Below are 69,784 nucleotides of genomic sequence, written 5' to 3'. Positions count from 1 at the left end.
TTATCATGTTCGGATTACAGTATATGTCATTCTCATGTTGGCAATAGTAGACACACAACGAAATCGTGTGGGGATTAACCTATCAAAATGATAAGTATTTAAATTGAAAGTACCAATACCTTGTTTTTTTATCACAAGAAATTTTTTTTTTAATGCATTTTGTTCAAAATTCTCTTACAGCATGTCAGAGAATACAGAGAAAATGCATCGACCCCCATCACCATTTTTTTTTCATTGTTTTAAATTTTTAAGAAAAAAAGAGAACTGCAACTCGAATTGACTCATTTGCATGTTGACAGTAGGTCGTAATTCTAAAACAATTAGATAATAAAGCGCACAACACCTGATTTCTAAGCGGCTGACAGCAACAAGCCATCGCGCGTATCGCCTCTTTAAAATCACTGTAAAAATGCAGAAATAGTAAATTAATAAAAAATAACTTCTCAATCCATCTTATAAGCCTTCATGACAGCGCCACGCACGCTACGGTAATACCTCAACATGCCAGCGTCGTTGAAGTGGAAACCGTCAGAAGAGAAAAGCCTCGTGTGATTGAGCGCAAAAGAGCGGTGGCGCCAAAAATGCACGTTCGGCAAACCTTCAAGAAATTTGGCGATCAGACGGCTAGTGTCTTGTACATTCGCGTTGAAGTTCGGCTTCCAATTCGGTACAAACAAACGCGGGATTATACTACACACGAGAACATGACGCACGCCGGGTATGCGCGCAATACGTAGCGCAAGATCGACAATAGAAAGCATGGTGGATTCGGTAGTCGCGCGTCCGTCGCACAGGTCGTTGGACCCGAGATCGAGCACTACGGCGTCTGGGGAGAGATTCCAGACGAGATCGAGCTGCGATGACGCGGAGAAGACACTGCCCGGCTGATCATGGCCGACATCGTGCATGAAAGAGAGAACGGAAGATTTCTCGAGACTGAGGTTATCCCGCTTGGGATCGCGCGCGATGTATTGATTGAGACGGCTGATGTAACTGTGGCCGAGTACAAGAACAACTGGAGGTTCGCGATCGGAATCGGAAGAGCTGCACGACATACTATCAGTAGACATTTTAGAATACTTTAATACTTGGATAAAATGCGAAGTAATAACGTTCGGCAAACAGGCTTAGGTGTATATAGTGCGGGAATGAGAGATTTCAAGAGCAAGCTAGATGCAGCGTGAAAACACGTTTGAGAAGTCACAGAGTAGACTGAAGATTTACAAGAAAAGTGTAGTAATTTATAGAAAATCTCGCCATTGAATTAGCGACAAACTACAAAGTCAATGCGATTAGTTTAGACTTTGCACCAATGAGGTAGCTCCGTCCCGATTACAATAGAATACACTCAATTAAGTTTCTAAAGCTCGCCCGGAATGCCGGGGGCGTGAATGAGAAGGTTACGTAACAACCTGCTTGGTTCAGACTTCGCACCAATGAGAGAGCTCCGCCCGAATACAATAGAAGACAGCCAATTAACTTGCTAAAGCTCGCCGGAATGCCGGGGGCGTGAATGAGAAGGTTACGTGATTGGTTCGGACTTTGCACCAATGAGAAAGCTCCGTCACCAATACAATAGAATATAACCAATTTACATTCGATAGCTCGCCCGGAATCCCGGCGGCGTAGGTGTGACAGTTACGTAATGACCATCTTACTATGCAAATGCCAAAATTGAAAGTGATGCTTTTGTTTAAAACATGACTTGATAAACGTATTACATAGTAGTTGAGGCATGTTCAAGAGTAAAATCATTACTTAGTTTACGATGCCCATGTTAATGAATAATGCATTTCGTTGTAAAGTCATGTAGGCCTTGGCCCTACTTGTAATATTCTCTCGTAACTTTAATAAACCCTTGTTCAAATACTAGAATCACAGTCTCTAAAAGAGGATCGAGCATCACAATAAACTGTTCATATCAAATAGGTCTCATTTACCATGGCACTAATAAGTTATTTGATTTGATTTATTTATCCCCATATCAGATCAGTGTCTCGTGATACTTTTTGATTCTATGATTAACACCAACGAATGTAATAATTAGTATCGGAGACAAAATAAATATAGAAAGAAGAAAAATAAACTTAACGTGAAAAGAGATCAATAACTGCATGATCTAAATGTATATGAATTTTATCACTGGTTCTTATAAACATTTAAATTTACAAACTCTTATATACCTTCAACCATAATTTCTTCGTTAATCTTTTCTTTTATTTTTCTATTCCTTCTTCTTTTATTTGATTTTTTTATTTTATCATATCAATTTTGCTAGTGAATGTCTGTTATATTTCATAATTGTCTATTTGACATTGTACTATTTGAATGTATTTTATATATTGCATTTTTATTTGTAAATTCAAGATGTGTCAGCTTTTAGCTGTTACTTTGAATTTTTATCAATAAATCTTGTCAAACCCATAATTCGATTCAATTTCATAGTTTCATTGATTACATGAACTATACATAGCACTGACTTCATTTTGAAGTAACAGTGTGTGTCAGAAATAATAAAAAAAAGAAACCATGCCAATCGTAAACAGGTAAAAAAAAAATTGTTTTATGAAATAGAACAGTTGACTAACATATTCAAATTGTATGCATACCTTTAATATAAAGGTTGTTTCTGACAACCATCGAACTTGTTAGACGCTTGAAAAAAGCAACAAGTAAAGTATGCACACTGGAGTATTGTATTGTAGTTCATTTATTAATAGAAGGTTAATTGAATACCTCGTCGAAAGGTCCCCAGGAAAGAAACTCTAATTATCTTAGTAAACCGGTCTACCGAAATGATATCATGGAAAGTATTATGTTGATACGATGTTTAGCAAGTAAATGTGTTTTGTCTTTTAAATGTAGTAAATACATATGGGTTAAGTAGTATGATATAAACATCATGAGGTAAGACCTGAAGTTGGGTCTACACTAATAATGAATATGAAATTAGAAATATGTGCCTTTAAACAGGCAACCTACACTTTTGAAAAGTACGAGGGCTCACCAGACAACTCTTTATCGGATCTCCGTCTATCCGCCATTTTCAATCTAAAATGTATTCGGCTATAATACTGTTATTCCTTATTTTGCCTATTCAAATTATTTGATTGATCTTGGAATACGATGTTTACAATGGTGTGTATGCAGTGTTTTTTTTTCAATATGAAATATAATGTATGATTGATGCTATGTAATCCTAATTCGTGCTATAATAATGAAATTCTTTATTTAGTTAGAGAGATTTCAAGAGCAAGATCCAGCGTAAAAACACGTTCAAAAAAGGTCAACGAGTAGACTGAAGGTTTAGAAGAAAAGTGTAGTCTTAGAAGAAAAGTGTAGTCTTAGAAGAAAATTGTAGTCTTCTATAGAAAACCTCCCAATTGGATTAGCAACGAAGTCCAAAGTCGATGTGATTGGGTCATACTTGAACCAATGTGAGAGCGCGATCCCAGACACAATAGTTTGCCCGGGATGCTTGGGGCGAGGGTGTGAAGATTACGTAACAATGTGATTGGTTCATACTTTGCACCAATGAGAGAGCTCGATCTCAGACACAATAGTTCGCGTGGGATGCCGGGGGTGTGAGTGTGAAGATTACGTAACAACGTGAGTGCTTCATACTTTGCACCAATGAGAGAGCGCGATCCAAGACACAATAGTTTGCCCGGGATGCTGGGGGCGATGGTGTGAAGATTACGTAACAATGTGATTGGTTCATACTTGCACCAATGAGAGAGCTCGATCTCAGACACAGTAGTTCGGCCGGAACGCCGGGGGCGTGAAGATTACGTAACAACGTGATTGCTTCATACTTTGCACCAATGAGAGAGCTCGATCTCAGACACAGTAGTTCGGCCGGAACGCCGGGGGCGTGAAGATTACGTAACAACGTGATTGCTTCATACTTTGCACCAATGAGAGAGCGCGATCCAAGACACAATAGTTCGCGTGGGATGCCGGGGGTGTGAGTGTGAAGATTACGTAACAACGTGATTGCTTCATACTTTGCACTAATGAGAGAGCTCGATCTCAGGCACAATAGTTCGCCCGGCATGCCTGGGGCGAGAGTGCATGTGAAGATTACGTAACAACGTGATTGGTTCATACTTTGCACCAATGAGAGAGCGCGATCTCAGACACAATAGTTCGCCCGGGATGGTGGGGGCGTGGGTGTGAAGATTACGTAACAACGTGATTGGTTCATACTTTGCACCAATGAGAGAGCGCGATCTCAGACACAATAGTTCGCCCGGGATAGCGGGGGCGTGGGTGTGAAGATTACGTAACAATGTGATTGGTTCATACTTTGCACCAATGAGAGAGCTCGATCTCAGACACAGTAGTTCGGCCGGAACGCCGGGGGCGCGAAGATTACGTAACAACGTGATTGCTTCATACTTTGCACCAATGAGAGAGCTCGATCTCAGACACAGTAGTTCGGCCGGAACGCCGGGGGCGTGAAGATTACGTAACAACGTGATTGCTTCATACTTTGTACCAATGAGAGAGCGCGATCCAAGACACAATAGTTCGCGTGGGATGCCGGGGGTGTGGGTGTGAAGATTACGTAACAACGTGATTGCTTCATACTTTGCACTAATGAGAGAGCGCGATCCAAGACACAATAGTTCGCGTGGGATGCCGGGGGCGAGAGTGCAAGTGAAGATTACGTAACAACGTGATTGGTTGAAACTTTGCACCAATGAGAGAGCTCGATCTCAGACATAATAGTTCGCCCGGGATGGTGGGGGCGTGGGTGTGAAGATTACGTAACAACGTGATTGGTTCATACTTTGCACCAATAAGAGAGCGCGATCCCAGACACAATAGTTCGCCCGGGATGGCGGGGGCGTGGGTGTGAAGATTACGTAACAACGTGATTGGTTCATACTTTGCACCAATTAGAGAGCGCGATCCCAGACACAATAGTTCGCCCGGGATGGCGGGGGCGTGGGTGTGAAGATTACGTAACAACAACGTAACAACGTGATTGGTTCATACTTTGCACCAATGAGAGAGCTCGATCTTAGACACAGTAGTTCGGCCGGAACGCCGGGGGCGTGAAGATTACGTAACAACGTGATTGCTTCATACTTTAGATTGCCTTAATCACTTGGCCTGTTACGGTTCTAGAACATCTCAGGGTTCGCGCCATCACACGATTTGGAAGCAATGAAGAAAAGAAAAATAGAAATAATCCACGTTTAACAGTACGGACCGCCACAGAGGGAAAATATAGTTGATGACTTTAATCGACTGAGTTGATGATGACTCGAAAACAGCTCGTGGTGACGTAAAGTGAGTTATGATTACCTCTGAATGAATTTAAAATTTTCACGAAATGAACGTTACTGCATGTCACGAAATGGAAAGATAACGTCAGCAAATAGGTCTAAACCGTTGATTGCGCCTTTGGCGTTCTATAGAATCGTGGACCCCCCCCCCCCCCCCCCCCCCAAAAAAAAAGCCGATGTTGACATAATATGAATGGTGTGAAACTTTTGTTGCTGGAAGGTCACCAATCCTTTGTGCGTGAACATGGAAGAAAAAACACCGAAACAAAAACGAGCAACAACATACACGCACGCATATGCACACACAAAACAAACACTGATAATTAGTGAGCAATCATATTTCTTAATACTGGCATTTCAGTCCAAAAAAAAAAAAAAAATACTTGACATTTTTCCTCTCTAGTTGACTCATTCATACGAACAAGTTCAAGTTAGTTCAAGTTTTATTTCCACATCTGATTTAAAAAAAACACAACTACAATTTATATGCATATATTAACTTACGTTAAAATGAAACATCTTCAATTTAAATCATAATGTGGTGGGGAAAAAACAAAGGCCAATGGCCTATCAAAGTTATTCCCAGAGATAATAAAGTTTACATACAAATTTTCTTACATGTACTAAAAACGAGATACAAACGAGATAAAAACAAAACAAAACAAGGGAGTATCAATCTTTGTTTTTGTTGTGTTTTTGTTTGTTAGTAGAATCACTTTTTAGAATGACCACAGGTACAGTACGTTTTCATTAAAGTTCTTGGTACGTTTCACATAAAAAAAAGAAAATGATCTGATTTTAACGACTATATGCTTGCATACTAAATGTACAATCAACAAGTGTATCTTTGGGTGGGGGGGGGGGGGGGAGGGCTGCATCCGAAGGAGCACAAGACGAAAGTATAAGGGTGCAAAAGGGAGAAAGATAAATGAAATAAAACGAAGAAAATTTATGATTCTTGAGGATTTTTGTTATTGGTCTACAATACACAGGATAAAATGTATTATAAATATTTCATTACAGTTTTGTTTGTTTGTTGTAATCTATTTTTTTGGGGGGGGATGATATAAGAAAGTTTGAGAAAAAAAAAACAATTTGTTTCCCCGCCTAAATTATTTGTAAAAACTTAATACATGGCATGTATCATATTAATCTAACAAGCAGCGTGGAAAAACGCGGGATTGAGTCTTATCACCGTATGGAACCAATACAATAACCACGCCCTCCATCCACGTTGAATGCTGGGGAAAACCAAAAACGCGACAATAGACATCTGGACGGGAACCCTTTGTTGCTTGAAGGCCATCAATACAATCCTTTGTGGGTGAAAACATCGGAAGAAAAAAACAAAGCAAATAAAAATATTAAAAAAGAACAAAAAGAAAGAAAGAGCAAACATCATGTGTATTTCATTGTCCGCGCTCACAAAACTGAGGACACATATTTTTTCTCCGCATTTCAATCAAAGGTTTTGCTCGACATTTTTCTCTCACGTACGCGTTGACTCACTCAGACGAACGCTAGGGAGCATTAATCTTGGAATTCGCCTTGTTTAATTTGTTTTCTAAGTAGAATCTGCACAGCACTTTATATATGAAAGATGGATTGCAACCAGAACGACCACAGGTACAGTACATTTTAAGACAAAAGTATTTGATTTTAATAATTGTATGCCTACTTCATAAATGTACAATCAAAGGCGTGTTTTCGGGGGGGGGTGGTCCCCGGGTTACACACGAAGGGGCGTAAGACACAAAGGGGGCAGGGTGAAAAAGGGAGAAAAAGATATGAAATAAAAGGAAGACCATTACCTTTCCTATTGCACTTTTGTATATAAGAATCGTGTATTTCATCTTTTGCACAAGCTGCGCCTTGAGCATTTGACTGTCTAGTGGATTTGGCGCCCTGTAAATCTTATGTATTATTATAATTATTATGATCCTTGAGGATTTTTCCGAAATGTTTTTTTTCAGGGTTTAATATGCGAAAATTTGCCACATTATAGGATATAGTTTCTAATTAGCCAAGGGTTCAATAATTGAACAAGACACGCTTCTCTTTGTTTTGCTCTCTATTTTAAGTTGTATAAGTGTCATTATTAGTCTTTCTTCGATTTAGCGCTCCGCAAAACAGGCCTGATTATAAAATGGCATTTGGGGTTGAACATTTGTACTCTCCTTTTTCAGAATACCGGAGAGCGATGACTGGTAGTTGATGGATACTTCAGACAGGAATAACACGAAGTGACATCTTTTTTGGTGAACAATTTCCTCCGCTATATTGAGAAACTCGTTAAAGAACAAGCTCAAGGAGATAGTGAAGATCAATTTACAGAAAAGCGTGACCAGGCCCAATTTGAAGAAGCATCTATCTAATGACGTTCACTGAAAAAAAAATTCATTCGTTGTTTACGGATAATCATTTCAACTGGAAAGCAGGTAATCAAAAAAATGTCTGACCGACCGTTTAACCAACACTGTTTTTTGGCGCAGGTGGAATAACGCTCGAGTTTTTATTTTCGAAGGTCGCCTAAAATATGACTGTGTCTACAGTTTACACCTTGCCTAAGCTGCCCATTGTCAGTTCGTCCATCGGTCATTACTGATAACATAAAGTGATTACTGTATAAATTTTATGACTTAATTTTGGAAAAATCCTAATTACGAACGCGTTACCTGTATATGAGAAATAGTTTTGTCTCGTATCATTTATTTGTCTTTGACATACCGTTAGTGGGACGACGCTTTAATCCAAAATGGATAAGTGTTTCGTTTCGTTTGAAATTTGCACTGTGATCTTTATTCTCTTCTCACTTACACTCACCAAGGGTGCCAGTTTAAACGTGTGGGCTCTTGAAGGGGATGAGATAGCACTTGATTTTAGTTACCTTTGTGACAGCGAAAGGGTCACTTTACAATATGGAACCAGAGTTCCATTTTACGATTCAGCTAAACCAGAGTCATCGTCATTGGCCGAGAATCAAGAAATTATGTTTGAATATGACTTTCAGCATAACTACTGTTCTCTCCAACTTAAAATCAACCCTGTCTTAAGATCTGATAAAGGCAATTATGTTTTGATTGCACATGGTGGTAATGACAATTACCTATATGAAAGTGTTAATTTTAGAGTTGATTACCCACCTGGTAAGGCGTCTTGCGGGTGGGGAGAGGAGGATGTAGCTGATGACAGGCGCTCATTAGAATGCACAGCCCCGTCAGGTAGTTTGCATGGGGAAATTATTTGCTATCAGAATGGAATGAGGATGAATCCAGTGGGTGAACCTAGGGATAGAGACGGTATTCTAGAGCAGACCATGTGGGTGAGGTATTCTCAGAATGTATTTTGTTGCAGTGCTATGCTAGGACATTCAGTTGATAGATGCAAATGCAAGGACTACACATGGGGTCCCCATGGCAACCTCAAAGAGCCCTGCCCTGTTGCCATGGTTACAACCCACCAAGAAGCTTCAACATCTTCCCAAAGTCCAACTTCTATTCCGACCAAAGAAGTAGCACAAAAGGTAAAGAAGAATGACAGGCCAAATGTTGCATTACACGTGAGTTATTCGTGTATCATTGGAATCTCAGGAATAATAATTATCGGTCTCTGTATAGCTCTCACAATGCGTAATCGTAAGGCTAACCAAGTCAAGAAAACTGCGAAAACGACAAACACTCAACCAGATCTTGAAGATATAGAGTATATGCCGGTGGCGACAGATGAACATTAAATTTGGCAAAGCTCTCAAAAACCAAATCTTCAAATCAAATCAAATCTTCATGATAAACGTTTTTCTTATAAAACTTTCATTTTCCTACAAGTCTAGGCACATCCTAAATGCTTTTAAACATAGTTTAATGTCGTTTCACTAAAAGGCTAACCAAACGAATGCATGAAGATTATAACCAAACTTGGGATATCATTTGGTATGTATCGAGTAAGGACATTCATTTAAACTGCACAGAATTTTTTCTTCAACTTATTAATCCCAATTATGTATGTAATGCTTGACTTTTATGATTATTATGAAATTCCTATTCGCTTGTTTGGGTGTTTTTCTCTTAATATATATATTTTTTAATAATTTGGATACTTCTGGACCCATCGGAAGCCCAGTCGTGTCATGCCTGGTACGGCTGAAAAGCGCAATCCAGAAGTTTCTTTTGTGTTTTCTTTATATTTGTATTGTAGATCCTTTTTTTTTTAATGGAAGGGAAAATACTACTGTTTCTACAAAATTATACTTATATTGTAGATCTTTTTTTAAAGTTTGGAAATATGGGGGAAAATACCTTTGGGTATTAAATAATTGTGCGATTTCTGTACTTCTTTTTTTTCCCAGATTTTAGAAAAAATTGTATATATTGGTTTTAAAAGGTTTTTCATGAAGCGAATAGACGTTCAACTGGAGTAGCCTTAATTAGTTTGCATATTTATATCATTAATGCATTAAATGAATACAAAACTTCATACAGTCGGAATCTTTTAAGACTTGAGTGAAGTCTTTGATTCTATTGATTATTTTATTTTATTGCAAGAATTACAATTTTACAGTATAAGATCGCTTCCTCTACTCTGGTTTCCCAATGACTAACGAAATAGTGTGTAAAATATGTTCAATAATAAAGCTTTAACTGATCCCCTTAAAGTTTTATGTGGTGTTCCCCAGGGTCTATTTTGGGATTACTATTGTTTTTTTTATTTCTATTGACGACCTACCTAAATGTTCTGATCAATTGAAATTCATACTTTTCTTGCTGATGATACCTTAGACAATAACATTGACTCTACATATAAATAATGTTTTGAATTGTGAATCAGAAAAAGTATCACATTGGTTGAAATGTAATATGTTATTACTAAATATTTAATAAATCAAATTTATATAGCTTTATATAAATAATTCTTTCAAACAATATTTTGATCTCGTTGATTGACTTGCATATTAACATCTATAATGAAATTATTAAGCCTGTAACTCACACAAAGTTTTTAGGAGTCTAAAACTAAATGTTTTCTTGGAATAATCATATTTTAGAAAGTAAAATATCTATTAATGTCGGTATCAGCAAACTTAGCCCTTTTTGCCCAAACGGATTATTTTAACTTGTCATAATCTCTCATTTTACCATATTTCTGTTATTGTAATACAGTATGGGAAAACACGTACCAATCTAAGCTACAAAAATAACTTATCCTACAAAAAAAGAGTTGGAATATGTTATTTCTCTAGCCGATTAGCGCACAGGATAGAATTGTTTGTTCAGCTTAATATACTCAATTTATATCGATTAAATTCATATTATAGTACTATAATAATGTTTAAACATAGGCCTAAGCAAAATTTACTACGGGATTCTATTGCAGCAATGCTTACATTTAACTCATCACTTATGGGCTGTTATGAGAAAATTATGTATTGTTCTCATTTCGACATCATGCTCCAGGTGTCTGGAATAATATCGATCCTACTGAAATACAATCAATCAATTCGTTTAACACATTTAAAAGAAAATTGAATCAGGTTTATATTCATACATAAATATTTACTGCATTATGTATCCTGTGTAGGGTTTGTGTAGGTATATTCTATTTTTGTGATGTCATGAAATTTATCAAAAAGGTTTCATTTTACACCAATTCTTATTGTGAATGATAAATTATGTCAAACATGAATACACTTCATTTGTGCTTTGTTTGGTTGGTCATCTTGACACACCCCACTTGGTATTTATTGGCATCATAATTCACATTACACTGTATTTTAAATTTGTACTGTGTTATACTGTACATTTATAACACTTAACACTTACATACATTTTCATCTATTTATATATTTACCTATGTATTTTTTAAGTGTTTTGCTGAAATCGCATTAATGTGTGGTCATTACACGATTATCTGAAAAAGAAGCTGTTAAAGTATTGTAGAATATTATGTTTTTTTTTTATATGTACGAGCAAAATATAAACAAACTAACGGAATCGAGTTAAGAGCACGTTCAGTGAAAAGCGGAGGTAACATTTAACACTTCAGTAGCTTTTTACACATCTATACACTGGTTGCTCGTTTGTCACATGTGCAATTTTGCACAAAACAAAAGCATTGCCTTTTGTAACGTAACGGCCTTGCACAATTATCCTTTCCCGGTTTTGACAAGCTCCATGGAAACCATTTTAACATCAGATTAATCTTTTACTGGAAGCTCTTTAATCTTGACGCCTTTGTTATATCTATCCCATGATAAATATAATGTGACGCAGGGAGATGATTTGTGTGGCATATAAAGTGTTATTTTTAAACCATTGATAAACTACCCATTGTTAGTAGTATATCAATGTTTGTACATTTGTGTATTTATACATATTTATACAAGTACATAAGATCAGAAACAAATCTGTTTTGCATCTTGGACCTACATTTCGTTTAGTCAGCTTTTAACGTCTTTCTCAATGTTTACTTTCAAAATATAATTTATTTGTGAGTTTTGAACGCGTATTAGTTTTAGCGTATGTTTTCTTTGACTCGGTTAATGAAATGCTTCCAAATGTCCAAAAAGAGTTTCATGCTAGACATGCTTGCATAGAACCGAAAATATGTGAGCGATTTTTCGGAACCGAAATATTGATTCCCAACACATGCAGTGCGGCAATAAAAGTAACCTTCAAATGTGACGTATCTTTGTGTCTGTTCTAGATATATGTCGAAAGACTGAGATGGAGAAAGAGAAAGACAGAGAAGAGAAAGGGACGGGAGAGACATAAAGAGTCAGCGAGAGAGAGAGAGAGAGAGAGAGAGAGAGAGAAGGAGATAGAGAGAGGGGAGAAAGGTAGATAGTGAGAGGTATTGTGTGGGTGTGTGTGTGTGTGTGGAAAGGGAGAGAGAGACAGAAAAGAGAAAGAAGACAGAGAGTCGTAGAGAGTCAGCGAGAGAGAGGGGGAGGGGAGAAAGGGAGAGAGAGAGAGGTAGTGTGTGTGTTTGTGCGTGTGTGTGTGGGAGATGGAATGGGAGAGAAAGAGAGAGAAAAAAAAAGAAAGTAGACAGTGAGACAGAGAGTCAGCGAGAGAGAGAAAGAGGGGGAAGGGACAGAGAGAAAGAGAGAGAGAACGAGGGGAAGGGAAAAGAAAGACAGACAGAGGTAGTATGTATGTGTGTGCGTGTGTGTGGGGTGAGAGAGATGGGGAGGCAGAGATTCAATGATTTAATAAATTACCCTTTTCGAGTGCCCTACGTTGACGTCTGACAATTCCCCGTTTAACACAATCATGTACCCTTATTACCACTTTAATAAGTGCCCCCTTTCTCCATAACATGCGCCCCTAATTTGGCGGCTTATAGCCCCTTTTTATTTTTCATTCCCCCCTAAGGTCGCTAGCTACGCTATAGTTGAAATAATACAAGACCTTACAAGTTAAGATTAAACTCACCAGGATTTTTTATTTTCATCCTATTTGTAAGATTATTAATTTTTATGTCCTTACTCTAATCTCTATTTTTCCTTGCTATAAGACACGCTTATGTTTTACATTTTAAAGCAAGTTCCTTCCAAATCACTCTTCTTGCATTCGAGTTGTACTTTTTTTTTTTTTTTTTTTTTTTTTTTTGTAAAATGAATTTATTGATAAATATATGCATTTGAACAAAACAAACAATCATACACAATCAATTGAAATAACATCGTATCATCTTAGCATAGTTCAAATAAAACATGTTTCGTTTTCTTGAATAACAGTGTTTTCAAAAATGCATATCTTTTTTGTTTTACAGTTCCTTTCGATCTTTAATCGATTGTGGATTAGTCTTTTGAAAATACAAAGAATAGAGACTTCATGAAACATGAGTTTGCGATTTTCTGCTTGCATAAATGTTAAATAAACTGCGTATTTTGCATATATGATAAGAAAATTTAAACTTTTAAATATTTTGTTTTTCAATTTATAACCTTCAATTAAAACGAACTTGTCAAAAGAAAAATTTACATTGTAAAGTTTTCGAATTATGTCTCCAAATTTTAACCAAATTACGTCGGCCTTATGCCAAAAGGGCCTTAACTGCTTTTGGCCATTCCGAGATAATCGCGTTTAAAGGTTTTGGCCTCTCTAATAATCAAAAGTTTGTGGTCGTTTTTTTGCTTTTGAAGCCAATTTCGATAAATGTGTTAAGTTATTAAGTTTTACATGAAATGTGTTAAATTTGTTATAAAATATTCAGAATTATACATGCTATGTGCAAAAAACATGTTAGGGCCTTTTTGGCATAAGGCTTGAATGTAGCGTATGTTAGCGTATGTTATGCCAGAAGGGCCGTAACCTACTCGGCATTATGCCAAAAGGGGCGTAACCTACGCGGCGTTATGCCAAAAGTTCCTTAACCTGCCGTTATCGTACGCGTAACTATGCGCGTAACTATGCGCGCGTACGCGCGCATAGTTAGCGCCCTTTTGGCATAAGGAAATTTTCTTGTTTCGCAACACCTTTGGTTTGCCAGAAAGGCCCTCCTAACGCAAATGGATCATCCGTGTAGGTTAAGGCCCTTTTGGCGTAAGGAAAAAGATGAGATACGCGTTAAGGCCCTTTTGAAATTCATAATTATCTTCATAAATAAATCGAATTTCAACAAGTGAAGCACATCATTTTAAAGAGAATGATGAAATCTACAAGGTGATATTAATAACTCAATAACCCCCAAAATCGGGTTAAGGCCCTTTTGGCATAAGGCCGACGTTGTGTGCTTGCACTTTACAAATAGATGGAGATTGTCGTGTAACTGATCATCATATAAACATAAGGGATTGTTACACAATTTCCATTTAAATAAATTATACCTATTTGGTAATAAGTTGTGTAATAACTTAAAATTGAATTCTGATATTTTGTTTTCTTTCATAGCTTGTAAATTAAACGACCATATGACTTTCCAGTCGATTTGCTCTGCACTATTTAACATTTCTTCCCATTTCTCTTCTATTGGAGGTCTAACAATTGAATGAATAGACAACGTAGAGTAAAAAAACTTCGACTTTCGTTTAGTGTTAACATTCATTAAAACATTTTTCATGACACCTTCATTTTCTTCTCGTGTCGCATCATATACATGTACCTGTTTTAACATATTCTGTTTCCAAACTTTGGGAATTGCATTTACTATTCTAACCATTCTCATTCTCATACAGACAATCATAACCCACGATACTAGTTTTTTTTTTTAAATCAGATATCGGGTAAAATTACATCCTCAACAACCTCAATGTCAGTAACTCATTCATTAAAACATTAACAAAAAAACATTATAAACTATATAGGATTGTTATTTAAAGCTGTCTATTGTATGAAGTAGATGAAATAATTTTCAAAATTCTTTTGACTGACAAATTTCATATGTGCCAGTAACACGATCGCAACTCAAGGGGTATTTCAATACTTCAATACTCAGGTATACTTGCCTTAGATTGATTTCTGAAAAAAAGTTGTGGCGATAGTATTAAAGGTAAAGACCAGTATTGGAAACGCCCCAACTTCAAAAAAAAAAGAAATGGAAGCTCTTATTACCAATCATGTGAAAGAATATGTTCTTAATAATACATGATAATAACAAATTTGCCGGGAAACCCCCTACTAATTGATATATTTGGTAAATTAGTTTATTTATTGGTGTGTGAGAGATAAAAACGCACGTGTCACGCACGTGTGCGTGGTCCCATATACATCTTTCTGTGTACAGTGCTTGTAACTTAATGAAGACTGGGCCAAATTTCTTATCATTTTGATGATTCCAGAACCTTGCAGTACATCTATGCTAGATGATCAACCTTTTCTGATCGATTTCACAACGTTTCTTTCACAATGCAAACGCATGACCATAACTGGTCTTTATCTTTAAGCAAAAGAAGAGGCAAATTTGAGCAAGTTTTGAATACTTTCAAATTTTACAATACCAATACTTTGTTTTCCCCTTTTTTCTTATGTTGAAGAAAAAATGCTATTCGAATTGACCCATTGATTACCGCTGAACAATGACCAAATATCTCTTGCAACATGCCAGAGAATTTGGCATCGACCCCATCGCGTTAGTGCGAGTAACATTTTTTGTTTTTCTGTTCTACAAAAAGTGCAATTCGAATTGAATCATTTGCATGATGTTCATGCTGAAAGTAGGTCAAAAATTATTTTAGATCACATAATCATTATTCAACCCAATTTAAAAAATTAAGCGACCAATGCATAATAACTTAGCGGCTGACAGCGACAAGCTGCTCTTGAAAGTCTTTCAAAATATAAAAACGTAGAAAAAATTAATAATTATAAAATGACATCATGTCCTTCTCAATCCATCTTATAAGCCTTCATGACAGCGCCACGAACACTACGGTAATACCTCAACATACCAGCGTCGTTGAAGTGGAAACCGTCAGACGAGAAAAGCCTCGTGTGATTGAGCGCAAAAGAATGATGGCGCCAAAAATGCACGTTCGGCAACCCTTCTAGAAATTTGGCGAGCAGACGGTTAGTGTCTTGTACATTCGCGTTGAAGTTCGGCTTCCAATTCGGTACAAACAAACGCGGGATAATACTACACACGAGAACATGACGTACGCCGGGTATGCGCGCAATACGTAGCGCAAGGTCGACAATAGAAAGCATGGTGGATTCGGTAGTCGCGCGCCCGTCGCACAGGTCGTTGGACCCGAGATCGAGCACCACGGCGTCTGGGGAGAGATTCCAGACGAGATCGAGCTGCGATGACGCGGAGAAGACACTGCCAGGCTGGTCGTGGCCGACATCGTGCATGAAAGAGAGAACGGAAGATTTCTCGAGGCTGAGGTTATCCCGCTTGGGATCGCGCGCGATGTACTGATTGAGACGGCTGATGTAACTGTGACCGAGTACAAGAACAACGGGAGGTTCGCGATCGGAATCGGAAGAGCAGCACGACATACTATCAGCAGACATTTTCGATTACGTCGAAGATTGGCGATAATGCGAAGTAATAACGTTTATTCGGTTAACGGTAAGGTCTTCGGTGTTGAGTGCGGTAAGAGCAAGATGCAACGTACAACGTTCAAAAAGGTCAAGTAGACTGAAGTTTTAGATGAAAAGTGTAGTAATTTATAGAAAACCTCCTCATTGAATTAGCGACGAGGTGCAAAGTCGATGTAATTGGCAGACTTTGCACCAATGAGAGAGCTCGATCCCAGACACAATGGTTCGCCGGAATGCCGGGGGCGTGGTTGTGAGAATTACGTAACAACGTGATTGGTTCAGACTTTGCATCAATGAAAGAGCTCAGTCACGGACACAATAGAAGATAAAGCTGGCCCGGAACGCCGGGGGAGTGGGTGTGAAATTTACGTAATGACGTTCTTTAGCACAATAGAAAGTGATGCTTTTGTTTAAAACACCCAAATGGCGGCGTTTAATACGAAGATGACCTGATATAGGTTTCAAGTTGATTCAGATTCAAGGGTAAAATTACTAGTTTTCGGTGCCTATGTTATAATATATCGTTTTAACAAAGTATACATTTTCGTTGTAAATACTCGTAAAAGTCCATTTTAATTGTAATTAAAAAATTAGGATCGAGCGACTGTTCGTGAAAGGAAAGTCTAATTCGCCATGGCTTAATATGTTATTTGATTTTATTTGTATTTATGTATTTCCAATCAATATTAACATCTCATGATACGTTTTCATTCAATTATAAACACAATACAACTATTACAATTCGTTGTAAAATGAATTCAAATATCTTGGTGTTATATTTCATAATTGTTTAAAGTTGGATATACATATATCGAAAACTGTCTCCAAAATATCTAGAACCATATCATGTATAAAACGAATTAAATATTATTTGCCGAAAAGAAATTTAAATTGTTATATGATAGTTTGATATTGTCACATATTGACTACGGTATTGTTTTATGGGGTTGTTCAGCAAAGTGTCATTTTGATAAGTTACAAAAGCTTCAAAATCGAAATGCCCGTTTGACACTAAATGTAGATATTTTGGCACCTCGTATAGTACATTATTATACTGTCTAAGACGGCAATCAGTTGTTGAGAGAGTGCAATACCAAATTTAGAACATGGATTTATAAGGTGATGAATAATAAAATGCCGAAATATATAAAGGATATCGTGTGCTATCGAACGATAAACGTTCATATTAGATATGCAACTACCTGTCCTCCATACATTGAAAACACAGAACCGAGTACTTCAAAAGATCCTTCTGTTATCAAGGCTCCGTTATATGGAATGCATTACCCCCATCTTTACGTTCATTAAACACTGGATTCATTTTAAAACACTGCAAACTCCTTTCTGTCACATAGTATAAAATTTACTTAATAATTACATTAATATTATATCCCCCCGCTCATTTCAACATTATATCTTGTTTAATTTGTGTGTTCATTATAACTTATGTATGTTTATATGTTTTGCAAATAGGTTTTTGATAATGTTGATACAGGGCCCCTTGGTCGAGCAGGTTTTATAACTGAAAGGGCTACCCTGTCAAATAAAACGACAAATAAAAATACATGAATAAATATGGTAGACAAAATAAAAATATTGAAAAAGTGAGAAGGGATCATTAACTGATCTAAAATTTAATATATGTGAAATTAGACATAGATTTCATTTAGACCTAGCACTAACTTCATGTAACTTTCTTTAGTAACCTGGTGCCAGAAAGAAAAAAACATCAGATTCGTAAACGGTTAAAGAAAAAGACAAATATGACAAATATTGTGTTGATACAATAATAAGCCAGTTGATATGTTTTACTTAAAATGTTGTAAAATAAAATGCACTGGGTGGTATATGATAAAAACGTGATGTAACACTACTTTAAATATGAAATTAGAAATAAAGGCAATTTTTAAAAAGAAAACAGTTTTAAAAAATACAAGGGCTCCTGATACAACTCTTTCTTGGTTCTCTTTCTTTCCACGATTTATCCAATGAGCGTTGATTCGCTCATAATAGTTTCATTTCTTATTTTACCTATTCAGATTATGTGATTGATCTTAGAACACGATGTTTACAATGGTGTTTATTAAGTGATTGCTTCTATATGACATGTTTATGTATGATTGAATTTATGTAATCCTAATTCGTGTTACAACCATGCAACTCTTTATTTTGTTACCTGACCAAAATTATAGACTTTTTTTGGATTTTTTTTCAAATCTTTAAAAAAGAAGATTTTAATTTACAACACATATGAAAAAAAAAGAATTGGAGTTTTGAGAAAGAGTGTTTAAAAGGGGGTCAAAAGCCAAGAAAAACTCTGGGTTTGCAACGAACAACCATCCATTGTCAATGGCCCAGACTTTGCATCAGTTGACAAAGCTCTTTCCCGGGGATAACTCCATGGCCCGAAATTTCGGGGGGGGGGGGGGGCGGAGGTGTAAAAGTTACGTAACAATACTCATACCACGTTACAATCAAAACCATTTCTGAAAGAGCCAGCCAATGTGACTTTTCACCAATGAGAAAGCTCATCCCCGAGCCATTGATAGGTGACCAATTAACTTTCTATAGCTAGTCCAAGGTGTGAAAGTTATGTAACAGCAAGCCGATATGATTGGCCAAAACTTTGGACCAACCAGAGAGCTCTTCAAGACAAAAGACACCCAAGTAATTTTCTTTTGTTCAGTCTCAGCTATGTTAGCTATGTAAAATAGTACCCCGAAGCTACCCATCGTTGGACAATAAGATCCGGGGACGCCAATTAGAATCTAAGGAAATGGGCGCCCCACCCTCTTCCCCCTCTTTTCTTCCTTTATATGCTACGAGCAACAAACGTTTTATTTTTCTGAAACGGGGATCGTGCGTTTGCATCGACACAACACATAAAATAAAAACACACTTCAACAGGGTTTTTTTTTTTTTTACAAAAAGAAATTTATTTCAACATTGCGTTATTGAACAGCCTTTTCTATAAACAAGTAAACATATTTTGCCGATATAACACTCCTGTGTATGTACAAACAGAATAATGTGGTACAGTCTAGAAATACTTTGTAGAAGATCTGATCGAAAAGAAAGAGAGCATTAGAAAAGGAGAGAGAGAGATAGAGAGAGAGTGGGAGAGAGAGACAGATAGGTAAAGGACAATTGATACAATAAAGAGAAAAGACAATTACAGAATATTTTATTTTTCCTTTGTTTACAGAAAAACTCTTGTTCTCTTTACAGTATATACATGGCAGATTTTCCAAATTCAGTGCTTTGCATAAACATGTTTTTACATAGAATGCACAGAATTGTAAGTACAGCAAATAGGAGTAAATACACATGTACAGGATGGCAAGGTTAAAGCAAAGATCCATGTGAATTTAGATCCAACGAAATCACAGAGACTTTCAAAAAAATCAACCTACAACGTTTCCAATAGACTTGTGCATACCGGTATACTTTGGAAATGTGCCAACAGTAAAATGACGTATATAATCCTAAAACGATTTCAACAGGCAATACCACAAGATGTTGAAATTACCCTTGGGCCTGTGTTGAAAGTCTCTCTGAATATTTCATTAATACAATGTTGTATGAAGTGTGCTCAAAGTGACTACGGTATATTACATGAAGGTAGATATAAAATAGATCCTTTCATTTACACATTCTAATGTATATACCTTTCCTCTCTGACTCTGAACCCCAAGTAACAGATTAATTATTATTCTTTTCTTTTTATCTACAAATGATCGCACCAAGACCAACACAAATCTTTAATTAGACTGATTCTAAAATAACACCTTAGTATTGTATTTTCATTGCGCGATGTGATGCAATATGATATAACCCTATTGAGTAATGCCCATAATAATGCACATGTACAAAATCTATTCTTTTATTTGTTGCACATTATATCATTTCAGAGAGAGAAACTAGTGATATTGAATTGAAGGGTGGATGATAGAGAAATTATTTACCCTTTAATTAATATTCAGTGGCATACAGTGGCATTACTGAACAAATACACAAAACCATTCTTTTTAAAGACCGTCACCACTACTGGGCCAGAAGGGATTAGACCACACAGAGAGCCATCGAGGTCACTGTGACAGGTGGCTATCTCATTAACTCAGCTCTCATTTAACATAAGAAAAAGAGGATCATGGGGGACCAACAGGCACCGATTGGGGAAGTTTTCTATATAGAGGGAGCAAGTAGCTACAAGTATGGCAGTGTGCCTTTAAGATAGTTCAAATGTATAGTTGGTGTTGAATAAATTAGCAGTTAGCCAACTAGTTTTGCTATCTGTTATTTGTACAAATTATTAAAACAAATAATTCATTCAAATTGAACAATCGTTGGAGGGAAGGAAAGTGTAATATGTATAAATTAGGAACATTCTACAATGTCTTCACAAATTTTGTTTCATATGCTTTAATGTGTTTCATATGGTTTAATATGTTGTCACTGTTTTCTTTTTCAACTTATCAGCCACTTTTGTTGATAATACAAGTTTATGAACCCTGTAAAACTAATTTCTCCCGATTTGCTCACACAAACACAGGAAGACCTTTGTTAATAGCACATTTCAATATGATCACTGCCTGTGAAAAAGATAATGGAAAATATGAAGATAAAGGTATACAAGACCAACCAGAGTGAAAATAGCAGATCAATAACTAGGAATTCTATCAAGTTAAATTGTAACAAAAATAAGGAGTAGAGTCCCATATTTGAAGAAAACAGAAATCAGACTCGTTACCAATGCATCCTCTTGATTAATTACAGTCAAACCTGTTTATTAAGGTCACCCAAGGGAAAAACAAATAGTGGCCGCTGGAGACAGGTGATCTTTCTAGACTGGTTCTTCAACACATTTCCTTCTACGGGGAGGCAATATCGGTGACCACTATAGAGAGGTGGCCACTAAGACAGGTTTGACTGCACATACAATTAAACTTGTATGAATTGCAGAGAGCCAGAGGGTTCATGTCAACTAATGATGTAGTAAATCAAGAGGTTGCAAACATTGCTATAATATTGTAGAATACATAGTAAATGTCTTCACCAATAAGAATTTACAGATAGCACATGGTACAAATGACCCCAAATATCCACCGATCTTTAACACATGGAGAAGTTCCACTTTGAGCATCTTAGAATAATAACTGCCACAGTCCTAGATGTGCTTCATGAATACCTTTTGTTTGACCTCTTGAAAAGTATACTTCCACCTGCGTATCATAGAATGTACTGTTGGTGCATAAATGAATAATGTTACATAACTTTCACGAGCGCATATCCAGTAATTCATCTCCGTGGGTTTTACCATTTTGGTACAAATGACCTATATCTGCCCATGCGCATATTGTATCTGTAAACTGGCTTATTGACAGTGTAACTATCGTCTAGACTCTGCATGATCCCTCACATATATATAACAATCATTAACATGACATTGACAACCCTCTCCTCACTATTCTGTTTGGGACTTAAATGAGACCGTATTTTGTCCTAAAATAACAATAAGTAACAATAAATAAATAACAATAAAGCCAACAATGGTTGGATTTATTGCATTAAATACACCCTTTAAGGCTAGAAACCTCCAGTCAAAAAGGTAAATTGCATTGATATCACCATGAACATCAATATTTGTACTTTAATTGATTATCGCTACATACCAGCATTAATGAAGTATCTTTATTAAACCTCTGGGCAAGCAAGTTAGAGCGAACCACCTCAAAAGAAAGAAAGAATATTAACTTGACAACGCAGTAATACTTTGCACATGAATGAATGGCAAGAGGAATTAGTTGGGGGATAAAGAAACAAAACAAAAAACATAGCTGCACATAACAGTGGTCCTTATGCTAACCTCTTGTTATAAGATAGATCAAATTGAAGCATACCACTTATACAATTGTTAATTTTGCTGCAGAGGTTTTTGAAACAGTCTATTAACGTTCCAGTGTAAACAGACAAATTTGCTCATGATTCGCTAGTCAGCTGCTTTCAGACTAATTCTTCACAAAATGGCTATAAATACCATCCTGGCATCCATTTACCAGCATTAATGAAGTATCTTTATTAAACCTCTGGGCAAGCAAGTTAGAGCGAACCACCTCAAAAGAAAGAAAGAATATTAACTTGACAACGCAGTAATACTTTGCACATGAATGAATGGCAAGAGGAATTAGTTGGGGGATAAAGAAACAAAACTGCACATAACAGTGGTCCTTATGCTAACCTCTTGTTATAAGATAGATCAAATTGAAGGATACCACTTATACAATTGTTAATTTTGCTGCAGAGGTTTTTGAAACAGTCTATTAACGTTCCAGTGTAAACAGACAAATTTGCTCATGATTCGCTAGTCAGCTGCTTTCAGACTAATTCTTCACAAAATGGCTATAAATACCATCCTGGCATCCATTTTAAATTGCTAAATCTACAATAAAGGGTTATAAATTTCAGATAAATTAAATTAAATACTAAAAATGTCAAGATGTCGAATTTTAGGCACCGTGATTGCCATGATTGTTAATAGAAATTCATTGCAACATTGTTTTGGATTATTTAGGGGCAAAAGTGTAGATTTTATCTACAATCATGATTACACAAATAAGGCTATAGTCTGGCAAGGCACAACATTGAATTTTCTCTGGCACATGTTTAATAAAGTATGGAAGAAATATGTTTGATCAAGTAAACAAATCCATCGGCATTCAAATTCTTTCATTCCCATATCTATAACATAGGATGCACACAGTTCCCATAGGCAATAAGTTAAGGCAATATATCTGAAACCATCTTTAGAGGTTATCATGGTGGAAAAGACCCATAGTACCCTTAGTTAAAATACTTTCTATTCTAAATCAAGGTCTGTGGAGTCAGCAGTATTTTGTCTAAAATTCATACGAGATGACCGACAGAGAGAGTGAAATCTTTGTTTAAGAGTGATCGCTAACACGTTACATTACGATGTAAACAAATACATGTACAAAGAACCTTGTAACTTGAACCAAACATTCATTTTCAAGGGTCAAAATCAAGATCTTATCATCCATTAGATAATTGAATGGGGCATGAAGCATCAGTATTGACATGAAGATGTGTTTCATTAAGAATTTTTATTAATAACTCCAACGATTGTACATCAATGACACTACATGGCTTTAATATCACTAAACAAAAAGGTGCAAGGATCAAACAAGATGTAATCCTCCCATAAATATATAATTCCAGTCATCTTGAATTCAACATCGTTTCTTTGGTGATGGTGAGTGATGATGATGATGAGGGTGGGGGGGGGGGTGAGGTTGTATACACCGGTAGAGCACAGAGAGTACCAAAACTGACCCTCTCTAACATGTCTCCAGTTCTGCTTAAGGTTGCTGATGATAGTGGGGCAGGGGGGGGGGGGGGGTTGTATACCCGGTAGAGCGCGGAGAGTACAAAACTGACCCTCTCTACCACGTCTCCAGTTCTGCTTAAGGGTAATGATGAAGGTGAGGGGTAATCATGTTATACACCGGTAGAGCACGGAGGGTACAAAACTGACACTCTCTACCACGTCTCCAGTTCTGCTTAAGGGTAATGATGAAGGTGAGGGGTAATCATGTTATACACCGGTAGAGCACGGAGGGTACAAAACTGACCCTCTCTACCACGTCTCCAGTTCTGCTTAAGGGTAATGATGAAGGTAAGGGGTAATCATGTTATACACCGGTAGAGCACGGAGGGTGCACAGCTCTCCATCTTTGCTAAGTCTTCCATATCGATCCAAGTATCTTATCCTGCAAATGAAGAAAAAAGATTTGAACATAGAAGATATTAATACTACTAAAACAGAAGAATGTTCGCTCTGTACTTATAATAAAATCAGAAATTTTTGTTTTCTCTCAAAGAAATTTTCAATCATATACAAGCACCCTAAATATAATCATCGCAAATATGTTTCTATTTCCATTGTCGAAAAAATCTATTACATCATTAATAAAAAAGAAAATCAAAGTTTATGACATTATGTACAAAGCAAATTTGAGAGGGGCTCGCAAGATATGTCACCGAGTTGTTAATTTGTGTTTCATTGATCGCAACTTCAAAAATTCAAAACTTTCTTATTTTTAATTGGAATTTGCTCGTACTTTCACACACACCTGTTGAGCAATCTCAAGATCCAGCTGCTTTAGTTTTTCATCCAAGAAACTTCTCTCTCTCGCTAAATCGGCTTCACTCCCTCCATCTGAACAAAAAACAAAAAGTGGCATACAGTTAACAACTAAATTCTTCACACACCTTGTAAATTTGACATGTTTTTTTGTTGAATACTTTTAGATGAAAGATTTAAAGATACCGTAATTAACGTTGTATAAACCGCCCTCGAGTATTAACCGCATCCCTCTTTTTTTTTTGCCGACTTAAAAAACAGTAGAGGACCTAGGATAGAACCTTGTGGTACGCCGTGTAATAGAAGAAAAATTGGAGGAATTATTATTATAAACTACATATTGAAATCTATCAGAAAGATTACTTTCAAACCAAGATGACAGACAAATTTGAGTGTTGTTCTAGTTTCCGAGTGGTGAGTCAACACACCGATTACTGAGCTGGGAGACATTGTCAGGCATAGCGCCAGGTAAAGGGGCATAAATCGAAACCGTGTATAAATCGCACCCACCGACTTTGAATTTTTTCCAGCGGCAAAAAGGTAAGGTTAATACACCGTTAATTACGGTAATGCAAAGTTTTGGGAAATTTTGAAAATTGGATGGATAGTAATTCTTTAAAATGTTGATATATTTCGATGCCCATGTGGATGTTTTATAAGCACTAAAAAATTTAGCCCCCTAAAACACTTCTGCTTTCAAGAAATTGAATGATCACAATAGGCCAGTTTCGTAATGTATTCAGAGACCTTTAAATCGCATTACGTAATCGGAGGGTCGGACAAACAATGAACTCGCAGTGCGTAGCAGCCTACACTTTGTGTGCATACAATACATGACTGTGTTCGCTAGGTGTGATTGCATCGTTTGTTTTCGCTATTTTGAGAGAGAGAGAAGAAAAAGGAGGCAGATTCAAACTTGAATAATAAATAGCTTTGAGATGTGATTTTGTTCTTCATACATTTGATCTTTAAAATCGCTGAGGCTTAGGCAAGAATAATGGAAAAGCATTGCTGTTACAGAACTAGCGATTCACATCTTGCAGTCAAACCTGTTCGGCCAAGTCCCCGGTACAGGCAGCGCACGACACCCCCTCAAAAGAAGAAAAACGAGGTAGATGATACATGCGACATTGGCTCGAAAGCGAGTAATGAAACAGAAAGAAAGGAACCAAAATATCAGTTAGCAGATATCGGCAATTCCCATTCAATTTTGCATTTACCTTAGCTTGAAACCGAGTACAAATTTTGACGTAGAAATGAAAGAAGTGATTAACTCTTTTCCACTCGTTCGCACACAAGGTCACCTAAACTTGCAGATCGTGCGTGCGTGCGTACCACGTGTCCGTGTTCGTGGAGGCGCGAATCACATTTTCATAATAAAAATAAATTTACGGATTAAAACATGTTTGTGAAACGCCTCGATACGAACTATTTCAAGGCGGACGAGAAACGGCTAATGAGAAGCAAGCACAGTGACCACAGAATCAATATTATTAACAAAAGTAACGAGAAATAATGATAATAAAGGTATTAATGATGGCACTATATAATTAATAAAATAATATTTATAAAATAATGTCGCCCGATGACAGAGAACTAGAATAAGAACGTTGAATATTGATAAACAAATAATTTTGAACAGAAAAAATGAAGAAAAACAATGAACAAGGAAGAAGAAGGTGTGAAGCAAAGATTGATAAATAATGAGAGCAATGGAAAACAGGAATAGATCCCTAATGAAAGTAATATAAAAAAAAAAATTATGATGGCAAGCCAGAATCGGGATGATGAATAATTTTATTGATTAAAATAAGATTAGGAATTAAGTTTGATTATCATAAAAAAGTTAATAGTATTATAATTATGCCGGACCTTTCTTTATTCAAGAAGCAATTATTATTATAAAAAAAAACATTTTAAAAATAATTTGTTATTACATTTTCTATTACTTTTTGTTTACAATTTGTTCTTCTTTTTGTTCAAGTTGGTATGTTCTGTCTTTTTGCGACGGTTTGGCCTGTAGTCTAGAACCACATGAGTCGAGCTTCATCTCCACATGGCCATCGGAAAATATTAATTGAATGTCTTCAAAACTCGTAAAAGCCTTCAGTTTTCGACGATCATAAATGCATAGTCCGCCATATATTCTCTACTAGATAATTGAATACGTCATAGGTCCCAAAGTCAGGAATATCGTAAAACTTAAGGGAGGTATGTAGCTAGTTCACTTAACGAAACTCCTGCCCATTGTAATTCCCCCCCACACAGTCACGTCTACCGAGTGACACGTGCCCCACGGGTCAGGGGCTACGGGCAGGCTAGTCCGCTACTGCGGACGCTAATTTAACGAGTCTTTTCTCGGGTGTATACCGTGCTCGAAACTCCTCTTTTGCTAAGAAAATATTGCAGCTACCTGAACTCAGCTTGATGAATGTCAAGTTGGAAGACTTTTCCGGCCAAAACAGAAATTCATATATATACACGCAGTTTTGATAGAAAGATATGAATGAAATTTAACGGCAATAACCGACAGTCTAATACACAACGCACACATTCAAAATGGCGGTTTGACAAAGCTTGCCGGGCTTGGTTACAGTAACCGCGCATTACGTAACCGCCGAAACTGGCCTATTTACCGGTGCTCTGACCATGAAAATCTCAGAATATGCAGTTCTGATATATAATTTCCAAACAGGAATAGTAAATCTGTTTATTATAGTCAAGAAACATTGTTTTAAAGCTGAAGTAATATCAATCTTGAGAGGGAGCTATACAACATAAAGAGTTCATTATTTACAATTTTATCACTGTAGACTCGATTCCAACCGCGACAACGGTCATTGAATAATGTAAAATCCCATATGCTTCCAATATGTTCATTTGAACCAAATTCATGACCCCATACCAAAACTTTGTTTTACCTTTAATATATCACATCTTCAAGTCGGGGCAAATCAATATTTTCATATACTTAATAAATTATAAAACTTGGTAAGGGTATGAATAATTTAGTTAACTCTATGTTAATACACAAGATATAATTTAACAATATGGACGTGGATGAAAATATAAGAGGGCATCATTTCACTCAACTATCATCAGTACAAGTTCCCAAACATCCCATTAAAATTGCTCATTTAAACACAAGGGGTTTTAATGAGACGTTGACAAAAGCGAATTAAAAAAAGTTTCACATAACTTTGCCCAGTTTTCATTGCTTCTATACACCTGTACTTTTAAATATATATTCTGTATTAACACTACTCCCTAGTTGAAGTCTAATGCTAGTTTACAATTTTACAATGGGTGGATATAAAAGCATAATTCTCTAAATCAACCAAGAAAATTGAGAGCAGGGTAACAAAACAATTATGTAGGAACATCTCTACGAGATCTGACTTATTTTTCATTTACAAGCAAAAACTATGCACTTGATCCCTAGTACTATTAGCACAGCAAATTTCTTCATAATGAACCCCTCTTTAGCCAAGCCTCCCTAGTGAACTTCCTACCAGGGACCTGTTTCACGGAGCCTTTTTCAATTACAAATGACAAAAATCAGTGACAAATCTGATGATAACCAATCAGAAGCAAGGATTTCACTAGCTTATAACAAAGGCTGTCATTTGTCACTGATGACAAGTTTTGTGAAACGGGGCTCTGGTATGCATTCACTGAACCTTGGTTGAGAGTGGCACAGGAAATCCAAGTCCTTGTCAAAGTGTCATGGCTGGCTAGGACTTGAACTGTTACCCATTTGACCCAGAATCCAGTAACGTATACCACAACACCTCTTACATTGATCTACATATGCCACACTCAACCCAGGTGATGTAAATGGGTACCTGGCAGGATTTAATTCCTTGAGCGCCGTAATGGCAGCCGTGCTAAAGCCAAGGTAATAATCAGGATCCCTGACTGGGCCTCAGAATAGTTTACTAGAATGATGGCTCATAACAAATGCTTTATATTATTATCATTATCATTATTATTACCTGTTCCTGTCATTGAGAGTCCCGACGTACTGAGTGACGTGTAGGAATCACTGAAACCCATCAGCCTCTCCTGCGACCCTAGACCCGATCCTGCAGACCCGGTGTGACTCGGTGGCCTTGCGAGGGCTCCTAAGCTCTGCTGCGACCCTGCAGGAGACCTCCCACCAAGGGACACGACATGCGGCAGGTTCTGCAGGGAGCTCGCCGGAGACTTGGACACCAGGTTCTGGTTGGACGACGCCGGAGACATGTGCAGGTTCTGGGTCGACGTTGCGGGTGATTTTGTCAGGTAGTGCTGGAGGCTGTGGGTTGAGGATGCAGGCGACTGCTGCTGCTGCTGTTGTAGGCTCTGAACGGAGCTGGCGGGAGAACGGCTGCCGAGGTTCTGCAGGGAGCTGGAGCTGACTGCAGGTGATCCAGACAGGTTGCTCTGGAAGGGGGTGGAATCTACGGAGCCACGGCGGTAGGACTGCTGCTGAGGGGAGGGAGGGCGGATGTTCTCGGGATAGGAGGACAGCGAAGTAGACGACATGGTGGCAAAGATTTGGTTCTGGAGAGCTTGGATGATGATTTCACGTTTCTGGACCTCTGTTGAAAGGGCTGAAACTCTGAAGGAAAAGCAAATATGTCCATTTTAGTACTATTTATACCTCTCTTTAGAAATCTAGCAATCTGATTGGTTGAAATTGGAGTCGTGATTTTAGCCATGCCCGCCTACCGGTCAATAGTTTTTTAAAGATGCCTGCATGAGGTGTTACCGCAAATCTTGCTCAAATCTATCCTTTCCATGAAAACCTTCAAGATAACAAACTACCAGAAATAACAGTTATATCCCTTTATTAAAAAAAAACAATAATGATAGTAATAATAATACAAATATCAACCAGAATAACGAAAACAAGAACAAAAATGATATAGTCTTATTTACCCGGGGTAGCCTAATAACTACAAATACTTCTCTTCATAAAGGTTGCGCAATTGTTATTAACTCAGCAATGACACATAAACATTTAACAAATCTGGATCACAAGGGGCAAACCTCAGTAAAACAACAGCCTGATCGCCCGCAGAAGGGGTCATGAACTAACTTTCTCCCAAGATCGTATATCATTGCTTAATGTCTTGAGCTCCCTTCATCATCCCTATCAACTCTCCCTCTCTCTCTCTCTCTGTCTCTGTCTCTCTCTCTCTCTGCCTGCCTGTCTGTGTCTGTGTCTGTCTGTGTCTGTGTCTGTCTCTCTCTCTCTCTCTCTGCCTGCCTGTATGTCTCCGTCTCTGTCTGTCTCTCTGTGTCTGTCTCTGCCTCTGTCCTCTCTCTGTCACTCTCTCTCCTTATCACATTGCACACCATACCAGAATGCGCCATTTGATATCCTTTCCTATCAGGAACATTACAACTGAAAACATGCCTATGGATGGCCAAGGGCAAGGGAGAGGGGGGGGGGGGCATGAACTTACCTTTTCTCAAGATCGTATATCCTAGCTTTATGTCGTGAGCTCCCTTCTTCATCTCTCTCCTTCCCGCCATCCATGTCATGTACACCACTCAACCTGTCATCAGAAGGAATCATGATGGATAATTGTTGAATTTTCCTTAGAGATAGAAGCGATAAACGTATTAAATGTTTTCTTGTGATGTTTGTTTTTACAATTTATTTTGGCGAATTTCTTTTAGTAGAGTAAGCAAACTGGGCATAGAGAAAATTAGTGTCTAGTTTCAAAGAGGGGAAAAAGAGGGGGGGGGGGTAGAGAAAAATCTACACAGTAGGGCTATTGCCATGATCACTAGAAATGTTGAACTATGAATATCAATATTTTTATTTCATCTTATGGTTATCATGATCATTATCTTTGTCATCAACATCATCATCACCTTTATTACCATCGTCATCACCACCATCTTTATCACTACCAAATTTATCTTCCTTATCATCATCACTTAAACCACCACCACCACCACCACCACCACAAACATCATCATCATCACCACTACCAACAACACCATCACCATCATCGTCAACATCATCATCACCCTCATCGAGATCAGCAGCAGCATCCTTACCATTATTAACCATCTTTTTCTAGTCATACAATGCATGAGACTAACCTTGAGTTTGATGGTGCTTCCACGTGACATTGTCTGATTGCACACTCTTCCAAGTACTTGTGTTCCCACTAGAAGTAAAAGTCGAGATTTAGGGTCATTGTGATGTCATTTGGTACACAAAGAAATAAGAGAGAATGTATAGAGAAGCAATGGAGAAGCGATAGAAAGAGAAGGAAATCAGTGAAATGAAGAGAAATGTACAGGAGAGATAGGTGGAAGAGAGGAAGTTGGGGGAACAGACAGATAAACAACAACAACACAAAATATATGCATGCAAAGTCACTTCAAACATCGTAAAGATTAGATAAGACAAAACTTAAATGATAGAAAGAGGAGAAAGAAGAAACTAGAATGAGATATAAAAAAAAGTAAAGGAAAATAAAGAGAAAAGGAGAAAGAAAAATGACAGTGGGGCAAAGATAGGGTATTGGAACAGGAAGAGACAGAATAGAGAGAGAGAGGGTATGGGTGATTACTTTACTGACTTCAGCCTCAAGTTTTACAATAGTATTTTCTTTTTTTAGCCAGAGATAATATGAAGGAGAGAGAAGATGAGGCAGAGATAGAAATGGAGAGAGAGAGAGAAGTGAGAGAATAGAGATAGAAAGAGTATGGATGATATATCTTACCTTACTAACTTCAGCCTCTAGTTTTAGGATAGTACTCTCTTTTTCAGCCAGCGATTCACTTGTAACATCTTCAGGCTCTGACACACCTTCATCTTGGTTCGCTACAGCCTAAACGGATATAACAACAAAATGAATAATATAATAACTAAATAAGAGACCTGTGACAATTTTGTATATCTTCTGTGCAGGAGCATTTTTCTATGGTATTTAGCAATAAAATATAAAAATAATTTCCCCAAAGATATAAATTCATCAAATGCATAACTATTATCATATTAGAGAAAGTTACTAACAGGTTTAGAAGACTATTTTGTATAATGATTAATGTTTTTGTTTCTAAAGCTTTATATGAAAGTGTGATTTTGATTTGTATAGATTATGTACATGACATTGTCAATATTACTTTTCTTTTTTTATTAATTGATGACCTCATTTTATGACGAATTTTGGATTGTAAACAATGTGCGATGAGTGCATGGACTACTACTTTGTATTTCTAATAAACCACATTTAATTAAATTGAATATTGTGTCCAACTGAAACCTGGGGGGTGTTTCACAAAGATCCTAAATTGAACTTATCTCTAAGTTGGAGTTAACAAATATGGGAAGCCGTTAGCATCTTTGAAAATATGTTGTAAAAGTTGTTTTAAAAGGCATAAAATGTTGATTCAAATCATTCATATTTTTTTTTATTATCAATGAGATATTTCATGTTCTTGTTGTGGAATTTATAAAAGTCTAAAATACTTGAATTTTTCCTTTTAAATATATTTTATTTTGAGGCTACAAATGGCTTTCCATCATGTTTAAGTCCAACTTAGAGTTAAGTGTGACTTAGGATCTTTGTGAAACACCCCCATGATTGCCACCCTTATCAATTAAAGCTCTGAATGTAAGCAGAGCCATTTATTAGGAGAGTTCGGTCAACCCGGTTCAAGTTGGGCACAATATGGCGAAGTTGGCCAAACTCTGTGTAGAAGTAGCTCTGGACCACGTCTTATAAAGAGTTACGAATGATCCAAATCAATCGCAAGTCATCCAATCAATCGTAAGTTTGTAGCCTCCTAGCTCTAATGTACATAGCTGCGATTGATATCAATCGTAAATAAGTTGCGATCAACATCAACTCTTTAAAAGGCGGGCCCAGATTGCGTGACTCACTCACCTGGCGCCCTCGTAGTTTCTCTATCTCTTTCTCCATCTTATGTCTGAGTTTATTCTCTAGTTTCTCCCTCTTCTGACGAGCAGCTTGCAATGATGTAACCAGCTGCTGTAACGATCTCACCTTGTCAACGTAAACCTGACGCTGGGCACACTTGGGAGGGGAGGAGGAGGGGTCAGGAAAGAGATAATTCACAAACATATTTTTAAAATATAATATTTAACAGTAATCAAAACAGGCAAGCAAACACTACACAGCAGTAGAGGCTAACTTGACTGAGTTGGGTATCCGGACAGTTGATTTCAAATAGTTAAGTCATTTTTTACAGTAATTTAATCTAGTTTCTAGTCATTTCCTTCAAAGGTATTGGTAGATCCTAAACAAATACAATTGTTAAGCTTTAAGAACAATAAGAATCATACCAATAATGAAATGATAACATGTCTTATTTCCTAAGGGTAGCCTCATCAGTATTATTACTTATCTTTCTGAGAGCCCTGTAATTATTATTACTCCAGCATTGCCAGTGCAAATGCATTCACATTTAAGTAATTTTGTCACTCCTTAGTTAAAATTTACAGTAAGTTTTAGTTAACAAACAGTGCTTTTTAGTCTTTGTAGTATTCAGCAAGATTTGGGAATGTCATCTTTTCCAAATTGCCTCAGAAGAGTTGACATCAACTGTACGTTTAACCATTACTATCAAAATTGCTACACATGAATATCAAACTACTTATTGCCATATTAAAGCCATATTAAGATAACTGGAGAAAAAGGTGGCCACTGTTTACAGGTGGCCTTCTTATACAGATTTGACTACACACATTTCCTTGCTAAAGGGACACAAAATAGGACGACTATAGAGGAGTGTCCACCAAAGATTTTTGTCTCAATTAAACTTAATTAAGTGCTTAAGTTTGTTTATAACATACCTCTTCATGTAACTTAGTAACATCTGCTTGAGCCTTGGACAAGGCTGCATCCAGCATGTCCACGTGTAGTCTCTGTTCTGTGAGTTCATTCATCAACTGCATATTAGTCTCATCCAAGTCTTTACCTGTTTATCAAATAAATTATTGACAGTCATTTATAGCCACTGGGGTATTGATGGAGAATTCTTTCTTCCAGATGGTTACAAATTGTACTGTACAGAATCTCTAGAGAAGGCTCTAAGACATTCTGAATGGGCTTCAAATAATCATAATAATTTCTTTTTTTCCTTCTTATTTCCAGCTACACTTCTTTACTCAGAAAGCTATCTTGTTAACAGTCAGAAATGGCAAATTTTTAAAGAAACACAGGCAACTAACAACTAAACTATCCATACCCCATGTAAATTTGTTGTTGTTTGTGTTTTTTTGTAACTCAGGAATAAAAGGTGGACTGGGTGAATACTTTTTAAATGTAAGCTTTAATATGTCACATTCTCAAGGAACATAAATCAGAACAAATCTTTTTTTCAAATATTAAGTGACAAATAACAAACTTGATAAGGGTATGAATAATTCAGTTGATAACTGTAAACACAGAACCCTACTCTAACTTTTTTCTCATGGTCAGAAGTAAAATACTGGCATTTATTTCAACTTATTGACAACATTTTTGCCCATGTATATTGCTTACAGAGATATTGCATATTATTTGATCAATGTAGCAATAAAAGAAAAACACAATTGTTGCCAATTTGAAGAACGACATCTGATCTATTTAGCGCTAAACATAAATCCTGTCCTGAAAGAGTTAAAAGCAAAAATAGACAAGTTACTTGTGAGATGAATACTTACATGTCATTTGTGTCTGGAAGAGCACGTTTTCTTTTCTCGTTAATTCCTCTTGCAGGTCAGCCTCGATAGATTCCCCATGATTGGCTGTCCTGGAACTCTTGGCACGTGATTCTACATAGACTGAATACGGACATTTGATATAATTATTATGAATATTATTATTATCGTTATTAAGTATTCGGCATCACCTGTGCCTGGTACAAGCAAACTTAATCACTGTGACCCTCAAGTCTCTCATTTTAATATAACTGATTGGGGATGTGCACCCCAACACTGAACTTAAAAAATACAAACCTATAAACCTCAATCTATTAGGAATTTTAACCTCCCACCTCCCCTTCTTATTATCCCCATCATCACTTTTACTGTACAAACAGACTCTATTCTGACACATAAACATATTTCCATAAAACCTTCAGTCAGGCCTAACACCCCTCAACAGCGCTTCATAGTCTTACATTGAAGACCCCATGATACTGTAAAAAACTTCAAACTTTCGCAAATTGTTACCAACAGCCTCTGACATAGCAAGAAACTTTAGTGACCTCCAAAAATTTAAAGTTGTGTCAAATGTGACTCAATAGTTTTGTGGCATGAAACTTTCATATACATATATATATGTCGCGAATCTGAACTACTCATAAACATGCAGGAACATTTTATATATTAAAGTGAAGCTTCCACGGAAAACAGTATTGAACTACTGATGGAGCCACCCTACTAAAAAAAGACTAATAAATAAATAAATAAAAAATAAATAAGCTTTCAAGTTTAGTAGTATGTTTTATGACCGACATGGGTTCGTTCCTCATTATAACCATCACCATGGATTGTTGTTCGTCCCTAGAGGTCAACAAACTTGGTAGTGTACCCATCCTGGCCAGGCAGATACCCAGACAAACAACGGCATTCAGGGAATTTAGGGAATGCCAAGTATTTTCCCAGTACATAGTTAGTTTCCCATCAAGCTGGGGTGCCCGAGAGATTGGCTCAAGAAGTTGGGACGGTGTTGAAAGACGCGTGTCTGACCTTGCGAGACCGGGGTCAGTCCCAAATTCATAAAACATGCTCCGTAAATACCACTGACTTTATCTGGTGGTAATGGAGGGATGACAAGGGGGTGGAATGGAATCTGAGCTCATGCACACATAACATGGTTTTTTAATTTTTTAAATTAAATGTAAAGAGTGAAGAACAATCATTATTAATCCAATTTACTCCACTAAAGCTGTTGTGACTGTATTTTACCATCACTGTAATTTTCTATGATTATGTTTATTTCTTTTCGTAAACTGATCTGTAAACGTTAACCAATGAAAAACAATGGACAATAAATGGTTAATTTCAATTGCAATCTCGATTTGTCTTAGTGGAATAGATCGAAAAAAGGATCAATATCTATCTATTAGTATTAGCACCTGCGCTACATTTCAATACTATACATCATGTTTGTATCTACTCGAGTACTGGCTTGTCACTAATGTTTGTCAATCTTAGTTGTGTGTCAATGTGCATAGGCCTACTCCTCCTGAAGCTCCTTGACCTGCATGTACATACATACGTGTACATGTAAGTGTTATCAGTTAAACTTTACACTTTGATAACAAAATGTCAAACTAAGTGCTTGTCAGCACACCAATTTCCCTTCATTTATCGGTAAACAAAGTGTTGCTCACACAGATCCCCAGAAATTTTACAAAACTGTTTGATCATTCTCATGCACTCCAAAAAGTAGTATTCTTTGGGTGCAGTAAACTTTGGTTAATAATAATAATGGGCATTAGGTCTTGCAGCTTACTACACATTCCATCAACGGAGTGAAATTAATAATTCTGTCAATATCAAATTTTTACTGGATATATCATAATCTTCATGAAATCACTCTTGCCCAACCATCTCATAATAATACCGGTAAGCATAATAACAATAGTGGGTTCTTGTATATCGCGCTCATGTCTGTAAAACTTGACACTCCTGGTGCTTTACAGATCATTTTCCCTGTCCTGTTTCTTTAATATCAACGTCAGAGAAGTGAAGAGAGTCCACCCGCACCCCCCCCCCCCCCCCACTCAGTGTTATTTAAGTTACGCGTATGCATGTTCCCTCCTTTTGAAAACACCCCCCTAAGTCCGGTGTAAAGTCAATACGGGCCAGATTTTGTGTACTACGAGCCGGACTTTGGTGCGTGAAAAGTACCCCTTTACCAGACATTTTGGGAACACTCATGCAGTCCCTCCGACCCCGGAGTGGGGGGGGGGGGGGGGGGGGAGGAGAGTCCATTACCTGTTAAATCTCGATTCCTCTCCTGTAGTTTCTTGACTTCTACTTCAAGTTTGGCCCGGACGAGCTTCTCGAGGTGCTCCCTCTTGTGCGTTGATTCAATTAGCTTCTCATGCTCCGTCTGTACCTTATGGATCTCTTGCTCAAACTGCACAAGGAAATATAATCATAAGACCAATTTACTTACTAATTTCCTAATAAATGCACATGGGAATAATTCAACAATGATGATTTCTTTAACTCAATTTCCAGTCAAATAATATTATACAACTTGGACATAATAATATTCATTATTACCCGTATCAGACATCTGAGCTGGTCATTTACAAAACCGTATTGCCCTAGTTTTCACTAGCAGTGGGAACGGAGGGGTATATTCTTTGTATTTTCCTTGGTCTCCCTGCGCGTATTGACTTTGACGTGTAGAGACGAGTGAAAATATACCTTGGTATTTTCCACGGTCTCGCATCCAGGCATCTCTTATTGACCGCGCCGTATTGTTTCATTTTCATTGCGCATCTATTATGCGTACGAGAACCTACGCACTTTGCGCGCACTCTATTGTGACGTAATAATCACACCAAATGCACACTGTTTGTAGTGTATCCAAAATTTTGTCAAGCACTGGATGCACAGTGCTGGCTTGACAAAGTTTGTTCAGTTCTTGAGATTGTCATGGTGGATTTCTGTATTTGCTCTAGATGTCTGATTTGGATAACAATAAAAATATTGACTGGCTTTACTTTCGGGGGATATCAGAAATATTGACCGCGCTAAGACCATATTGCCCTCGTCTTTCGACTCGGGGCAATATGATCTGAGCTTGGTCAATATATCTGATATACCCCTCAAGGCCAGTCAATATTATATAATTACTGTCTACTAATCTTTCAATGCCTCGGAAGCTCATAGGAGTAAGAAAATGTTATCTGTCTACCATTTCCTTTTCCTGGGTAAAGAGCGTTAATGAATGCCTTGCTACCAGAAATGAATCCTTGGAAAGCTGGTAAGACCAGTGTCAAGCCAACCTTTTGAATGTCAATTCTTGACAAACCTCCCCAAAAGGCACTCGGTCATATATCTTTGAATATTAGAAACTGAAAAGCTAACTATTCTTAGCAACTGCACTTTTTATTTTTGTTCTAAAGTGAAGTATGAAATAGGATTTTTTTTAAAATAAATTAACAATTATCAAATCAAGTTCTCATGGATAGGCTCTGAATCACATGGTTTTCCATTGCCCCTTGAACTACCCGTCACTTCCTTAAACATGAAATAGATTGTAAATACTAGTACATGTAAATAGAGGTGGCGAATTCAGTTAATACATAGATGTATATATCTACACTTGAAAATGCATTTTCTTTCCATGTGAGTAGGGCCTAGATCTTGACAACAGGTGAACTCAGGGTTTTTAATAACGACTACCATCACCACCACTGATTTCACCTAGATTAATTTCATCAAGCAATTGAGCAATTAATGTCAAACCCCATTCTGCTTTTCCAAATCTCACAGAACTGATTTGCAATGAAAACAACAGTGGGCAGAAATGCTGTTTACAATTCATCCTTGACAATCAGCATAATTTCAGCACACTTTATGGTTTAGAATAGACTATAAATCTAATGCACATTACTGCCATAAAACTGACTCAAGGGAGACAAATCTTCTAAAATTTTGCAAATTTCTGTATTTGTCAACTTTCTTTCTGTAATTGTCCTTGACATGAGCATATTTCCTGCATGGTTGATACAGTCACTAACTAGCTATGTTTACATGAAATCATTGTAGTTTTAAACTTTACATTTGAGAAACGTCAAAGTTATGAGGGTTCGCACGGGACTGAAACAACAAGTTTTCAAAGTTTTAAACTACAAGCCGGACAAGCAGTGATTTTTACGAACTTTGAGCAAGGATTCCCCACTGCTCATAGTTATCGCGCTAACTTTAAGATTGCTCTTGGTTTGTAACTTCAAGGCATCTGCACAGTCCCCGACTACAGAATAGCTTTGACGTTTAAAGCTATGACCTAAACTTTAAGTTAACAGACTGCCATGTGAACCTCACTAGTAGCTGTTCTAGCCTATTGCACATTATGGCCAGAAAATTGACTCATGGATGAATCTTCTTGGCAACTCTCTCTTATTAGCCTAGGTCTCCAGTATTTGCCTTTGGACTCGGTTGTTTCATAACCATATCATTGTAATGAATAGTAATGCAGAAATGTTTCTGGGACCAGTTTTTATAAATCTAACAAATTCAAAAACTGTAAGAAAAATTTGCTCTCAGCCAATCAAATGCCAGGATTTCAGTAGCTTATAACAGTAATTGAAACTTGTCATTGACAACAAGTTTTGATGAAACAGGGCCCTGATGCATTTGTCATCCTACACATTTGACATTGTAGCTTGTCTAATCAATTGAACTTTATGGTCGTTAAAAAAAGTACTCAGGAGGCCTCTCTTCATCAGCTCGAGATTGCCAAATATCCCGCTATTTGAACTACCCCGATCGCAAATTGTCCAGTTAATTTGCGTCATCAGTTCGAAGTTGTATTTAGCGGGATATTTGGTCGAGATAATCATCCCAAGATATCTTCGGCTAGTTTGCAAAATATCCCGCTATTTGATCAGTGCGTCTTCACCAGCCCGAAGACTCACACTATGCACGAACGCTGAGCAAAATTTGTCAAGCTCGAGCTTCAAGTTTCAAGTTTTGAGGTCAAGTCTCGAGCTGATGAAGACGCGATTTGTAACTTCGGGACTATTTCCCAAATCAGAAATAGCGGGCAATTTGGTAATCTTGAGCTGATGAAGACAGGCCTATGCAGCTTGTCTAATCAATTGCACATTGGGGTCGTTAAAAGAAGTTCTGGGGGACAAACCTTTAGCAACTTGGCAACTTTTTGGTAGTTGGTCTCGAGCTCTTGTCTGAGGACGCTGTTCTCGTCCGATAAGATCTCCACCATGTGAGTCGCCCTGGACGCGATGGCTTCATGGTCCAGCTCAAAGTTCGCCTGAGATGCCTGGGAGGCGGGGGAGGGGTGAGGGGCGGGGGCGTCGGTCGATAGAGGGGAGGTGCTGGACGTACTGCTGCAGGAGAAAGAGACAAAGAGAGATGGAGAGATGACTTTTGACTTTTCAGATACAGTTGTGTCATTTAATCTTCTTTCAAAGTTCAAACTAAGAAACTTTTCTTTCAGATTAAGAACCTTTGCCCTAACATGCTGCATTTTGAATTTTAGAAAACAGGAGAATCATGTTGTAATTCATCATTTGCAAATAAATAGGATATATTTTACTGATTCTAATTGAGAAAAAGATTTGGGCAATTAACACAAATATTCTAAATGATTTTATAATGGTTCCATTTTTAGTCTATCATCAAAGATGTATTCAAATTGTTTATTAAGGGTTAGAGGAGGAAATTCATCTTAACTTCTAAACCAAGTGAAAAGGGAGGGAAACGTCAAACCTTGCCAAGTTCTGCCATACACACATACATAAATATGGAAAACTCAACAGAGTTTAGAAATAACGCTAAAAGTGAAATGGGGTGTCAAAATGTTCAGATCCATGCCCACGCCCCCCCCCCTCCCACCCCTCCTCCTCCCCAACAAACAAACATTTTGAAATAGTAGGACACTTTTGGTCGCAGCAGGCATGCAGTTCATGCAATAAATTTCATACAATGTCATGTCCATGTCTACATACTACACCCAAGGTGAATTGCTTGTTTGGTCTACAACCAGTTCGTCTACTACCCAATTGATCTATTTCCATATGGTCTGCACCCAGCCTATCTGCTACCCACATGGTATAATAATCATTTAATCATTAATAATAATAATCATTAAATGATTATTACATCTTATGGATAGTAGACGAAATAAGCATCAGACAAACTGGGAATTAGACCGACTCGAATTTAGACTAAATGAGGAATAGACCAAATGGGTAGTAGACGACTAGACGAGCTGGGTGTAGACCATATTAAGGGAATAGACCAATTGGGTCGTAGAGAAACTGGTTGTAGACCAAATGGCAATCCACACACCCAACATCCTAAATGTGTGTCACATTGTAACCCCTACTACTGCCCAATGTGATTCAATGAAATTTAGGTTGCACATATCATCAGTCCAATCATAATTCCTTTGCATAGAGGGCTGCCCCTTCGTCACCTCCAGGTTTCTACTAACACGAAGCATGCCAAATGATTAAAGCCCCTTCAAAGTGTTGGGAGCCCCAACAATTTGATGGCAAAGTTTCACTTAAATTGTATTATAATTTGAAAGAGGATGTCAATTAAGACATAATTCGGCAAGGATTTTCATAATAAATGTGTTTGAAGTCGAATATTGATGAAATAATACAACATTTTGGTTTTCTGCATACAACAGAAAACCCAAACTATTTATTCTTTTATCAATATTTTTCTTCAAACACAATTTTTTTGGGGGAAATCTTTGCAGAAGTGTATCTTAAATGACATCCTCTTTCACGTTATGATACAATTTAGGTAAAATTTTGCCTTCAAATTTTGGGCTCCCAACACTTTAGAGGGGCTTTAAGATTACCATGCAACTTGCTTTATAGCTGAAGGCAAATAATAATAAACAAAATTGCTTTAGAAACCAGCACCTTTTGCAAGTGTCAGAAAAAAATGAGAAGCTGCATGCTGTACGATAATTGAATCACAACATGAACTTGTGTGATTCGTGAAAGTTTCTTGACTTCAACATTTCTTGTCAGCAGATTTAAGGTTTTAAAGCAGTTTAACATCTACATGTAATAGTAAATGGGACTGTTAACTTAAGGTTAAATGGGGGAAGGGTCTGTAATCAAGTTTATCTATTCATTCTCTTTTAAAAGAGGCGGCCAAAACCTATGAGAGAAGAAGCTTGTTCTGAAAATATTAGCTGAAATTAAGTCATACATGTATATAAAACAAATGTTATTAAATCAAAACCATTCGGGACCACCACTATCTCCACTAATCTTGAATGTCAATTGAAAACAGATAGTTTTACAGGTTTGGTTTGCATTGGGAGGGTGAAAAGACGAGGGCAACTCCCCTTCCCGTTCATCGATCCCCATCCATTGCTCTACCGGTGCCTTCACTGCTAAAGACATTAGCAGTCAGGGAAACAGGCGGCACATACACAAACATGACGACATAATAGAAGAATTCAAGGCATCTGTTCTTGAGTCGCGCCTTCCTCCCCTCATCAGCAGTTTGTACTTGACTTCATTCCTCCAAGACTATTCTCTCATCTCTGCTCGTCTCAAAGGAAGGACCGCTCTTTTCCTCCCCCCCCCCCCCTCTCCCCCCTCTCTCTTTCTTTCATCTCTTCCTCTCTTCCCTCTCTTTCCCCCTCCCCATCTTTCACTCTCTCACCAACTTTCTTACTTTCTTGAACATCTCTTTCAAACCTCCTCTTCCTTCTCCTTTTCTTGTGTGTGAACTCTTTTTTGTTCTTCTTTTACATCTTTCTTCCCTCAACCCTCTTCTTCCTCCTATCTTTTGTCTTCCTCTATTTGTTTCTTTTTTTCTCTCATCCATGTCTCACAATCTTGTTCTGTATGATCTCTCTTTCTTCTCTGATCTCTTTTTGTTCTTAATCGCCTTCTGTCCTTCTGTCCCTCTGTCCATTTTCCCAATTTTTTAGTCTATCCCTTTCTACCTTCCTTTCTCCCCTTTCTGGATATATTTCTTCTCAGCTTGCTTCCCGCTCTTTTCCCTTACTGCTTCTCTCTCTCTCTCCGTTTCTCTCTCCCTGTCTCTTCTCATCACTCCAAGCATATCTCCCTTCTCTCTGCCTATCAACATAAAGACATGTGTAGTGGTACTTTCTGATGCAATCGTTGGTGTAGCTATGGAAGCAAAAGGGGATACCCCCCCCCTTCATGTGGCAAAAACGAAAGAGAGAAAAGGAGAGAAGAAAAAAAGTAGGAGAAGGAAATATGCCAAGGCAAGAAAAGAGGATATTGGGATCTACTTTGCACCCCCCCCCCCCCCTATAGCCTTGTTAATTCCCTTTTCATTGACAGATTACAACTGGAGCTGCCCCCACCCCCCCCCCCCCCCCCCCCCCCAATAATACAAGTGCCCTTCAATGGCTACGCCACTGGATGCAGTGCAACACACAGGCAATGGTTTGTAAACTGTGCTGTTTTGAGGTGTAATGGAAACTAGTACCAGACAGACAGCCAGCCGATACTAGACGAATGATGCGCAATGTCTACCTTTTCATCAACATGAAATGGAATACACAAGATAAATAATGAATGAGAGTTCAGAGTACTCTAGCTTCAAAAACACATTTTGAAAACACCTCAGAATTTAAACACAATATGCTCAATGGCTATCAAACACTACATTGGTTGTATTTCTAAATTGTTGTTATACAAAAACCATCATGTACATGTAGGGCCTACGCCAGCTACAGCCTAGTGTACATGAGGCTTGAGAATATATTTTCATGACCTTGACCCAATATTTTCACCCTATTTGATAAACTGCATGCAATAAATCGATTCATGCTGTTACAACTGAGGAATTACACTGCAACTTCACGCTTCATTCTCAGATGAAAATAGCCTTCTTTTTGTCATCATTACTTGTGTGAACTAGCAAACCAGGGGTCATATTATTATTGGCAATCAAAATTGATTAATAATCATGTTTCTCTTGCTATGGTGCATATCACATCATACCATCCACAGTGGTATGAATATTATTACTATCCACTAATACAATTTTTAGCACTGGCAGCGATTATTGGCGCAAAGGGCATTTCAAAATGCTGCCGAGTACCAATTTCATATTTGGAGCAAAAAAGAGACAACGTACTGTAACTGGGAAAACCTAATGCCTCGTCTATAAAGGACACTGCACCGGCAGAGATTTGAACCCTTATCCTCTTGAATGGGTGTCAAGAGCATGAACCACTGGATACGTGTGCGTGTAAACCCACCCATGGTCTTTGATCGATGCTCTCATTTTCCTCATGGCCAATTGAATGCCTCGTCTAAAGACGCATGCACCACCAGAGATTTGGACCCTTATCCTCTATTCCTCTTGAATGAGTGGCAAGTGCATAAACCACTGGACATGTGTGTATGTGTGCGTGTGAACCCACCCATGGTCTTTGATGCTCTCATTTTTCCTCAGGGCCAAGGTACATACACAGAAGGGAATGCCTGGAATCTCCCCTCACAGACAAACAGCCTGATGAGATCATGTCGCGGACAATACCGTACCTCCAACCAGGATTGTGTCCTATGCTTTAGAAGATTGATACAGGCGCACATGTGGGCCATCACATACTTGGTGCAGAGAGGCGAGAGTGAGATTGTATCGGGGAAAAATTATTAAAACAATTTCGGGGGCAACTTTTCAACCTTGTTTGCATGAAAATAACACTCTTTAATTTGTTTTGCCATGAACACTATGCAAATTTTTGGGGGCTCTTTTTGGTATTTCGGGGGCTAATACGCCCAGAGCCCCCGTGTATTTTTTTCACTGGATTGTATTTATTTGTATGAGCAATAATCACAGGAAAACAATGCCGAGGTGTCAGGGTTTGGAGAATAAGTCCACACACGAACTCTAGATGGAATGGTTAAAGATTCAACTCCTACCTGTGGTATGGACATACTGTACTTTGGGAAGACATTAAACAGTATTCGCTACTCTCTACCCAGGTGATGCAAATGGCCCCCGAAAAATTCAACTACACCTGTACAGACCCTCTAAATTGCAAAATAATAACATGAGGCCCATGCATAACGACCTTAATTTGGTAAAATCCTCACCCGAGGAAAAAAAGTAAGCATGGATCCCTGTACATGTATGCTGTATATAAGATGCTGTATCTAAAATCCATGTACAAGTAGGTCTACAACATAATTGTCTGTTTGGAGCCAGAAGGGCATTAACTTTTTTTTCTTTTTTTGCCACTACCATACCACTCGGCAGTTTCCCAGGTCCCTCACCGAAAATGCATGCAATTTTACTTTGAGTTGCAGTAGAAGGCGCCGATTTAATAATAATAATAACAGTAAATAATGCTGTTTTAAAAACCAAAGATGGCAGAATAATTCATTTTCCTCCAAGTCCAAACAGAAATCCAGACATTTGGTCCAAGTTTCTGAGTGGTGAGTTTGACAGTGCTTGAGTTGGGAAGTATTTTTTTTTTTTTTTTTTTTTTTGCGGCCGAATATTCGGGTACGAGAAATCGTACCCGAGTAGTTGTCAACCGTGCGAGTACTCGAGCATTCGACTACCCGTCGCAGCCTTAATGTACATATATGAGGAACAAGTCAGGTAGACTCAATAACAATACATAAAGCAGAGTAATGATCTTACGAGGCAAGCACAAAGTACAAATGGACATGTGCAGTCAGCATCAATGATGAGGCTACAGGTCACTCACCCACTGTAACACCAAGTTTACAAACACTTATTAGGTTATATCTCTGAATTGTGAGATCATGAGGTACAGTACATGCACTTCTGAATGACCCTGCCTTTTTTCTCCATGTTTATCTTGATACAAGCAGTTACTTATAGTGAATTGTATTGAACTTCAATTCATCCACACACTCTCAAATCATTTGAAATTGAAGAAACATTCAAATACCGGGGATCGCAGGGAATAGAAAGAAATGATATTGATTTGATTGGGATTTGTCATTTTCAACGGGCAATGCTTTTTCTCAAAGAAGTCTAAGCAATTAGTACAAGCCAATGGAATTCCTCCAAGCAGTCTGGACCAGGTTTAACACGTATCTACTGTAGCCGATGACATGATGCTACAGTACTGGGAGCATTGACCACGCAGTACTAACATGGGACACATCTTTCATCAGGACACTATTTGAGTTGACCTTAGGGGATGCCTTAGCATCTCTCTACAGCATCATCCCCATGTCTCACTGGGCCCGTTTCCATTTGCCCAAATTTTAAAAAGTGCAACACTGATTCTGATCAGGGGAAAACTTGAGTCCAATCAGGACTACAAGTGTCTCAAGGAAACTCAGGCTCATTCACGAAGTAGCCCACTATTTCGTTAATGAACAGGTTATAATTTGCTGATAAAGAAATACACAAAAATTATTAAATCATCTGTTTGGAGCCAGAAGGGTGTTAACTCTGTGTAAAATAATAAAAATTAATGCCCTTCTCGCTCTAAAACTGACGATATGCTTTGTAGTTTTAAATAATTGTTTGAGCAAGTGGGGATCAACTCAGCCTTAATGAAGATAGTTACAATTTAGTTTCAAACTCGTACCATTTTCCTTGAGAAGCGATGATTGGTACTAAAATGTCAAGCTGAAGCTTGCTCGGCCTAATGGAAACGCATCTCAGGGGGCATCTTCCATGCTGCTTAGTTTATTGCACAATGGAATGTACCTGTAAATTACTTGGGTTGGAATGTCCAATGCAGCACAGACCGTGACATCGGACAGTCTCATCAACGTACAGGATTCAGACCCTACATGTATATTCTAACCAACACACGTTCTGTTATGGCACAGTCACACGGCCACTTACGGTAGCTGCGGATGCTTACGGATAAAAGTCCGTAAGCATCCGCAAGGATCCGTATCATCCGTAAGCATCCGTATCCATCCGTAATTCAATCCGCAGGATCCGCAGACATACGCAGATCCGCAGCGGAATTTTGAAAATCTCAAAATTTTGCTGCGGATGAAATATACGTAAGCATCCGCAGAATATACGTTATCCATACGTAAAATACGTAACTCATACGTAAGATACGTAAACTTATCCGCAGGATACGTTAGATACGTAACTGATCCGCACACTTTGTCGGGTGTGCGGATGCCTGCGGATACATAGGGGTACGTAAACACTATTACGTAGGAGTTACGTATGTTTAACGTATTTTTGACATATATATTGCGGATCTTACGATAGGACTTGCGGTAATTGCGTATGCTTGCGGATGGGATACGAATATTACGGATGGGATACGGATGTTACGGATTGGATATGTATGTTACGGTTGAGATACGGATAATATGCGGAATTTTTACCTATGTCTTCTTTCATTTCGGCGGATGTCGCCCATGCCAAATGGTCTTCACTTGGGTATGCAACCCTGGATGCTGCCAGCATCCTCATCATTGTCAGTTCTTCAACTGTAGACTTTCACAGGTCACTCAAGATGGAGAGAGAACGCCGCCTTGTGTTGCTGGATTGTTTGATGGCCATCCAACACAATCAGATGCAGATGAAGATCCTGATGGCCAAGATGCAAGCCATCCTTGAAAGGAGAAAAGAGAGGATGTGTTGGGTTCGTCACTGGATCACATTGCGACCACACCAGGGTGCCTATGGTAACCTGATGCACCTGCTACGCAATGAGGATGTTCAGGGCTTCCGCAACTTCACCCGCATCACACCTGCCATGTTTGCCGAAATGGTCACCCGCCTCACTCCTCGCTTACAGAAGTATGATACCTGGTACAGGAAGGCCCTTCCAGTAGGCTTGAAGGTCGCCATCACCATGCGCTACCTTGCCAGTGGGGACTCCTACCACAGCCTGATGTACCTATTCTATGTACCCCACAACACCATCTCACTCTTGGTGTTGGACGTGTGTCAGGCCATCTACGCTGAGTATGGCGAGGAGACCATCAGCAACCCATCTACTCCAGAGGGGTGGAAGGGCATTGCCCAGACCTTCTCCGACCGGTGGAACTTCCACCATTGCCTGGGAGCCTTAGATGGCAAGCACATCCGCATCAAGGCACCCGCGAACTGTGGCTCCCAGTTCTACAACTATAAGGGGTACAACTCGATTGTACTCCTTGCCCTGGTTGATGGCAACTACAAGTTCCGGTGGGTGGAGGTGGGAGCAGGTGGTGCGAGTTCTGATGCCCAGATTTGGAACACGTGCAGTCTGAAAGAGGCAATTGACGATGAGAACATTGGAATACCACCAGATGAGCCACTGCCTCATGACGATCGAGACATCCCTTATTTCGTGATTGCTGACGCTGCATTTGCACTACGCACCACCCTGATGAAGCCTTTTGGTGCCAAGCCACTGACCATGGAGGAGAGGATATTTAACTATAGACTTTCCAGAGCCAGGAGATGTGTGGAGAATGCCTTTGGCATTCTTGCAAACAGATTCCGGTGTCTTCTGAGTGCTATGGCACAGGTGCCTTCCACAGTGGAGACCATCGTCCTCGCCTGCCTGTGCATCCACAACCTCCTGAGAGACCAGGCATCCGCTGAGCAGAATGGCATGATGGACAGAGAGGACGACCAGCACAACATCATCCCGGGTGCATGGAGAGAGGGGGGCGTGCTGGATGACATGCAACAGAGGCTTGCTGGCAACTACACCACCAAGATTGCCAAGCGCCAGCGCCTGTACCTCAAGCATTACTACAATGGCACCGCCGGAGCAGTTCCCTGGCAGCAGCGCATGGCCTAAGCAGTTGGCCAAACATAACAAACAGACAAATCATGCAACTCTTGATGCTTAAATTTGACAACAAAAAAATTGAACAAGGTAACGAAAGGATGTAAATTTATTTATAAAATCTGTGTTGAGAAAATCTTTAAAACTCCTATTTCACAAAACAAATGGAGGAACATTGTTTCAAAACCAATTGTTACTTGGGACAAAATTTATATGATTCCTTTTAAATGTTCTTTATCAAGAAAACTTAGATATTTACAATATAAAATTCTTCATAATATCCTTGGTGTTAACAAGTATCTGAAAACTGTTGGTATATTAAATTTGTGTTCTTTTTGTTCAAAACACTCTGAAACTATTGCCCATTTATTTTGGGAATGCCCCTTCAATCGTCGATTTTTAGATGATTTTGAAAAATACACTCTCAAAAGTGAAATAATGTTATCTTTTAATGATTTTGTATTTGGCATACCAGGTGGAAATTATTCTTCTTTTAATTTTGATATTTTATATGCTAAATATTATATATTTTCAACTAGGTGTTTAAATGGTTATTTATCGTTTTCATCATTTAAAAAGAAATTAAAATATCAGCATGAGATAGAACGCGTTATGAACACGCAACGAAATAAGTGTATTGTACATCTTGATGGGTCGAGGCACATCGAGCTTATTTAAATTTTGTTTTGCTATATTTTGTTTTCTATACATGTATAATATTGTTTGTAATGTATTACATGCATTTTGCATTTGATTATCGTCGGTGGGCGTCCAAAATCTCGTAAGTCGTTTTTTTTTGGAAAACACTTTTGCGAACTTTTGGAAGCAGTATCACTCGACTAATTATCTGTAAAAATCTCGTATACCATCTTGTCACATGGTTAGAAATCCACTTTTCCATTGGCTATGGTATACGAGATTTTGACAGATAGTTAGTCGAGTGATACTGCTTCTAAAAGTTCATAAGTGTTTTCCAAAAAAACAGACTTACGATCCACGTGGGTTTATATGCGGATGGTGCGGACGCCAGAGGAAGCCGACATGCGCAGACACGAGCGTAACTTATCCGTATCGTCCGTAAGTCATCCGTATCGTCCGTAAGTCATCCGTATCGTCCGTAAGTCATCCGTAAGTCGTCAGTAACATGTGTCAGCGGGTTGGCAGCGGATGGGTTCATCCGCAGGTTTTACCCGTAACATCCGTAATTCATACGTAACATCCGTAACTAATCCGTATCGTCCGCAGAATATAGGTAACTTTTGCTCAAATTTCCGTATTGGGGTTAAAAATTACGCATTTTCATTATCCAAATATACGCAGGCATCCGCAGGTCCGTAACATGGCCGTGTGACTGTAGCATTAGTTTGGAGCAAACAGGGGCCTTTTACTCGAAACCGTCATAAGTCTAAGTCGTGGACAACTCGACATCACATAGAAACGCATGTTAATTCTATAACACATGTATCAATGGGATCCACGAACTTAGACTTATGACGGTTTCTATAGTAACGGGCCCCAGGGCACTAACCCACATACTTTACTATGGAGTTAATGCCCTTCTGGCTCTGAACAGACAATTTATGAAATTATGGAAGGTTCAATCAAGAAATTACAAACCAGAAACCTGGTTATACATGTACTACTTTAATTTCACCTGTTTGGAGCTAGAGTGACGTTAACTTCATAAACTTAAACAAATACTTAATGCATACCTGCCAACATTTGAAAATGAGAATTAAGAATTTTTAGCACGGTATGTCTTCGAAAATAAGAAATCTGTACCCTTAACAGGCGTTCGTACATGCAGCGGCAGTGTAACTGGCAATACGCGGTAAATCTGTGCAAAAAAGCGAATACAAATTCGCTGCTCAATCATGCAGCCCTTCAACGCACGCAATACGTGAACCCTCACATCGCGACGTACGATAAAACAAGCTTAATTTGGCTGAAGCAACACAAAAAAAAACTTTTGAAAATCTGGAGTATTCCGGATTATTCGGAAGGGTTGGCAGGTATGTCAATGCCCTGTTGGCTCCTAACTCGATTTATTACATACAAAATAAAACAATAAAATATTATATCACATGTATAAAGTTTATTGCTTCCATTCATCATTTGTTACCATTCTCGGAGGGATAGGGGGGGGGATGCTTCGGAAGGGAATAAAAACGATTTATCCCCTGCTTTAGTTATAAACCAGATTTATTCAATATCAAATACTTGTGTGGTATCACATTGCTGGCCCTAAGTAATGGCTGACAGAATTATAACAGTGTTTTGAAAGTGAATAAGTGAGGGGTTTAAAAAGTGCCTGTAGTTTTGTTTGTTTGTTTGTTTGTTTGTTTTACCTGACTGCTATTAAAGAAAGCATGTGTATGCTTGTAAAGTAAGCAACCAGGGGACCCACAGCTTTAAGCCCTCTCCAAGGGACTTGGTAATGAGAATTGAGAATTAATACCTTTAATACCAAGGGGAATAGCGCATCGACTTGGTTTCAACCCGGGTCCTCTCGGTTACAAGAGTTGAAGACCACTGGTCTACCACTGAGCCATCGCACCTCCATTGAATTTATTAATTAATGAATTAGTTTCATGCTACAATACAAAGTCCCCTTTGCTTTGTCCTATATGTGTGTTATTAAAAATAAATACAGAAAAATAAAAAGCACTACACTGGTAATATGTACAACGTATGTCACTTATTTTGTTGCAGGCTAATTGTATGTAATTCACTGCATTATGGGGGTGTTGTGGTGTAGTGGTTCGTTTCCTTGACACTCACTCCAAGGGTTGGGGGTTCAAATCCCAGCCCCGACCTTAAGATGACTTTTGGCAAGTTATATATCCACACTTGCCACTCTCCACCCAGGTGAATACGGGTACCTGGTAGCTGCTGGGGTAAGAATAATTACAGGCCCACGGAATGCTGATGAGGCTTCCCAGGGTACACTAAGGGTGCGTTCAAGCAATTTTTTAAAGCTAGAATCACAAATCAAATGGTTACTTCGGTAGATCGTTCAAGCGAGTTTCCATCAACGCTGATTCTCGCTCATTTCAAGCCCACCCACTGCGCATCACACTGCGCAATTTGAACCAGGAAGTAAAGGTCAACTTCGCCCCGCTGCTTTCTGAATTTGATTACGGTCGCCTATTGGCCAAACCAAAAGCAGGCCACGATAATGACGTTATAGAATCATGATTGAGATCTCCATTGTCACGGTGTTCAAGCGATTTTAGTGACCGTGATTCTGCAGAATTATGTTACAAAACGCATCTTTTTTAGTGTTTCATGTTTGCGTTATTTTTATGACCGACGAAAAATCACTTGAAACTGCTTGAAAGCAACCGTGTTTTAAACTAAACGTTTTTGAAAAAAACATGTTTCTAGGGTAAAAAAGTGTCGCTTGAACGCACCCTAAATTATCATCATTATTTTATGATAGCATCACGTGCAAGCAAGGCTTCAAAGTTATTGGCCCGGCCCTGAGACTAGTGAGACAGACAGCATTCCTTCCACACAGTCAGTCAGTCTTTCAGCAAACAAACACGTTCATCATCTCAAAACATTTCTCACCATGTATCCAAATCAGAACCATTTTTAAAGGTACTGTCGATATATAGTTTTGAAAAAGAAAATTCCTGTGTGTAACACTTGATCATGCATCATTTAATCTTGAGCAATAAAGCAGTTTCCAAAGCCTAAAGCTAAATTTTGTCTTCTGTAATTGTTGAAATAAAATTGATCGACAGAGATTTACCACAACACAAGAAATACATGTACTTTGGTTTATTTTGATGTTTTCACCCCTTTACATAATGCACATTGAATTAAAAAAATCCTACATACTGTAAGTAGCCTAATTGTAATTACAATTAGTGCAATACCCGTACATTAGCAATTAATAGGCCTATTTTGTTGAGAAGGCTTTGACTCAGGAATAGAGATATGTCAAAGCCCCCTCCCCCCCTCCATGAATGCCCCTGGATTTGGGATTTCAGAATGCTAACCAACACAATGCTAGTTGATTTAATCTGCTAACAACCATAAGGGCATCAATTCATATCCTTCAACATAACTCATGTTCATATTAGACCGTCATAGTTTAAACAATATAAGTTTGCGAAACCTCGAAATTATAAACAATGATCGACTTAAGGCGACGAGGGTTCACACCAGAGCGAAACAACGAGTTTTCATATTTCCAAACGGGGGAAAGCATTCATTTTAACTACAATGTACTTCATGTACTAGCTGGCGTAACCTAAAGTTAATTACGTCTGCACAGCATTTAATTTCAAGTGAGGCCATCCCCCCCCCCCCAGCTCTGATTACGGTTATCGCGCAAAAGTCTTCCTACCTAATTGCGCTAACCTCAAGATTGCTAGTGGATCGTAACTTCAAGTAAATCTTTAATGTTTTGAAACCAAGAATGCATCCGCACAATCCCTAACTACAGGTGTACACAATAATGTTGAAGTTTCAAACGATGATCTAAACTTTAAGTTTATGGATTGTCGTGTGAACCTAACTATAAAGTTACGGCCTTTTGGCTCTCAGCATACAGTTTGGTTTGGCATAGTCCTAGCTTGGCATGTTGAAAATAGCATTCCTACCCCCTGCCCCCAGTGCTCACCACACCTAAATACCATTGCAAAGATATTCCACCCATATTCAGAGAAGGGGCTTTACCCCCGCTACCATCGTGATGATGAAGTACCGGTAGAAAAAATGCGGGGCAAGGATTATGTAAGAACTCATCCCCGGCTACAAATGGAATTTCCCTCGTAATCTGAAGAACGTGGAAAGATTACATCAGACATTCACAAGAAAGAGAGAGGACAGAGCAATAGAGGGAGGGAGGGAGAGAGGGAGAGATGACGAAGAGCTCCTCTGTCAGAAAGAGAATTAGGAGGAGAATAGGAACAGAGAATGAAAAAATGAAAAAAAAATGAAAGAGGGAGTATGATAAAAAAGAAACAGGAAAAATAGAAGGAATTACAAACAAAATGGAAGATAATAAGGAAGAAAAGAGAGAGAGAGAGAGAGAGAGAGAGAGAGAGATCAGAAAAAGAAAAAAAGATATAGGCCTGTATCAAAAGAGAGATAATCAGGGCAGGCACAGTTCTACTACAAGGAAGTAATATGCGTGAAACAAACGACGAAATACAAAAGGATGAAAAGTTCATGAAAGGAGTGTGATGGTAAGATAGAGAGAACAAGTGATGCATGCAGAAGACTGATAAGTAAAAGAAGATATACAAGTGGAAGGAAGAGGAAAGAGGGAAGGAGTAATAGAAGGTACAAGAGAATGAAGGAAATGGATAGTGAGATGAAGGAAATACATACATAAGACAAAATAAAAAAAGTAGGGAGGGAGAGGGGAAGGAAAGAAAAGAAGTGAATGACGAAAAATATTGTTTCCGGGAAACGTTGCAAGGTCAACGTACTGAGGACATCTTCAGAAGTATGGAATGCCAAAGGGAAAGAAGATAATGGATTATAAAATTGAGAATGCAATGTATGTCAATGGAAGACACCTGACTACACCATGTTCAAACAGCATGCATGCAGGCCTATGACGAGACATCAATGATAGAATAAACCACACGCCTACTTGGTGGGCTCATATAGAATTTACTAATCAACATTCTTAGAAATTTTCTCCAGCAGTTGTCAGTCAAACTGCACACATCTACATTCTAGAATTACGAGGGGAAAAAAATAAATTTTTCAAGAGATATTACTCATCGCTACGACTAACAGAGCTCCACACTATAAATGTTTTGCTCTGGGGGACCAGACTGAATTTGTTTAGTTGTGTTGGTTAACATCCTCTCTTAAAAGTTTTAAGCGTCCCCTCTTTTTCAATTTTTCACCTTTCCTACTTTTCTTCCATGTAAAAATTACAAAGGAATAAAAAATTTAAAAAATAATTACCTAATTTTTGAAAATGCGTAACCATGAATCAGTTTCACTTGGCTTTATAGTAACAACAAATTAAATTATGCACAACCTGAAACGTATACTAAAGAAGGATCTACATGAAACAATTAGTATGTACAGTATGCGATGTCCCAGTATTTAAGACAAAGTAAATATCATTTCAAAACTAATTCATCCTAATTTATCGCAAACCCTCTGATCGGAGCGGTGCCAGAACAGCGCACCTCTAATTCACTTACACTCTGAGAATGTGAGGAATCTCTGTCCCACATCCCCCTAGTTAACATACAAACTGCTCATCAATGTGCCCGCATTTGTCAAATGAAGTTACCAAAATAAACCACACGCATTCCTCCTCGAGATCCATGCCCCCAGTGACATTCCATTCCAATCGGACTTCAGGACAGACTGTGTAGCCCCCTCCTCCTCCTCGAAAATATTAATGCTAGGAGTATATTAGATGCCCGTCATACTTCTCCCAAATCAGGGGAAAAAATATTTTAAAATTTGGGGGGGGGGGGGGCTACTTTTCAAGCTTGCTTGCATGAAGTTTACACTCTTTAATTTTGTTTTGCATTGAACACTATGCAAAATTTTTGGGGGCTCTTTTATGACTTTCAGGGACTCTTTTTGGCATTTTGGGGGCTTAGTCGCCCTAAGCCCCCGTGTATTTTTTTTCCCTGTCCCAACTGAGTTCCATTTGTCTGTTGTAAATATACTTGTAGGCCCTACATCCCCCTTCCCCAAATGGGCTTTATGCCAATTATTTTAACTCCTTACCCCTCCCATTATTTTCTTTTATTCTACATGTAGCTGCACACCCCCCTCAAAAATTATCTTTTTACAAGGGGTAATAGCAGTACATGTACACCCATACCCATTTGTAGTGTGTCCTTTCATTTCTTTTTGTATTATATGTCTTGGCCTACAATACAGGTTTATACAATGTAGAGCACATAAAATACCAAACACTAAATCCTACATATAAATTACTAAAAAATCATCCACATCACAGGCCTACATAATAGTGTATACACATAGGCCTAGTTCTTGACCACATCTAGACCTAGTGGTACATCATGCCAGGCAAAAGCAATGAGGGTCACTTGAGGTCACAAGGTCATTTAAGGTCAAATCTGATACTCTTTTTCCCTGTTTACTTCCCACACAGTCACTACAAGAATGCAAAGTAAATACCATGCCCTGTATATATAAATAGGTACCTACATGTAGCATCTCCTATAGATATTGTAGCTACATTACAGACCTACATTCCATTGCGGGAGTACCTTCCAATTGTACTCCCAGTACTGGTGTTGCAGATAAACAATTGAAATGAATTTACACTGAAAAATATGGTTTAAATTGTCTATTGTTTTACGTACAGGTATGTGGATTTAATAGCAACTTATCATCATCATCATTTCATGAGGTATGGTAAGAATTACTAAAAATGCAGTAGAAACTCATTTTAACAGAGTATTCTGAGTATTGATTGACCCAACTACCTGAATTCCTTTTTCATCCTGACAACAAAAAACAAAAGAATGGGGCTATTTTCTCTATACTTTTATGGTATTTTCTAGAAGACTATACTATTTTCCTCTAAATTGTTATGAGGAAAGAAGAAGGTAAGAACAAAATATGTATTTCTAGGCTAAGGATTTAAAACAAAAGATATATGAAAAATGTATTTCAGAGACGAAATAGCGCAAGGTTCTTGCTGTCTGTTCACTATTTTTCGACTACTTTGTTTTGACTAGGGTCAGGAAACATGGGTTCTCAAATCTATCAGTATCATGTCAACACCCCCTTAAATTCCTAATTTGTACCAAGGGCTGCATGTATGTAGAGTTTGTAGACCCTAAATTCTGAATCCAGACCCCTTCTACAAAAAAGTTAGTGTGCATGGAGCCTTGCCGATAGTCCTTGTTAGTGACATGCATCATCATCAGATACATTGGAGCTAGCGAGGCTTAGTTTAGGAAAGAATAAACCTCATCAGAATGTAGGCTTCATGTCATGACGTGGAATGGTAGGAATGAACTAGACAAGAACTCGGGCTCCGCCACATCAACAGCATTTTTGTTCTAAATATTATGTATGGCAACTGTTCAGGAAAGAGCTAACACATGATCTATCTACATCCAGAGATTGGAGTGAAAAATGTGAGATATTTCAGGGCTCTCTGGCCGGCAGCTTCTCCACGTGGAATGCAGTGAAGGGAGAGAAAAAAAGTGGGAAGATGTAGACAGAGAAAAGAGAAGGCCAGAAATGCCAGGTATGCAAATCACTTTCAAAACCTAAACGTAAAGTTTGCACTGAACGAAAGCGGCACAGTATGTTTTAAATTAATTTACTATACTTTCTACATGGAATTTCTTTTTGACAACATCAGCCCTTATCCAATATAAATAATGTTGAAAGTTGCAAAAGCATCATGTACAATGTTGTTAAAACTAAACGGGGGCTCAAAGCAGCTTAGCTCCCGGAGACATGGCCACCCCCCCCCCCACTAATTTTCTTACTAGCTATCAATTAATTTTCATTGTTAATAATTTGGAGAATCGCACAAGGGAGAACAAAAAATAAACATTAACCCTTTCCTCCCCTCTCTTTGTATGCACCCCTCCCCCCCCCCCCCCTCCCACCCCCCTCCCGTTTGTTAGTGTGGGTCTTTCTTTCTCTCTCTTCCTCTCCTCTCCTTTCCTGTCTTCTCTTCTCTCCATCTCTCTCTCTCTCTCTCTCTATCTCTCTCTCTACCTCTCTCTCTCTCTTATTCCCACCATGTCATTTCCATTCATCCCTTACACACTTGGCTGTATTGCTCCAGTGCAGAGGTAAGGGAGAAGAGCGAAGAGCGAATAGTTGGGGAGTCACAGACACAGGGTGTCCACATTGGACCAACATACCATGCATGTTATCGGAGTGAATTGCGAGGTAGGTGGAGAGAGAATGAGATAAAGACAGATAGAGAAAGAGAGAAAGAAAGAGAGAGAGAGAGGGGGGGAGAGAGAGAGAGAGGGGGAGGGAGGGAGAGAGACACAGAGAGAGAGGAAGAGAGATACATAGGGAGAGAGAGATATATATATATATATATATATATATATATAGGGAGAGAGATAGGAGGAGATAGAGGGAGGGGTTCAGGTAGAACACACGTATGGCCTACCTGCAGGGTTAAATTATCTACCACATAACTTTCTCTTTGACCAATGATTCATTTTGCGCTTTTGTTACAAATAAAGCAGGGAAACCACAATGTTTCTTTTTTGTTGGTTTTTGTTTGTTTGTGAAATCATGAATGAAGAGGACGGAAAAAAAGTAACTGCCTACAACAAAGATCCTAGGCATTCCTTTAACACCCTTATCTGTCTGTTTACGTCAATTAAAGAAATTTAAACACAAACCCAGAGCTGCCAACCTTGTGCGACCAAAAAAAGGAATCATGATGGCAAAAAAAAAGGAATTTCAAGCAAAAAAAAGGAATTCATCAAAACGAAATTTACAACCACGCACGACACACTTCCAATGCAGAAATGTTCATTCATCATGCTGTTTTTTCCATACAAGGAGGAATTTTTTTTGGTGGTTATTTTGGTATTATCGGCATTTCATTCTTTTTGAGAAAATTTTTCTTTTCAAGTATGTTTTAAATTTAGTTCTCTATTGAATTTGTGATCAAATCACCATTTAAGGGTAGTTGTTTGCCGTGCTCTTTGTGAAAAAAATTAATTAATTAATTTAATTTTAAAGGGAAGAAAAAATCCTAAGAGAAGAGGTGTAAATATTCACTTTTGAATGACAAACGCCTACCGTATAAACTAAAACAACAACAACAAATCGCACCTGACCATTCTATACCCATGTGAGAATCAAAGACGTCTCAACGTATCTCCAAGTCTGTGAGGAAGACTAGAGCACTCCATCACAATCACACTTGTCCATTCTGTACCCATGTGGGAATCAAGAACATCTATGGAATGCTGACGTCTAATTCATGATTGAACATAACAGCCGATGACGACGAGCTATAGAACACCTCCAACGTCATCTACCCATCTCATACAATACATGCTATCCTTCAACTACAGGTATGCAATTGAACTACATCGTATCTTCAAAAATGAACATTCAAAATAAAAATCTTGAGGAACAAACGGAAAAGTTACATAGGGCAGTATTATGAAGGTGTATGATACAGGCAGTGGTCTAAAGAAAAGCATGCAAACTATCCTGTATATTCCACAATACATTGCAGGATAAATACAAGGTTGATTCCCCTCTCGGGATCAATAAAAAGTACCAGGAAATACATGTTCTCCGAACTTAGAGCGAATTTTGGGTCCTTTATTATCACACAAGATACATAGAGGCATATAGTGGTATACACACACTCAAATTTTCTTCATAACATACAGTAGTATTGTATTCTAACGTCTGTTGTGGAAGCCGGTGGGCACCCAAATCATGCAGAGAATTAAACACCTTCTGGCATATAATGTCATTTAAGTAGTCGTGCGTGTAAGATGTGCATGATATAAATAACTTTTAACAAATGTTAGAGCCATTCAAGGTCACAGAAACAAAGAAGTCAGGCATGAAAACTACAACCCACAGTGATAGTTTCCATACATGCACAACAGGCATGGTCTCCAACAATCGTTGAAAAGTGTCTTGGATAAAATGAAGACTCAAGAAGGAATTATTTTAGTTTTATATTATAATAAAATTCAGTTATTCTCATTCTCTCTCTCTCTCTCTCTCTCTCTCTCTGTATCTCTCTATCAGGTACAATGTTAGAAAAAAACAGCATTTACGTGTAGGCTTGATATAAAAGCTGGTTAGTGAATTCATGCTCATTCAGGGGACATGCTGTCGTCCATGCAAGTGGCAGGTAGGCGTAGGACGGGGAGCCCCGGAACATGCATAGTAGGGACATCATGAAGGGCCTACCTTGCTCTGCTGCTGTCATAGCTAGTCTCCGAGGACAGCCTCTTCATGTTCAAGGAATGCTGATAGGATCCAAAACTGGAGGCGCGACTGTGGTCGACCGTCGCACTCTCCTTTCTAGACCGGAACTCCCGCCCGGAATGGCTCTGCCACGGCGTTCGCTTAAATCCTGGATATTCCGGTGGAGGCGCTCCTTTATCAAAGTCCGACATATGCATCGTCGAGAAGGGAGAATGTACCCTACCTCTACTCCTTGAGCTCAGACTAGTATCAAAGTCTCCAAACACAGATGATGTGTCCCTGGAACCAAACACACTGCGATTGCTCCTACCCGTTGGAAAGTCCATGTCCGACATTACCGACTGCGGCGATGATGCACGAGGCGTGCTGGACGGCGTAAGATCGAAGTTCTGCGCAAACCGTGAATGTCCTGGATATTCTGGCGGAGATTTCATATGTCTCTCTCTTGAGGCACTGAGCTGCGGGGCACTGTTTTCTCTGTGCAGAGCGAGGTCAGTCTTCATTTGTGCAGGCATTTGTGTAGGGTCTTCTTTGGCACTAGGTAGTAATAAATCCGCCGGTTGACGGGCATACAGGTTTCCACTCCTATATTCTTTCATCAAGTTATCAATGATACTGGATCCCTTCCCAGTCTGCAACGCAGCCGCTGCCGCTTCCATGTAATTGGTCGGTTCTCCCGGCAATCGCTTCTGAGGCAGCATCTCAGTTTTCATATCGTCATTGGACATACTCCGATACTGTCTTGTCCGTGCAAACGCAGGATGCTCTGCGGACAGAGCCCCTGCATTTGAATTCAACCCATCCATGCTTTTAGAGCTGGTGTTGATGTGTCCCACGCCAAGGTGGGCCATCCTTGGATCGGTGGCCAGTGAACCTCCGGTCATTCTGGGTAAGAGCTCGTCGCTTAGGTTCTGTCTGTGGAACATGGTGCTCTCCCAGCCCGAGCCGTCTCCCTTAGGCTGCAGGTAGGCTGGCTGCTGCTTAGGGTCACAGGTGGAGAGAGTCACGCTAGGATTCCCAAGTCTCATACCTTGATCACCTCGCTGCTTCCTCAGAGGACTAGTCATATCCAACAAACCTTACCTCTTCCCGCAAACCTCTGTACCCATCGCAAAAAGATAGACAACCTTCAGCAGTGATTTCCTTATGAATGAAAAACGCTGGGCGATAAATCCAGCCTTGGCACGGACGATTTATTAAACAAAGCAGATTCAGCAAAGTTTCTCAGCCAGGCAGAGGAATGTTAACAAGTTTTTCAGCTGTCGAGGACAACGTGTCTCTACTAAAGAAGATTTAGATGTCACCAATCTGTGACTGAAAAAAAGGAGAGTAAAGAGAAAGAAATCAAGTTCATAGTACAAACATGTCATATAGCATAGAAAAAAAGTTGAGAGTGGCTTCAATACGGGTACAAGTAATGCAGTGAATATGTAGCGAGCATTTCATCAAAAAAAAATTGAAATTGACCAGAAACACTTGTGGATGAAGTAGACCTAATGTATGTTGTTTTGTACGGGACATCTGCACTTCCCATCATCCTTTCCAGTCGGCATCATCAAATCTCTTCAAGACTTTTCTCCAACCTTGGTTGATCTTCATGAACTCGAAACGTGTGGGATAGTAATTTACCGCCTGCTAAAAATATATCCCCCATTTGAGGGCATCTTCTCCAAGCTTTGACCTTCTGCCCCAGAATTTCACTTTAAGATTATTTTTTAAATACATGTGGCTTTATCATCTAATCAATACTCTTCCCAACCAAAGAACTAGAGAAATTATTGACTATTCAAAATATCAAAAAGGGAGATAGAAAAGGTTTAATGTACTTTCACAAGATAATTACAAATGCAGGCCTACAAGATAATGTAGACCTAAATGCAGATTTCATAAATTGGTTTTCATTTGTCTATTAAACTCTGTATCAGATTTTACTGGAAATATTGACCAGTTCACATGTGTATCCATATATATTTCATGCATGTTTCTACTCCAACTAGCCTTTAATCGATTGAAAATGTACACTTTGTGAGAAAACATTTCATTTGTTAAAACCCGACTGTATTTTCATTTATTTCTCAGTGTTCACAACTGATAAACAAATTTGCTATACATATCTATAATCAAATGAAAATTAATACTCTGTGCCAAAACATTTTATTTGTAAAAACCTGACTGTATTTTCAATCATTTCTCGTACCATTTAATTCACAACAGCACTCTGCAATAACAATTACAAAAATCAAGTTTCTAACCTGCGAATCCCCTGATACCACAAACTTTTCACTGTAGATTTGGGGGTTTTAGAAATAAATTAATGGTGACAGATGCAATACTAATAGCTGGAATTTATGCAGTCTTAACAGGTCCATTTTACTTGTGGAATGTGACCAATTGAACTTGATTGCAAAAACAGAACCACAACTAACAAATGAGTCATTCTCAATTTTCTGAAGTTGAAATTGACTATGTGGGAAACAAATGATGGATATTACACAACTGCCATTATAAGTTTTGTATCTTTAAGAAGCACAAAATGGAAGTCACCATCAAATAACACAGCACTACATGTATATTACTCAGAGTATCTGCTGACAAAAAGGCAATATGTTCAGAACTTCAGATGCATTATTGTTAGAAAATAAATTTTCACAAACCCCAAAAACAATTACAGTTGTGACTTGTGAATCATGCTATTGTATTCACTTCATGAAACTATTTTAGTTTTTCAGAATATCAAATTTAAATTAATGACTTTCAAATTACATTGATTTCTCTGCTTAAATCATGAAAATTCATCAATTGTACATGTAAGCAAAACAGATAATTAATACTGTATGTACATGTACATATAAATATTTTCAATGTTCATTTCAAACATCAAAATAGTGAAACTTCCATTTACACAAATGTAGCTACTTCTTTCACTAAATTCATACAATATAAACGATATCAATAACTTGAATATATAGTAAAACATGGTGAAAACTGAATAGTGTACATACATTTTAGATTCACCAAAAAAAAATAATCTAACATTACCCACCTCGCAAGTCAGAGTTGAGTATTGACCAAATAAAAACGTCTGTATGAATGGGACTACGCAGAGTAGCCGTTAATATCCCGCCAGTTGACTGACCAATGCACATACTATAACAACCAACTGATCACATGTTATTTCCCAGTCGCAATCACGGGCATACAAGCCTCCACTGACGCCAGCCCTTCAAATACCTTCTACGATGAATGGTTGTCACGCAACTGACTGCTACGATCCCGGATTCCACAAGCCCAGACTATTTTTCCTAATGCTCACGTACAGGAAGTTCCTCAACCCCATTGGAATCTGCTTCAGAATGCCTGAGCATCTATCCTCCTCCTCTTTCCTTCTCTCTCACTCTCTCTTTATTTAATCCTTCCCTTCTCTCTCTCTCTATCACTCTATCACTCTTTCTAAATTTTCTCTCTCCTCTCCCCCTCTTTCTCTCCCTTCACTCTCTCTCTCTTTCTCTTTCTTTCTCCCTCTGTCTTTCTCTCTCCCTCTCTTCCCCATTCCCCCCTCCCCTTCACCGTTCCTCACTCTCTCTCTTTTCTCTCCCCTCCCCCCCCCCCCCCCCCCCCATCTGAATTTTTCCTTCTCCCCCCTTTTCTCTCTCTCTCTCTCTCTCTCTCTCTCTCTCTCTTACTCTCCCCCTCTTTCACTCACTCGCTCACTTTTCTCCCCTCTCTCTTATTCCTCTCTTCCATACCAATCTCTCACTGCAGTGGAATGTATATGCCCACTTTCACATCTACGAATCTTTGATAACAAATAAATCAGTGCCGTGTAAAATCCTAAAATAATTCCTAGACCATCACCCTTCACACAATCAGAGACTCCTAGTATCATTCATTATCTGAATATTATTAGAATACCTTCTAAAAAAAACTTTTAAAAACAATTGGCACTATCACTCTCCCAATATATCACCAAGATGCTTCACTCGTTCCAAATTCCTAACCCCGCCCCGCCCCGCTGGCCTGTCCACCGACGACTGTTTTGACTTTTCTCTCTGCCCTCACCCCTGTCAGAATGCCTCGCATACATCCCTCACATACCAGTGCTAGAAACACAAGACCTTCATAACTCCTGTGGAATCCCTCTTCCTCTTTGTAGACTACACCAACAAGCAGCCGTGAAATCACGGAAGCATACGAAAGATCACAAAAGTTGAACAAATCTTTGTCAGTTCTGATTGGTTATAAATGACCAATGGGGGAAGGGGTAATGTCACATAATTTTAGAACAGAACTAAAAAAAAATCTACGGATCCACTAAAGAAAGTTTTTAAACAGTAGAATAAATGAAAGAATTGAAAAAGTTATTTTGACTTTGCAGCAAAATAAACAATACTATGTCAGTTTCATGGTACATAATTATTAATTTTAAATCATTTATTTCATATCAGGCCAAATTACTTTACAAATTACTTTTAAAGAGATAATGTTATTTTTTCACCAATGACCATCATCACAGAAATGCTAGAAAAATCTGGAAAATGGTATTGAATGAAGCGCTTTTCAGAAGCCTGATTCCTGATCATGCCAAATGACCAATTTTAGAACAAAATTAAATTTTTGATGGATCCTATCAAGAAAACTTTGAAACAGTAGGAGAAATGAGAAATAAAATGAAAATGAATTGAATAAGTTATTTGGGTAGCAAAATAAACAATACCATATTTATTCCATGGTACATAATTACTACTTTCTAATAAATTATTTCATATAAGGCCAAATTACATTCCAAATTACATTCCAAATTACAAGATAATGTTATTTTTTCAACAATGACCATCATCACAGAAATGTTAGAAAAATCTGAAAAATGGGATTAGATGAAGCGCATTTCAGAAGCCTGATTCTAGTAAGAAAAATATACAGTATTTATTTATGAACATAGCATTAGCAATGGCGGGTTCACATCAGGGGTTATCTGTGGTGGAGAATTTTATCGAGACTCGTCTACCGTATTTCACAGCAGACTCAACTTCACAACGACGGGCAATGACGTTCATTGGCTGATCCTCAACAGCTGGTCTAAAACATGCTTGGTCTAGTTAACAGCCCTGTACGAACGCAGACGTAGACCTATGTATTAAAGTCGTAATGCATGACATGGGGTCTGAAATTCAAGACTGTAAGTTGCAGCCTAGAGGTCTTGTACTGCAGCTGCTATGTGTTAGGCTTCTACTCCAGACACAAAGCTGTTTGTCACGGTGTCAAATTAGAGTCTTCGCTTGTAGACTAGAATCAATTGTCTACCCTACCAGTCATCGCTAGTTTGCTGGCACAAATCTTTGGAACTCACTGAAGGGTCTGGACAATATATAATCAAGACTAGAACAGAAATGTACCGTAACTGTATTTGACACACCCAGTATCCAACAAAATTAGGCTAGGCTCAAATTTTGCTAAACATTCACACAGAGTCTGTGCCTGCAGACTAGGCCATCACTACAAGTTACAGTCTCAATCCTATTCTGACCAGATGGCATACAAAATAACTTTCATTCTATAATCATGTGAAGAATGGCATTCTATCCGTAACAAAGCCTTGAATCATGTGTCTTGAGACATAGAACCAAGAAGGTTGATCCAGACATGGTCAATAGAAATATAATCTCTCAAGCAAGGGGACAGCTTCATTTTTTTTCTTCTTCCTTTTCTTTTTAAATAAAATTAATTTATAATCAATTCACTCTGATTTTATTTTTATGGGGGTGGAGGATGTTTGTGGATCAGGGGGTGTGATAGGCATACTTTGCTTAGATTACACAACAAGCTATGTGAATATGAAAACAAACTGAATGGGTTTTATGACCTGACATACATACACATGTATGAAACACATTGACGTACAACATTGTACATGTATACATTTGATGACAATCAATCAGCTAGATATAATTGTATGTCTTCAAGTTTGGTTTGGGGGAAGACTAAAGAGTCACAACCAACATGCCTGTCTTGAGAAAATAGGCTTCTCCCAGTCATCAAAAAAAGAGATAGGTCTTGGCCTGTGTCCCTGTGATGACAGAATATTTTATTTTTCAAGACATATACACCAATGTGTAAAGGAGCTGATAGCCAACATGAATGAGTGCATCTATCATCTATGATTCCTTAAAAGAGTCTTCATGCCAAGACTATGTGGTTTCATTTTTCAAACGGCACTTCCTGAAGTAGCTGTATGAGTACCAACCATCGGTATGTGGAAGACGTAACTAAACATTCTTACTGCAGTTTGCCGCCACTGGCAAAGGGCACTAGTCTCTACCTTCAGACTTTACTTTAAATAAAAATAAAAATTGAGGATTCTTTCCTTCTGTACACAATAGGCAATTTACGTAATTAATCAATTTTAATGCATAAATCATTGATAAGTGCCTTGTTACAAATTATTTCATTCACCTTTTATGAATGATTGTATTTTAACGGTCAGAATCTGAATTGCATACAATATGTGTTGCTAGGTAGGACAAGCCATAATGTTTGTCTTACCTAGCAACAACAAACTGAATCTGTGGCTTTAAATATTTGCCGTAGACTTTTTATGCAAAACATCGTATTCATGAAGAGGACTAAATGAATCCCAAAAGCATACAATGTACATATTTATAATATCTTTGGAGAAAAAAAATCCTATGTGTCACCTAATCATGAAGTCTCAAAATATATAGTCACTGTTTTTATTAGGAAGTTTTTATGGTAAACTTCGACTTTGAAGCATATCGGTAAATGATCCCATTACTAATTATTATGTAGAGGGTCTATGTCAATTATTATCCTTTTTAAAAGATGCTTATTCTTTTTTTTTATCAGAGCAGTGTGCCTAATTTTGGCATTAAACTACAATGTGACTTGGCCTGGCACAGGAACAAACTCGGGGTTCGTGCAGTGATTTGGTCTCGAGAAACACAACTAACACACTGCACTAGACCATTAAATCACCCTAGAGCCTACGTGTATACTTCATGTGTTGTAGACTTGTAGGTTTTGAAATTCTCAACATTACTTCTTCAGTAAATAAATCATACCCACAAGATGCGAGTCCATAAGATGTTTTTTCCTTTTTTTTTACAGTAGATCTAATTGTGTTTAGAATCTAGATCTAGATTACATCCAGGGAATAATTTTCCTGGTATCGCATCGCAATTTGCTATGCATTTTTGCATGACTGCTATACAAAATATCTTTTGTGTAGCAGTTTTCTTCCATAGAAATGTACAGAATTTCATTTGAAATATTGATCCATCGGCTGAAATTGCTAATCAAAAAATTTGAGGAAAATTATTCCCTGACATCAAATAGGTTCTACATCACATGCAATACTTAAAAAATCTTTAAATCAAAAAATCATATCTAAAATTATTGAATATAATGAGAATATTATCCTTCATTCTGACAACCTCGATTCCTATTTTGGGCGCTAGTGTAGTTCCGTATCCATTTTTTTTTAGCAGTTTAATATCCATTCTTAGCAAATGAATTTTAGCCCAATTTTTTAGTAATTTTAATCATAATCATATATTGCATTTTCCACTTGAATTTGGATCACATTTAACATCAGGAAACCTCCGTTTAGGGCTTCGATGTTGACGTCGTCGCTCAGGACCGCTCTACGCTGTAGTCCTGCACCTCAAACTGAAGCTAGCAGTCCAAAATTATGCAGACTTCTCGTATGCGCGATACCATAAACCATACGAGAAGTCTGCATAATTTTGGACTGATAGCTTCAGTTTGAGGTGCAGGACTACAGCGTAGAGACGATACTGCCCGACGACGTCGACATCGAAGCCCTAAACGGAGGTTTCCCGATGTCGTATGTGATCCAAATTCAGGTGGAAAATGCATGATTATGATTAAAATTAGTAAAAAAATTGGGATAAAATTCATTTGCTAAGAATGGATATTAAACTGCTAAAAAAATGAATATAGAACTACACTAGCGCCCTATTTTGATTGGGAAATCACACTTGGTTACACATATTGTGGTCTCTTTGTTAATTCCTAGACTCTAGACCCGAAACAACTTTTTTACTTCAATCTTCTTTTTCAGAATTTCAACATTAGACCCTATCCATTAAACATTTTTACAATCGTTATACAAGAAGATCTCTCAAAATACTTACAGATAATTATCATACAGCACTTAAACTATGCATAGATCTCGACTTACAGACTAGTTTTTAGAAATAATCTACAAGATATTGCAACACCAATATCAGTACGTGGGACAATACAAAACGTTTCGTCCTTGATCAGGGTCGCGCTTTGTGTATGACCGTAGCGTCGGTTGTCTAACCCCCTTGAAGCTTGGCGCCGAGATGCAGCGAGCTCCGCTGGCGATCGTTGCGATTCGTTTTAGTTATCTTTTCTCGCACTTCATCATCAATAAAACACACAGTTTCAATCTTACCTGATATTACTACATGTATATTCATCATCAGCGTTCCTTGAACTGGATAAGTCGTGGCTGATATCGAAGGCACATTCAGGTGTCATCATTCGGTTCATCTGTCTTTATGAAAACACGAAAATAGGACACCTTTCCTCCGTTGCTGTGGCAAGAATCGACGGGCGATTTTAATGCTAGTCTAGTCGTGCATACAGACCTATTTGTTTTGATTTCGAGTTTAGGCAATTATTAGTGTCAGTTTGAGGCCATGATGTTGAAATCCAAGATAGCACCTTATGATTTGATTTTCTTTCTAATACCACATCATTTTACACTTCTGACTGATGTGTGAAATCTATTTTGTAATATCATATTACCATCATCATCACTGTCATTACCATCATCAAAAGTCATGGTAACATCATCACCATGACTACTACCATAAGCCATTTCTGTTTACACCACGATGACACCTTGATACAGCAGTTACAAGAATTCTATCACCTATCCAAACCATCATAACCTACACCATCATCACCACCATCATCATCATTATTCATCATCGTGTCAAATTTGTCCATCATCATCAAAACAACACTAGGCCTACTGACTCAAACTTCCATCTTCATCATGCCCTCTTTTGCCTCCTACTCCTCTTGCCCCTGCTCATTCTCCTCTTCTATCTCCTCCTACTGCTCCTCCTCCTCCTCCTTCACCTTATCCTAGCTCATCATCATCATCACCACCATCACCACCATCATTTTGCATCATCGCCTCCATCATCGTCACCATCATGATCGTCACCATCATCGTCATCATCATCACCATCATCGTCACCATCATCATCACCATCATCGTCACCATCATCATCATCATCGTCACCATCATCATCACCATCATCATCATCGTCACCATCATCATCATCATCGTCACCATCATCATCATCATCATCATTAGCAAACAGATGCCCCCTCCCATCATTCAGTTCATTCCTCCTAAACTTCTTAATATAAAGGGGAAAGGAACAATCAGAAAGGGCCTTTCACAATGAACCATTTTTTTCTGTAGTTTTGAAGAGATGGCGCTCTTTATGTTCTCTGCAGGATTCACCTGAACCTCAATCAGCTTTTCAAAATCTCCTCATTCTTTTTGTTTCTTTTTTTTTCTTTCTTAAATTTGTTGCATGGAGGAGAAAACTCACACTATCAAAAGACCAAGAGTGTGTGCTTTCATCACTCTCTTGTTTACACATTCATCTTTGAAGACCACTGTGTTTGTACTTCGTTACCCTTGAAAAAATTGAACATGAAAATTTGAATTAAAGAAACCTGTCCATAAAGACCACCTGCCTAAAAATACCTTTTTTTTTTCTTGTCTCCCTTGGGTGGTCTATGTGTACAGGTTTCACTGTGTAAGATACCAATGAGTAGATATATACCACACAGTACAATCGTTTGTAATCTTTCATCTTTATTTTGACATAACACATATTTTTTGACAATGTTTACACAAAATAAGTCATGAATGATGATCTGGATTAAGAGAAAAAAGATCTTTCATCATTTTTTCTTATCATCAACCTGATTAATGGCAATTTATTTCTTATTTCATCCAGAAGAGGGGAATATCTTAATCAATGATACATTTAGATAAGACAAAGAATTGAATATCATTTGATTAAGACAAAGAATTAAATATGGTTTAAAAATTGACAGTGTATAATCAAAATAGAAAGCAAGAGATAAAGATGAAACAAAATAGGAAGAGAGAAAGAAGGCATGGGAGGGGAAAAGAGATAAAGAGAGAGATAGGAAGAATATTGCAATGTGAGGGTGAGAGAGTGGTGAGAGAGAGAGAGAGAGAGAGGAAGAGAAAGAGAAAGAGACCAGACAGACAGATAGACTGAGAAAGACAGAAGTGAGGGACACAAAGAAAAGAAACCAGAAAAAAAGTTTATGGAAAGAAAATCAATACATCAGAAGAAAGTGCAACCCTAGAAAGAGAAAGTGATATTATATCAAAGATAAGTTACCCCTACACTAGATAAAACTGTGTATGATTGTTTCCTTCAAACTATTCATGAGTAATGCATTTTTGACAACTTTTATCTGCTTTAAATCCATATAATAATCAAAAACTGGAATGAATATATATTGATAATCTAAACCAATCGCAAACTACAAGAAAACATGACAATACAAACAAAACAATTTTGAATTCAATTTTGTGACTTCAAGCCAGAATACATTTTCACAAACGCAAACAAGGGACATAATGAATGCTTAGTACCGTAGTATGATCTTAAAGTATTCTATGCTTAAAAAGCTTTGGTAATACAACAGAAATTTACAAAATGACAACACAAAAATATGTTCTACAACATGGAAATATCAAAGTCATTGATCCTTACACCTTTTCACCAATATATTTCAAATGATTCTTTCAAGAACATATATTCAGCCCTTTCTAAGATTTGACGTTACAAACTAAATTTAAATGTACGCAATAACAGAATACAATTATAACAATGAGAATACACCCCTCCCCTATCATCAGCTTTT

The 69,784-nt window shown here is 38.1% G+C and overlaps 1 protein-coding gene across 1 annotated transcript; it reads right to left on the bottom strand.

The window, feature by feature from the left end:
* Positions 1-22,339: 22,339 nt before the first annotated feature.
* Positions 22,340-67,518, bottom strand: LOC100892749 (angiomotin). The gene is made up of 13 exons (XM_030982013.1): positions 67,245-67,518; positions 58,769-60,100; positions 39,287-39,494; positions 36,403-36,547; positions 34,120-34,239; positions 33,268-33,392; positions 32,339-32,488; positions 31,172-31,279; positions 30,543-30,610; positions 29,894-29,986; positions 28,436-29,043; positions 24,430-24,515; positions 22,340-24,066 (listed from the first exon to the last, which is right to left on the bottom strand). The coding sequence occupies exons 2-13, from the start codon at positions 59,851-59,853 to the stop codon at positions 24,034-24,036; spliced, it is 2,829 nt and encodes a 942-aa protein (XP_030837873.1). The 5' UTR covers positions 59,854-60,100; positions 67,245-67,518; the 3' UTR covers positions 22,340-24,033.
* Between the last annotated feature and the right edge of the window lie 2,266 nt (positions 67,519-69,784).

The sequence above is a fragment of the Strongylocentrotus purpuratus genome, unplaced genomic scaffold (assembly GCF_000002235.5).
Source record: "Strongylocentrotus purpuratus isolate Spur 01 unplaced genomic scaffold, Spur_5.0 spur5_scaffold_12, whole genome shotgun sequence".
Classification (NCBI taxonomy): domain Eukaryota; kingdom Metazoa; phylum Echinodermata; class Echinoidea; order Camarodonta; family Strongylocentrotidae; genus Strongylocentrotus; species Strongylocentrotus purpuratus.
The sequence above is the reverse complement of the archived record's forward strand: the minus strand, read 5'-3'. Positions and strand labels throughout refer to the sequence as shown.

Coding starts and splice junctions, on each gene's coding strand:
- LOC100892749 (XM_030982013.1), bottom strand. CDS start 59,853: ATGACTAGTCCTCTGAGGAAGCAGCGAGGTGATCAAGGTATGAGACTT. Junction 39,495..58,768: donor TATGACAGCAGCAGAGCAAG/GTAGGCCCTTCA, acceptor TTTCTCCTGCAG/CAGTACGTCCAGCACCTCCC. Junction 29,987..30,542: donor GAAGCACCATCAAACTCAAG/GTTAGTCTCATG, acceptor TTCTGATGACAG/GTTGAGTGGTGTACATGACA.